General features: G+C 45.6%; 3 protein-coding genes across 5 annotated transcripts; all 3 read right to left on the bottom strand.

The window, feature by feature from the left end:
• Window positions 1-20,423: 20,423 nt before the first annotated feature.
• Window positions 20,424-38,789, bottom strand: WBP2NL (WBP2 N-terminal like; the record flags this gene model as incomplete). The annotated part of the gene is made up of 6 exons (XM_079714910.1): window positions 20,424-20,431; window positions 20,767-20,877; window positions 25,778-25,870; window positions 26,038-26,179; window positions 26,438-26,546; window positions 38,728-38,789. The coding sequence occupies 6 exons, from the start codon at window positions 38,787-38,789 to the stop codon at window positions 20,424-20,426; spliced, it is 525 nt and encodes a 174-aa protein (XP_079571036.1).
• A 3,232-nt stretch (window positions 38,790-42,021) lies between these two features.
• Window positions 42,022-55,345, bottom strand: LOC307060982 (neuronal-specific septin-3; the record flags this gene model as incomplete). Of its 3 annotated transcripts, none has more annotated exons than XM_079715899.1 (10): window positions 42,022-42,087; window positions 44,203-44,296; window positions 44,574-44,625; window positions 45,849-45,945; window positions 47,852-47,947; window positions 48,827-48,944; window positions 50,241-50,378; window positions 51,998-52,079; window positions 52,757-52,885; window positions 55,159-55,345. In XM_079715899.1, the coding sequence occupies 10 exons, from the start codon at window positions 55,319-55,321 to the stop codon at window positions 42,022-42,024; spliced, it is 1,035 nt and encodes a 344-aa protein (XP_079572025.1). The 3 variants fall into 3 exon arrangements, with proteins under 3 accessions (XP_079572025.1, XP_079572023.1, XP_079572024.1); XM_079715897.1 differs by having other exon boundaries at window positions 45,849-45,948; window positions 55,159-55,321; XM_079715898.1 differs by lacking the exons at window positions 42,022-42,087; window positions 52,757-52,885 and having other exon boundaries at window positions 44,161-44,296; window positions 45,849-45,948; window positions 55,159-55,321.
• Window positions 55,346-60,154: 4,809 nt separating this feature from the next.
• LOC307060389 (uncharacterized protein) lies at window positions 60,155-63,991 on the bottom strand (the record flags this gene model as incomplete). The annotated part of the gene is made up of 2 exons (XM_079714908.1): window positions 60,155-60,684; window positions 62,650-63,991. The coding sequence occupies 2 exons, from the start codon at window positions 63,989-63,991 to the stop codon at window positions 60,155-60,157; spliced, it is 1,872 nt and encodes a 623-aa protein (XP_079571034.1).
• Window positions 63,992-72,089: the final 8,098 nt, after the last annotated feature.

Here is a 72,089-nt window from a genome sequence, read left to right as displayed (position 1 = left end):
AACTACTAGAGCTAATCAATGAATTTGGTAAAGTAGCAGGATACAAAATTAATGCACAGAAATCTCTGGCATTCCTGTACACTAATGATGAAAAATCTGAAAATGAAATCAAGAAAACACTCCCATTTACCATTGCAACAAAAAGAATAAAATATCTAGGAATAAACCTACCTAAGGAGACAAAAGACCTGTATGCAGAAAATTATAAGACACTGATGAAAGAAATTAAAGATGATATAAATAGATGGAGAGATATACCATGCTCCTGGATTGGAAGAATCAATATTGTGAAAATGACTCTACTACCCAAAGCAATCTACAGATTCAATGCAATCCCTATCAAACTACCACTGGCATTTTTCACAGAACTAGAACAAAAAATTTCAAAATTTGTTTGGAAAAACAAAAGACCCCGAATAGCCAAAGCAATCTTGAGAACGAAAAACGGAGCTGGAGGAATCAGGCTGCCTGACTTCAGACTATACTACAAAGCTACAGTAATTAAGACAGTGTGGTACTGGCATAAAAACAGAAAGATAGATCAGTGGATCAGGATAGAAAGCCCAGAGATAAACCCACGCACATATGGCCAACTTATCTTTGATAAAGGAGGCAGGAATGTACAGTGGAGAAAGGACAGCCTCTTCAATAAGTGGTGCTGGGAAAACTGGACAGGGACATGTAAAAGTATGAGATTAGATCATTCCCTAACACCATACACAAAAATAAGCTCAAAATGGATTAAAGACCTAAATGTAAGGCCAGAAACTATCAAACTCTTAGAGGAAAACATAGGTAGAACACTCTATGACATAAATCACAGCAAGATCCTTTTGGACCCACGTCCTAGAGAAATGGAACTAAAAACAAAGATAAACAAATGGGACCTAATGAAACTTCAAAGCTTTTGCACAGCAAAGGAAACCATAAACAAGACCAAAAGACAACCCTCAGAATGGGAGAAAATATTTGCAAATGAAGCAACTGACAAAGGATTAATCTCCAAAATTTATAAACAGCTCATGCAGCTCAATAGCAAAAAAACAAACAACCCAATCCAAAAATGGGCAGAAGACTTAAATAGGCATTTCTCCAAAGAAGATATACAGACTGCCAACAAACACATGAAAGAATGCTCAACATCATTAATCATTAGAGAAATGCAAATCAAAACTACAATGAGATATCATCTCACACCAGTCAGAATGGCCATCATCAAGAAATCTAGAAACAATAAATGCTGGAGAGGGTGTGGAGAAAAGGGAACACTCTTGCACTGCTGGTGGGAATGTGAATTGGTACAGCCACTATGGAGAACAGTATGGAGGTTCCTTAAAAAACTACAAATAGAACTACCATATGACCCAGCAATCCCACTACTAGGCATATACCCTGAGAAAACCATAATTCTAAAAGAGACATGTACCAAAATGTTCATTGCAGCTCTATTCACAATAGCCCGGAGCTGGAAACAACCTAAGTGTCCATCATCGGATGAATGGATAAAGAAGATGTGGCACATATATACAATGGAATATTACTCAGCCATAAAAAGAAACGAAACTGAGCTATTTGTAATGAGGTGGATAGACCTAGAGTCTGTCATACAGAGTGAAGTAAGTCAGAAAGAGAAAGACAAATACCGTATGCTAACACATATATATGGAATTTAAAAAAAAAAATGTCATGAAGAACCTAGGGGTAAAACGGGAATAAAGACACAGACCTACTTGAGAATGGACTTGAGGATATGGGGAAGGGGAAGGGTAAGCTGTGACAAAGGGAAAGAGAGGCATGGACATGTATACACTACCAAACGTAAGGTAGATAGATAGTGGGAAGCAGCCGCAGAGCACAGGGAGATCAGCTCGGTGCTTTGTGACCGCCTGGAGGGGTGGGATGGGGAGGGTGGGAGGGAGGGAGATGCATGAGGGAAGGGATGTGGGAACAGATGTATATGTATGACTGATTCACTTTGTTATAAAGCAGAAACTAATAAAAAAAAAAAATAAAAATAAATAAATAAATAAATAAATAAATAAATAAATTAAAAAAAATAAAAAAAGAAAGGTTATCAGGAAAATAGCCTTGATGATGAAGGACTGCTGACTATATATAATCCCAGGAAACTACATGTGACTAGCAAATCTATCAAGATGACTTCTTAATGCTCCAAAATTCTCTCGATAAAGGACTGAATACAAAATTTTATGAATGCTACAATTGTGTAAAAGATACATCTGTATCATGGCCAAGCACAAAAATCTATAAAATTAAAATAACAAGTTTAGTATGTTTTCTCTATTGATGATGTTTTTATTCATTAAATTGTTCTTAATATTGTTATATTGGTTTGGCAACAAAAAATTAAATTCCTTTTCTTTTTCCTTTAAAACAATTGCTCCCAAGTACAAAATAATAACTTCAATTCATTTTGATTACTTCCATGACATGTTCCAAGATAAGTTTATGAAGACCTAAGTGTTCCATTTAGTATTAGGAAAAGGAAAATGTTAAGGGATGTTTAAGCTCTGTAAAGTTGAATAGAATAGCATTTGAATGGCAGGATATAATTACAGATCACTAAGGATACAGTTCAAAATGTACCCAATTCTACCTCTTAATACTTTGCTAAGAACAGAGTGCTTCAGTGATATATGAAATTAATAAAATATCAAAAGAAATAATAGTTCTGGAAGAACCAAATCTTCCTGGTTAGAGTTATCAGAGCTGTAAGAATTACTACTAAAATTTAATAAAATCTATATCAACTATAAAAAAAAAAAAAAAAAAAGAATTAAGACTACAGTAATCAAGACAATATGGTACTGGCACAAAAACAGAAATACAGATCAATGGAACATGATAGAAAGCCCAGATATAAATCCATGCACCTATGGTCAACTAATCTATGACAAAGGAGGCAAGGATATACAATGGAGAAAAGACAGTCTCTTCAATAAGTGGTGCTGGGAAAACTGGACAGCTACATGTAAAAGAATGAAATTAGAACACTACCTAACACTATGCACAAAAATAAACTAAAAATGGATTAAAGACCTAAATGTAAGACTGGACACTGTAAAACTCTTAGAGGAAAACATAGGAAGAACTCTCCATGACATAAATCACAGCAAGATCTTTTTTGACCCACCTCCTAAAGTAATGAAAATTAAAACAAAAATAAACAAATGGGACCTAATGAAACTTAAAAGCTTTTGCAAAGCAAAGGAAACTATAAACAAGATGAAACGATAACCCTCAGAATGGGAGAAAATATTTGCATACGAATCAAAAGACAAAGGATTAATCTCCAAAATATATAAACAGCTCATGCAGCTCAATATTAAAAAAACAAACAACCCAATCCAAAAATGGGCAGAAGACCTAAATAGATATTTCTCCAAAGAAGACCTACAGATGGCCAAGAAGCACATGAAAAGCTGCTCAACAGCACTAATTATTAGAGAAATGCAACTCAAAACTACAATGAGATATCACCTCACACCAGTTAGAATGGGCATCATCAGAAAATCTACAAACAACAAATGCTGGAGAGGGTGTGGAGAAAAGGGAACCCTCTTGCACTGTTGGTGGGAAGGTAAATTGATACAGCCACTATGGGGAACAGTATGGAGGTTCCTTAAAAAACTAAAAATAGAATTACCATATGACCCAGCAATTCCACTACTGGGCATACACCCAGAGAAAAACATAATTCAAAAAGACACTTGCACCCCAATGTTCATTGCAGCACTCTTCACAATAGCCAGGTCATGGAAGCAACCTAAATGCCCATTGACAGATGAATGGATAAAGAAGATGTGGTACATATATACAATGGAATATTACTCAGCCATAAAAAGGAACGAAATTGGGTCATTTGTAGAGACGTGGATGGACCTAGAGACTGTTACAGAGTGAAGTAAGTCAGAAAGAGAAAAACAAATATCGTATATTAACACATATATGTGGAATCTAGAAAAATGGTACAGATGAACCAGTTTGCAAGGCAGAAATAGAGATACAGACATAGAGAACAAATGTATGGACACCAAGGGGGGAAAGCTGGCGGCAGGGGAGGTGGTGGTGGGATGAACTGGGAGATTGGGATTGACATATATACACTAATATATATATAATAGATAACTAATAAGAACCTGCTATATAAAAAAAATAAAATTCAAAAAAAAGAATTAAGAAAGCCTATATGATCTATAGGATACCATCAAAAGAAGCAATCTGCAAATTATTGGAGTCCCAGAAGGAGAATAGAGGGAGAAGGCAGAAATAATAGCTGAGAATTCCCAAATCTGGGGAGAGATATCAGTATCCAAGTTCATGAAGCTTATAACTCACTAAGCAAACCCAACTTCAAGAGATCTTCTCCAAGATACATTATGATAAAAAGTGTCAAAAATCAAAGACAAAGAAAGACTATTAGAGGCAGCAAGAGAAAAGAAGCTTGTAATTTACCAGGGAATCCCCATAAGGATATCAGTGGATTTGTCCACAGAGAGCTTATAGGGCAGGAGAGAATGGGATGATATGTTAAAAGTGCTAAAAGAATAAAACTGCCAACCAAGAATACTTTATCTGGCAAAGCTGTCCTTCAAAAATGAAGAAGAGATAAAGATCACCCCAGACAAAAGCTGAGGGAGTTCATTACCACTAGATGTGCCTTACAAGAAATGCTGAAAGGAGCTCTTCAAGCTGAAATGAAAGTATGCTAATTGGTGACATGAAAACATATGAAAATACATAACACACTGGTAAAGGTAAGTATATAGTCAAATCCAGAATACTCTGATACTGTAATACAGTAAGTCCCCTATATGTGAAACTTCAAGTTGTAAACTTTCAAAGATGCGAACGTGCGTTCCCACGTCCAGTCATGCAAGTTAGTTCATGTGTCTGGCGTACATTGTCACATGCATGCATCCTCTATAAGTGGTTGTGCTTTTGTGTACTTTACTGTACAGTACTGTATAGAGTACAGTGGTACAGTATCATTATTTCAAGCCCAGGATATCTGGAAGCAAGCATAAAAGCAGTGGTGATGTAGCTGGTACTGCTAAGAAGCACCAAGCGATAACGATGGAAACAAAAATGAAAATAATTGAGAGAGTGGAGCGACAAGAGGAAGAAGTAACTGAAGAACTGAAGAGATTCACGATGCAGGAAATATCAAGGGGATTTTCTTTATTTGAGGAGGCACTGTTAGTTTTTGAGGCACAGGACCCGAATGTAGAACAGTACACGAAGGTTGCAGCAACTGTTCAGAATGCAATTCAGTGCTACCGTGTTATCTATGACGAGAAAAAAAAGAGCTACTACCCAGACATAACTGGATTGTCTTTTCAGGAGGGTAGACAGAATTGAATCCAGCAAGGAACCAGAACCTGTCCCATCAACGTCAGGCATGAGTGAAATTGCAGCTTGCCCTCCGTCTCCTGTTGCTGGTGATCCTTCAGCTCTACCATCTCCCACCTCCTCTCCCTCCTCCATTCAGTAACTCTTCTTGCCTGTTCACTCGATGCCAGCCCCTGTATGCCAGCTGTTGTACTGTACTACTGTACTTTTCAAAGTACCGTACTGTAAGATTAAAACTGTTTATTTTTTGTGTTTGTTTGCTTTTTATGTATTACTTGTGTGAAAAGTATTATAAACCTATTACAGTACAGTACTATGTAGCCGATTGTATTAGTTGGGTCCCTAGGCTAACTCTGTTGGACTTATGAACAAATTGGACTTATGAACGTGCTCTGGAACGGAACTTGTTCATATGTAGGGGACTTACTGTATGGTGGTGTGTTAACCACTTAACTCTAGTATAAAAGCTAAAGAACAAAAGTATTAAAAAATTATAGCTACAATAATTTGCTAATGAATCCACAATATAAAAAGAGGTGAATTGTGACATTAAAAACATAAAGGGAGAGAGAGTAAAAAGGTAGAGTTTTTGTATGCAATAGAGTGAAGTTGTTATCAGCATAAAATAAACTGTTGTATCTAGAAGGTCTTTATGTAAACCTCATGGTAACCACAAAGCAAAAACCTACAGTGATACACGAAAGATAAAGAGGAGAGAAACAGCGCCTACCACTAAAGAAAATCATCAATTCGCAAAGGAAGGCAGCAAGAGAGGGAGAAAGGAACAAGGGAACTATAAAACCACCAGAAAACAAAAAGATGGCATTAGTAAGTCCTTACCTATCAATAATTACTATTTTTTTTTTTTTTTTGGCCAAGCCATGCAGCATGCAGGATCTTAGTTCCCCAACCAGGGATCAAACCTATGCCCCCTGCAAAGGAAGCATGGAGTCTTTTTTTAAAAAATAAATTTATTTTACTTTATTTATTTGTTTTTGGTTGCATTGAGTCTTCGTTGCTGCGCGCGGGCTTTTGTCTGGTTGCAGCAAGCAGGGGCTACTCTTCGTTGCGGTGCGCAGGCTACTCATTGCGGTAGCTTCTCTTGTTGCGAAGCATGGGCTCTAGGCACGCAGCCTTCAGTAGTTGTGGCACGTGGGCTTAGTTGTTCTGTAGCATGTGGGATCTTCCCAGACCAGGGCTCGAACCTGTGTCCCCTGCCTTGGCAGGCGGATTCTTAACCACTGCGCTACCAGGGAAGCCTGAAGCATGGAGTCTTAACCACTGGACTGCCAGGGAATTCTCTCAATAAGTACTCTTGATGTAAATGGATTAAATTCTCTAATCAAAAGCTAGTTAGAGGGCTTCCCTGGTGGCGCAGTGGTTGAGAGTCCGCCTGCCGATGCAGGGGACACAGGTTCGTGCCCCGGTCCTGGAAGATCCCACATGCCGCGGAGTGGCTGGGCCCGTGAGCCATGGCCGCTGAGCCTGCGCGTCTGGAGCCTGTGCTCCACAACGGGAGAGGCCACAACAGTGAGAGGCCCACGTACCACAAAAAAAAAAAAAAAAAAAAAATTGGGGAGAGGTTCCGAATAGACATTTTTCCAAAGAAGACATACAAATGGCCAACAGGCACAGGAAAAGGTGCCCAACATCACCAGTCGTCAGGGAAATGCAAATCAAAACCACAATAAAATATCACCTCACACCTGTAAGAATGGCCACTACCAAAAAGACAAGAAATAACAAGTGTTGGCAAGGACGTAGAGAAAAGGGAACCCTTCTGTACTGCTGGAGGGAATGCAAAGTAGTGCAGCCACCACGGAGAACAGCATGGAGGTTCCTCAAAAAATCAAAGCTAGAACTACCATATAACCCAGCAGATCCACTTCCTGGCATTCATCCTGTCAAATACAAATTGGCACTTGTCATCTACCTCTACAAGGATTAAATAATGTGCTGCTGCGTCTGCTGACTTTCAACACCCCCTGAAAGGAACTCAGGGTGGAGAGCAGAAATGAGGTTCTCTGTGCTCTGGGAAAACTGTCAGAACAGGTCTTCAGATAGGTATTTTCAGGAGCTGATTTTATGAGCCCAATTCTTATATCTCCTCATATCTAGTAAAGCACTAAAATCCTTCAGGGTGATGTCTGCTCCTCGTGACTAGCAGTAACCTTCTGCAAAAAGATATGTACTTGATTGCAGGTACTCCCCCTTCACCAAAATCACATATATACTGACCTCCCCCACTACCTCTTTGGAGCAGTTTCTCAGAGCTATCTGAAATGCTGTCTCCCAGGCTATAGTCCTCATTTTGCCCCAAATAAAATTTAACTTGCAACTCTCATGTTGTACTTTCTTCTTAAGTCAACAATCCAAAAGAAACAAAATCATTATCTTGAAAATATATATGGGGCTTCCCTGGTGGCACAGTGGTTGAGAATCCGCCTGCCAATGCAGGGGACACGGGTTCGAGCCCTGCTGGGAAGATCCCACATGCCACGGAGCAACTAAGCCCATGCGCCACAACTACTGAGCCTGTGCTCTAGAGCTCACGAGCCACAACTACTGAGCCCGCATGCCACAACTACTGAAGCTCATGTGCCTAGAGCCCGTGCTCCGCAACAAGAGAAGCCACCACAATGAGAAGCCTGCGCACCACAATGAAGAGTAGCCCCTGCTCGCCGCAATTAGAGAAAGCCCATGTGCAGCAACAAAGACCCAACACAGCCAAAAATAAATAAATAAATTTATTAAAAAGAAAAAGAAAATATATCTGCACCCCAGTGTTCAGTGCAGCCCCATCTGCAATAGCCAAGACAAGGACACAAGAGTTCATCACGAGATGAATGGATTTTTTTTAAATGTGGCACATATACAATCAAACATTACTCAGTCATAAAAAGAAGGAAATCCTGCCATTTGAGACAACATGGATGGATCTCGAGGGCATCACACTAAGTGAAGTCAGACAGAGAAAGACAAATACCAATACTGTATGATCTCATAGGTGAAATTTTTTTTAAAAATCAAAAACAAAAAAATGAAACTGAAGCCATAGATACAGAGAACAGATTGATGGTTGCCAGAGGCAGTGGGTGAAATGGGTGAAGGTGGTCAAAAGCCACAAATTTACAATTATAAAATAAATAAGTCATGGGTATGTAATGTACAGCATGGTGAGTATAGTTAATAATACTGTATTACATACTTGAAAGTTGCTAAGTGAGACTTTTTTTTTTAACCAGTCATCTTTTTTTTTTGCGGTACGCGGGCCTCTCACTGTTGTGGCCTCTCCCGCTGCGGAGCACAGGCTCCAGACGCGCAGGCTCAGCGGCCATGGCTCAGGGGCCCAGCTGCTCCGCGGCATGTGGGATCTTCCCGGACCGGGGCACGAACCCGTGTCCCCTGCGTCGGCAGGTGGACTCTCAACCACTGCGCCACCAGAGAAGCCCTAACCAGTCATCTTTTATTGGGTGTTAATTCTGCATCAGGGTATGAAAGGATTCAGGGGTGCTGGGCAAAAGTCATGGTCAGGAATGCAGAGTGTGCCCTCTTCAGAGGTACTCATTTGGCTGCTCATGTTTAAGTTTCTTGTAAGAACTGCAGTAGCTGAAAAGCACATAAGCTGCCAGCAACATAGAAAGCCCTACAATGCCCCCTTTCTTCATGTTGAAATACTTGTTGTAATACCAGTAATAACCTCTTTGAAACGCTCCAGCAGTTCCTTTAAGGATGAAATCCCGCATTAGTATCCAGCTTGCCAGCTCCCTTAGTTTGACATTCAGGAGTTTCTTCTTCAGTGGTACAACTGATTCCATCTTGGAGTCCTGGCTGTCTGCCCCAATATCAACTTTTCCATGTTGAACAAAGTTTGAGGCATAAGTAAAGGTCTTCCGACATTCTTCATCTTCATAGGGTTTCTCACCACTATGAATTCTCTGATGCAGAAGAAGAGATGAATGTTTTCCAGTTATAAACGTTTTTCTATCACTGATTATTTTATAACTTGAATCCAAATCTGTACTCCAGTTTGTTTCTTCCCTCACAACCATCCAGGGTTCTTTTCCTTGCTCCAATAACACAATTATGTCTGGCTTAGAAATGGAATGCCCCAGTGAGACCAAGTTACTATAGTTCTCCATCATCACATTGCAGTACAACTTCTTCTGAACAAGGTCGAGAAATTCCCATTCATGCTGAAAGAACTCTATGGCCACATACTTGAATGTTATTGGTCCATGGGCCATGATTTTAGACCTGCAAGAGCTGATCAGTCCTCAGGGTTCCTTTACCAGAAAAACACAAGAGTCCAGAAAACCCAGACCATCCCTTGCCAGCTTGGGGCTACCTCTGCACAGTCATTTCACAGCAACCTATGCTAGTTTCTCGCTTGGATGGAGGCCACTTACAGGCAGTTCCCAACAAGGAACATAGAAAAAGGCCCGAGGTGGAAGTCACCTCGTTAATTGTCTCAATCATTTTTTTTTTTTTAGTATTTATCTATTTATTTATTTGGCTGTGCCAGGTCTTAGTTTTGGCATGCAGGATCTTTAGTTGTGGCATATGGGATCTTTAGTTGTGGCATGTGAGATCTTTAGTTGTGGCATGTGGGATTCAGTTCCCTGACCAGGAATCGAACCCAGGCCCCCTGCATTGGGAGCACGGAGTCTTAACTGCTGGACCACCAGAGAAGTCCCTGTCTCAATCTTTTTAATGTTTGTAAATCTTTAGAGATAAAAATTCTCATTTCAAGTTGCATTTATCTAACACTAGTGAGGTTGAACAAACATCTTTTCAAATGATTCTTGGTCATGCTATTGCCTCAGTTAATTGAGAATTCACATCTTTTGTCCATTTTTTCTTTTGGGTTGATTTGCAGAAGTACATATATTCTGACTACAAACTATTTGTTTGTTTAATATATATGTTGGAAATCAGTTTCTCCTAGTCTCTTGCCTATCTTTTAACTTTGGTCATACAGAAGTTTCAAATTTTGTTATAGTCAAATTTATCACTGTTTTCCTTTATTTCTTCATTGTTTTTGGTCTTCTTATAGAAGGCTTCCCCTACCTCTAGATATCATTTTCAATGGCTGCATAATATTTCATTGTATGGATATACCATAATTTGTGAAATTCTCTCTCACTACTGAAAATTTAAGTTGTCCCATCCTTTCACTAATATAAATAATGCTATGCAAAACAACAAAGTGTTCAATTTGATATTTTTAAATATATATCTTAGTTCCTAGCAAAATGAGCATAATAAATGTTTCTTGAATGAGGGAGGGGAAAATGCAGGACATTTTTTCCACACTCACTCAAGGCATGTTAAAAAAAACGCAGCCCAATGTACACCAAATTATTGGAGAATTAGTTCTACAATTCTACTTCTCCTTTAGCCCATCTAATCAAGAGTTGACTCTGCCTCTAAAATCTAGGCATGGAAGTAAAGCTTCATCTTCCCTCTAAGGTTGCCTTTCCAAAGGGTGTGACAACTATCTGAGACAGGCCTTTAACCACATACCTGAGTCATCCTTCTTATTGTGACTTCAGTTTTAGGGTGCCCTTTGCTTGGTGAGTCTTCAATGTTTACTTCTTAGAAGGTGGTAAATGAGCCCGAGAAGATGAGGTACATGGAAGAGGAGCCTCCGGCTGGGCTGCCACAGATTTGTGAGAGGCAGCTCTATTTCCAGCAGGTGGAGCTTCATATGCTGGAGGTGGGACTTCATTTCCAACTGGTAGGGCTCCATATCCTGCAGGCAGGGCTTCATATGTCACTGGTGGGGTTCCATATCCTGCAGGTGGGGCTCCATGTCCCCCACACGGGGCTTCGTATCCCACAGGTGGGGCTACATATGCCCCAGGAGGGGCTCCATATCCCCCAGGTGGGGCTCCATATCCTGCAGGTGATGCTCCGTATCCTGGTGGTGAGGGTCTGTAGACCACAACTGGGTATGCTGAGAAGGAAAAAAATCAGTTAGTCATTTTTTAGAGTAGACAAGGAATAAGTAAGAAGGAGGTAGAAGATAAAAAATAATACTGGGGCTTCCCTGGTGGCACAGTGGTTAAGAATCCGCCTGCGGGCTTCCCTGGTGGTGCAGTGGTTGAGAGGCCGCCTGCCGATGCAGGGGACACGGGTTCGTGCCCTGGTACGGGAAGATCCCACATGCCGCGGAACGGCTAGGCCCGTGAGCCATGGCCGCTGAGCCTACGCGTCTGGAGCCTGTGCTCCGCAACAGGAGAGGCCACAACAGTGAGAGGCCCGTATACTGCAAAAAAAAAAAAAAAAAAAGAATCCGCCTGCCAATGCAGGGGACACGGGTTCGAGCCCTGGTCTGGGAAGATCCCACATGCCGCGGAGCAACTAAGCCCGTGCGCCACAACTACTGAGCCTGTGCTCTAGAGCCTGTGAGCCAAACTACTGAGCCCACGTGCCACAACTACTGAAGCCCATGTGCCTAGGGCCTGTGCCCTGCAACAAGAGAAGCCACCACAATGAGAAGCCCCTGCACTGCAACGAAGAGTAGTCCCCGCTCGCTGCAACTAGAGAAAAGCCCTCGTGCAGCAATGAAGACCCAATGCAGCCAAAAATAAATAAATAATTAAAATTAAAAAAAATAATAATAATAATACTGAAGCAAACTGACACAGGAAGAGAATTCAGGCAGAACAATGCAGAAGCCATATTCTTCAGCCATCACCATCTGAAGGCTTTATCATTTCTTGTTGTGGAAGAATTCAAATCAACATGAAAACAACCCTATAGTTATATCTCTACATTACTTATAGTTGTACCCAGATACATACTTAACTTAATAAAGTTTGTTTTGATGATAAAAAAGTAATAAATGCTCAATGAGGAATATGTGTTTGGGAAATAGAGAAGAGATGAATTTTTAAAAGTCATCTATAATTCCATCATCAAACACAAAAACAATATTTTGGTGCATTTATTGGTAGGATCTCTGTTAATCTTTTTTATACAATCATGATTATAACAACCATACAATTTTTTTAAAATCTGGCTCTTTTTACTTGACATTATGAGAAAGTTCTTTATATTATTAATGTATTTCATAAATTAAAAGCTGGACTATATTTTATCATGCTGATAAGTGCTACTTATGATAAGTGCTCCCTGGTTGCTGGAGAGCATGTTGCTTCCAAATTTCCAATTAATATTATAATAAACATGGGTTTTATTTATTTCCTTGGCTACATTCCCTAAGTGATTTAACTGTATCAGTGTGAATGGACAACTGTCAAGTTATTTTTCTATAATCCATATTTATGTTTAAGCTATGTAGAAAACACATTAAAAGAACTGTCTTAAAGATGCTCAAAGAACTAAAGGAAAATGTGGAGAAAGTCAAGAAAATTATATATGAACAAAATAGAAATATCAATAAAGAGATAGAAAACCTAATAAGAAAAGAAACAAACAAAAAAATTCTGGAGCTGAAAAGTACAATAACTGAAATGAAAAAATTCACTAGAGGGATTCACATTCAGATTTGAATAGGCAAAAGAAAGAATCAGTAAACCTGACTACAGGACAATTAAAATTGTTGATACTGAGGAACAGAAAGAAAAAGACTGAAGAAAAGTGAACTAGAGCCCAAGGGACCAGTGGGACACTACCAAGCAGACCAACATACACATTGTGGAAGTTCCAGAAAAAGAAGAGAGAGAGAAAGATGTAGAGAAAATATTTGAAGAAATAATGGCTGAAGACTTCCCAAATCTGATGAAAGACATGAATATAAACATCCAAGAAGCTCAATAAACTCCAAGTAAGATGAACTCAAAGAGATCCACACTGAGACACACTATAGTCAAACTGTCAAAAGCCAAAGATAAAGAGAGAATCTTGACAGCAGGAAGAGAGAAGTGAATAATCACATACAAGAGATCCTCAATAAGAAAGTCAGCAGATTTCTCACCAGAAACGTTGGAGGCCAGAAATAAACTGTCCAACAAGAATCCTATATCTGGCCAAACTCTGTGAGAGTGAGAAAGAAATTAAGATGTTTCCAGGTAAACAAAAGCTGAGGGAGTTCATTACTACTAGACTTGCCCTGCAAGTAATGCTTAAGGGAGTCCTACAGGGTGAAATTAAAGGACACTAGACGGTAATCTGAAACCATATGAAGAAATAAAGATTTCAATAAAGGTAAATCATTGAGCAATTATAAAAGTTAATATTATTATAACAATGGTTTGTAATTCCATTTCTGTTTTCTACATAACTAAAAAGACTAATGCATTTAAAAGAATCATTAGATTATATTTTAGGGGGAACAATGTATAAAGATGAATTTTGTGACATCAACTGAAAGGGGTGAAGACAGAGGGGCTGTAAAGGTACAGAGTATTTGTATGTTACTGAAGTTAAGATAGTAAAAATTCAAATTAGTGTTATAACTTTAGGAGTTAAATGTAACCCCCATGGTAGCCCCCCCCACACACACACAGAGAACAGCTATGAAATATAAACAAAAGGAAATGAGAGTAGTGGGAGTCAAGATGGCATTGTGGGAAGACATGGAGTTAGTGTCTCCCCACAACTAGGGCACCTGCCAGCCACTGGTGGGGGACTCTGATGCCCAAGGAGACAGGAGGAACCCCAAAGTGAACGAGTAGGTCGTAGGGGGACTGAGGGGGGAGGAGAAGTGGAGGCCAAACAGGATCAGCCTCCCTGAGGCTGGGGAGATCAGGAGAAGCAGGTGCGAGGGACTCTCTGGGAAGAGCAGGAGAGGAGTGGAGGGTGATTGCCTGGCCCACTCGGGCCAGGGAGCCTGCTGAGCTCCCAGACCGGTACCCACCCCTCCAAAGCCCCATCCAGGCTGCGTGGGTCCTGGGGGCATAGAAGGGAGGTCAGGGAGATCAGGATTCAAAATAAACTAAACACAAAAGAAGACAGTAATGCAGGAAATGAGGGTCAAAAAAGCTATAAGGCATACAGAAACCAAATAGTGAAATGACAGAAGTAAGGCCCCCATCATCAGTAATTACTTTAAATGTAAGTGGATTAAATTCCCCAATCAAAAGACAGAGATTGGCAGAATGAATAAAAACTCATGATTCAACTACATGCTGTGTGTATAAGAGACTTATTCTAGATACAAAGACATAAATAAATTGAAAGTAAAAGGATGGAAAAAGATATTCCATGTAAATAGTAACCAAAAGAGAGCAAAAGTGGTTATATTAATATCAGACAAAATAGACTTTACATCAAAAAGATTACGAGAGAGCTTCCCTGGTGGTGCAGTGGTTGAGAGTCCGCCTGCTGATGCAAGGGACACAGGTTCATGCCCCAGTCCGGGAAGATCCCACATGCCGCAGAGCGGCTGGGCCCGTGAGCCATGGCCGTTGAGCCTGCACGTCCGGAGCCTGTGCTCTGCAACGGGAGAGGCCACAACAGTGAGAGGCCCGCGTACTGAAAAAAAAAAAAAAATTATGAGATAAAGAAAATTACATATTAATAAAATGTTCAATACAGCAAAAGGATGTAACAATTATAAACATTTACACACCTAATGACAGACCATCACATATATGAAGCAAAAACTGACAGAATTGAAGGAAGAAATAGACAGTACTACAATAATAGTAAGAGACTTCAATATCCTTCACTCACAATGATGGCTAGAACAACCAGACAGAAGATAAATAAGGAAACAGAGGACGTAAAAAATACAACAAACCAACTGGATCTAACAGACATATATATGACACTCTACCCAACAACAATAGAATACACATTCCTCTCAAGTATACATGGTACATTTTTCAGAATAGAACATATATTAGGCAACAAAGTAAGTCTGGATAGATTTTAAAAGATAGATGTCATACAAAGTAACTTCTCTGACCACAAAGGGATGAATTTACAAATCAACAACAGAAGTAAAACTGGAAAAATTACAAATTTGTGGAAATTAAACACCGCACTCTTAAACCACAAATGGATCAAAGAAGAACTCACAAGGGAGGTTAGAAAATACTTAGAGATGAATGAAAATGAAAACACAACATACCGGGACTTCCCTGATGGTCCAGTGGCTAAGACTCGGTGTTCCCAACGCAGGGGACATGGGTTTGATCCCTGGTCAGGGAATTAGATCCCACATGCCACAACTAAGAGTTTGCATGCCACGACTAAAATATCCCACATGCCACAACCAAGACCCGCTGCAGCCAAATAAATAAATAAATTTTTTGAGCTTTTTTTTAAATTTTTTTATTTTTTTTTTTTTCTGCGGTACGTGGGCCTCTCACTGTTGTGGCCTCTCCTGTTGCGAAGCACAGGCTCCAGACGTGCAGGCCCAGCAGCCATGGCTCACGGGCCCAGCCACTCCACGACATGTGGGATCCTCCCTGACCGGGGCACAAACCTGCATCGACAGGAGGACTCTCAACCACTGCACCACCAGGGAAGCCCCTAATTTATTTTTTTATACAGCAGGTTCTTATTAGTTATCTATTTTATACATATTTGTGTATATATGTCAATCCCAATCTCCCAATTCATCCCACCACCACCCCCCATAATAAATAAATATTAAAAACAAACAAACAAACAAAAACACCATATACCAAAGCTCAAAGGATGCAGCAAAAGCAATGCTAAGGGGGAAATTTATAGCTAAAAACACACTAAAAAACAAAAAAGATCCTAAGTCAACAAACTAACTTAAAAACTTAAAGAACTAAGAAGAACAAACTAAATCCAAAGCTAGCAGAAGGAAGGAAATAATAAAAATTACAACATAGATAAATGAAAAAGAGAATAGAAAAACAATAGAGAAAATCCGTGCAGCCAAAAGCTGGTTCTTTGAAAAGATCAACAAAATTGAGAAACCTTTAGCTAGACTGATGAAGAAAAAAAGAGAAGATTCAAATTATTAAAATTAGAAATGGAAGTGGGTACATTACTACTGATTCTACAGAGATAAGAAGGATTATAATACGCTACTATGAACAACTGTATGTTAACAAATTGGATAGCTTAGAAGAAATGGATAAATTCCTAGAAGCCTAAAACCGATAACACTAAATCATGAAGAAATAGAAAATCTGTATAGACCTAGTAAGGAGACTGAATCAATAATTTTTAAAATCTCCCAACAAAGAAAACACCTGGACCTGATTGTTTCACTGTTGAATTCTACTAAACACATAAAGAACTAATACCAATCCTTCTCAAACTTTTCCAAAAAACTGAAGATGAGGGAACACTTCCTAACTCATTTTATTACCTATTGTGAATAATGCTTCTATGAACATGGTGTACAAATGTCTCTTAGACCCTGCTTTCTATTCTTTCGGTATATACCCAGTAGTGGAATTGCTGGGTCATTAAAAATGTTTTTAGGAACCCCCATACTATTCTTCACAGTGGCTGTACCATTTTATATTCCCACCAACAGTACATAAGCATTCCAATTTCTCCACATACTTGCCAACATTTGTTGTTTACTGTTTTTTTTGATAGCAGCCATCCTAATGGGCAAGAAATGAAAACTTATGTTCACACAAAAACCTGTACCAAAACCTGCAACCAACCCAGATATACTTGAGCTGCTGAATGGTTAAACAAACTGTTGTACATCTATACCATGAACTATTACTCAACAAAAAGAAGGACAAATTATCGAGACGTGCAACAACCTGGGTGAATCTTGAGGAATAATGCTGAGTGAAAAAAGTCTATCCCAAAAGTTTACATACTACATGATTCTATTTATATAACAATCTTGAAATGTCAAAATTATAGAAATGGAGAACAGATTACTGGTTGCCATGCATTAAAGAGGAGGGGGAGGAAGGGAAGTAGGTGTAGCTATAAAAAGACAAACAGGAGTGATCCTTGTGGTAATGTAAATGTTCTGCATTTTTATTGTATCCATGTCAATACCCTGGTTGTGATATTATACTATAGTTCTGCAAAATGTTACCAGTGGGAGAAACTAGGTAAAAGGTATAAAGAATATCTCAGTATTATTCCCAAAAATGTATGGGAATCTACAATTATCTCAAAATAAAAAGTTTAATTAAAAAAACATAATTATAGCAATAAACAATCCAAAAAGGAAATTAAGAAAACAATTACATTTACGATAGCATCCAAAAGAATAAAACACCTAGGAATAAGTGTAACCAAGGATGTAAAAGACTTGTGCTTTGGGACTTCCCTGGTGGTGCATTGATAAGACTCCACGCTCCCAATGCAGGAGGCCTGGCTTCAATCCCTGATCAAGGAACTAAATCCCACATGTGTACTGCAACTAAGAGTTCACATGCCACAACTAAGGATCCTGCATGCTGCAACTAACACCCAGCTCAACCAAATAAATAAATAAATATTTTTTTAAAAAGACTTGTGCATTGAAAACTACAAAACATTACTGAGATAAATTAAAGAAGACCTACATAAATAAAAAGAGTTCCTATGTTCATGGGTTAGAAGACTTAATATTAAATTAAGATAGCAATTCCCCCAAAACTGATCTACAAATTAAATGCAATCCCTATCAAAATTCTAATGGTCTTTTTGCAGAAATGTGAAAGGTGATTCTCAAATTCATATGGAGCTATAAGGGACCATGGATGGCCAAAACAATATTGAAAAAGAAATACAAAATAGGAGGACTCACACTTCCCTATTTTGAAACTTACTAGAAAGTTACAGTAATCAAAACAATGTGGTACTGGCATAGGATAGACTCATATACCAATGGGAATAGAACTGAGAGTCCAGAAATAAACCTAAACATCTATTACCAATTGATTTTCAACAAGGGTGCCAAGACCGCCCAGTGAGGAAAGAATAGTGTCTTCAACAAATGATTCCTGGACAACTGGATAAGCACATGCAAAAGAATACAGCTGGACCCTAACCTTACTCCATATACAAAAATTAACTCATAGAGACTTCCCTGGTGGTCCAGTGGTTAAGACTGTGCTCCCAATGCAGGGGGCCCGGGTTCGATCCCTGGTCAGGGAACTAGATCCTGCATGCCGCAACTAAAAGATCTCGCATGCCACAATGAAGATCTTGCATGCAGTAACAAAGATCCCATGTGCCACAACTAAGACCCGGTGCAGCCAAATAAATAAATATTCTTTAAAATTAAAAAAAAATTAACTCATAATGAATCAATAACTGAAATATAAGAGCCAAAATTATAAAACTCTTAGATGAAAACATAGTGGTAGATCTTCATGACATTGGACTTGGCAATGGAGTCTTAATTTGATACCAAAAGCACAAGTAACAAGAGAAAAAAATAGATAAATTCATCAAAAATTAAAACTTTTGTGCATCAAAGGATATTCTCAAGAATGTGAAAGATGACCTACAGAATGGGCAACATATTTGCAAGTCCCGTATCTGATAAGGATATCCAGAATATATAGAGAACTCTTACAACTCAAACAATGAAAAGACAAACTACCCAAGTTAAAAATGGGCAAGGACTGGAATAGATATATCTCCAAAGAAGATATGCAAATGGCCAACAAGCACATGAAAAGATGTCCAACATCATTTATCATCAAAGAAATGCAAATTAAAATTATAATGAGATATCTCCTCACAATCACTAGGATGGCTTTAATATAAACAACAAGCAAAAAAAGTAAAATAACAAGCATTGGCAAGGATGTGGAGAAATAGGAACTTGTACATTGCTGGTGAGAATACAAAATAGTGCAGTTGCTGTGGAAAATAGTTTGGTGGTTCCTCAAAAAAGTTAAACATTAGGGCCTCCCTGGTGGCGCAGTGGTTGAGAGTCCGCCTGCCGATGCGGGGGATACGGGTTCGTGCCCCGGTCTGGGAGGATCCCATATGCCGCGGAGCGGCTGGGCCCGTGAGCCATGGCTGCTGAGCCTGCGCGTCCGGAGCCTGTGCTCCGCAACGGGAGAGGCCGCGACAGTGAGAGGCCCGCGTACCACAAAAAAAAAAAAAAAAAAAAAAAAAAAAAAAGTTAAACATTAAATTACCATATGACCCAATAATTCCAAATGTAGATATATACCCAAGAGAAATGAAAACTTATGTCCACCTGGAAACCTATATACAAATATTTGTAGGAGCTATTATTCATAATTAACCAAAAGGTGGAAACAAGCCAAATGTTCATCAATGGATGAGTGGATAACAAACTATGATACATGCAATGGAATATTAGTCAGCCACAAAAAATGAATAAAGTACTGATAATGCTACAGCTTGGACGAACCTTGAAAACATTTTGCTAAGTGAGATAAGCCAAACACAAAGGTCACATGTTGCTTGACTCCTTTTATGTGATATACACAGAATAGGCAAAGCAGATTAGAGGAAACCAAGAGATGTGGGGAGGGGACAATGGGGAATGATTACTTAGTGGGTATGGGGTATTCTTATGGAGTGATGAAAAAGTTTTGTTTTGTTTTTTTGGCCTCGCCACGCAGCATGCGGGATCTTAGTTCCCCGACCAGGGATCATACCTGTGTCCCCTGCAGTGGAAGCATGGTCTTAGGGAAGTCCTGAAAAACTTTTGAAACTAGAGAGAACTGACGGTTGCACAACATTGTGAATACGCTAAATACCACTGAATTGTACATTTAAAAATGGTTAATTGTACGTTATGTGAATTTCAACTCAAAAACATTTTTATAAAACTTTAGCAACACTTACTTTTAGATTTTGAATATTAGATTTTAGTAACCCTTAAAAGCTAAGGTAACTATTAAGACTACAGATAACTATCCTTCAGTTGTATACAAAACTAAATAAGCCAATGGACATGTACGTCATGCTCCAAGGAGAACCCAAGAAACAGCCTGCATTTGGGGGTCTGTTGGTAACCTGTTAGGAGACTTTTTGTGGTCCACCAACAGACTGTGGCCCATAGTTGAGAATCACTGATCTATGTCTCCTGGGAACATGACTCAGCAGTTATGGACAGGCACAACTGTTAAAGGAAAGTGTACAGAGCATAAAGCCGAGGACTGGAGTCCTCAGTGAGATTGAAGGGCATGGCACAAGCATGATGGCTATGCTTCTGTGAAAGGGGAAGGGGGAAGTTGGCAAGAGCACATGTTTCTGCTCAGGCTGTAAGCAGGAAGTGGCTGTTCCCACTGATGGGAGTTGCCCAGGTATGCTCCATATTTGTACATTATAGTTAAAAGTAAACCTGAAATGGAAGCCTGGTCATTTACTGACTTGCCACTGAGTTTTAGTCTGGAAATGAAATCATGGACTCAACCATTTTCCAGCCCCCCAAACCTCTGCTGCTGCTTCTGCAGCAGAATTGGAGGCAATGTAGCAGTGAATAGATCTTTGAGCCCCTGGCATACCTTTCCACCTCCCAGGAAGAACCTCCATGCCATATCTTACCTGGACAAGGCGTCTGTTGGGTGCACATCATGCCCCCTGGTGCAGTAATTATATAGAGTCCTGAAGTGCCGAACCAGTAATTTACACTTCCAAGTGGAATTCCTCTGGCAGCTGAGAAGGCAAGTTTGGCAAAATAGGGACTCTTTAATTCTTTTAAGTCAGATGTACAGCAGTTAGCAACCAAATAATTAACAGAGTATTAACCATCACCTTACATGTGTGTCCAACAATGTTCCCAGGATACAAGATTAAAAATATACATTGCCCTTGTCCTCAACTGTATGCTTCTTGAAGGCAGTGATTGTGTATATTTGCCTGTGCTTATTGAAGGCCTAGCATAACACCCACCATGATAGGTATTCAGAAAAAAATTTCCAAGTGAGGATTCTATCAAGTTGGCAAGATAAGTCCATTAAAGGCCAATGTAATGGCAGTACTGAAGAAAGCACTTCTGTTTGTCTCCCTCTGCCTCTCTCTTAAAAGGACACTTTTGATGGTATTTGGGGTCCACTTGAATAATCCAGAGTAATCCCCTCATCTCAAGATCCTTAATTATACCTGAAAAGACTTTTTTTTTTTTTTTACAAACAAGGTAACATTCACAGATTCTGAGGATTAGGACACAGATTATATCTTTGGGAGCCATTATCAGCCTGCCACACTAATTTCTGGCCTATGGCATATGATCAGAAGTAATGTACACCGCTTCCAGGCCTGACCCATGAAAACTTCCCAGGTGAGATCTTTACTCTCTTCCTCTCTCTGCTGGCTACCCAAAGAGGTCTTGGAAGCCATGTGTTAACGATGGCAGAGACTCTATTACCCTGGGTCCCTGAAGGGCTATGTAGAACAGAGTCCCCTTTCACCCCTGCTGATTGGCCTTTATATAAGCAGTAATATCCATTATCTTAAGCCACTGATAATTTGGGGTTTATCTGTTTCAATAGCTAGCATTATCTTAACTAATTCACTCTGAATCTAAAGTTGTCATCCTTCCCTGTTACCCTCCCTTTCAATATTCTATTAGTATCCCCTTTCAGAATAATAAGTCATTATTTTATTCACTTACATGTTTGCTTACTTCTTATATGACTCTCACCAGACTGTAAGTTTAACAAAAGCAGGGACTATGTACTTATGTCTCGTTCACTGTTGTGTTCCCAATTGTCGCTCCTAGTGTTTGGCACACAATAGGTACTCAGTACATGTTTGCTAAAAACTTAAATCAAAGAGCCCTGACAGGGGCTTCCCTGGTGGAGCAGTGGTTGGGGGTCTGCCTGCCGATGCAGGGGACGTGGGTTCATGCCCCGGTCCGGGAGGGTCCCGCATGCGGCGGAGCGGCTGGGCCCCTGAGCCATGGCCACTGGGTCTGCGCGTCCAGAGTCTGTGCTCCGCAACGGGAGAGGCCACAACAGTGAGAGGCCTGCGTGCAGCAAAAAAAAAAAAAAAAAAAAAGAGCCCTGACAAAGCAACTCTGCTGAAGGGAAAGGAATCTTTCCTGGTCAAATAATCAGATCATGATGCATGATGGGTGTTTAATTAATTCCAAAGGCCTCAAGGAAGCCCATTCACAAGACCTGACTCTTGCCAGGGGAGTAGGCATAGGTTTCCACAGCTAAACCATGACATAATCAGACCCAGAGCAGTTCCAGACATTGGGCCAAGTTCATATAAGTTGCCTAAATCCTTTCCAAGTGGCTGTGCAATGGCTGAGACACTGACCTACCTTTGCAGGCCAGGAAGCAGAATTTAATGAGAGCACAAAGAGAATCCCCTGAAGTTGCCTGACCCTTATCTCATAATCCTAAAAATAAGCCCCCTCAGTACTGTGAGGCCAAAAATAAGAGTGAACTCAAGACCCAGAATGTAATTGTCCCGAGTTCCCCAGACATCTGTAGCAAAGGGGAACTGGATTTCCAAGTGTCCCCTGACCCGATTCTTCATAGCTACACTCCCTCTGTCTGTAGGACACCCTGTTATCCAATGTCAGGCTTCCAGATGCTGTCTGCCCTCTGGACCATGAAGAGCTGCCAGTTGGGTACAGCTTGTGAACTCCTTGGCCTTTATATATTTGCACTGTATTTTTAACAGTAACTGCAACAAATTTTCTTACTCCTCAATTTTCTCTAATATGGTTCTTCGTCACCTTTCTTCTCCAGCAGTTCACTGAAATCTCTTGATAATTCTGCCAAAAACCTCAAATTTCCGCATGCAATGCACATTTTTCAGTCTTCATTTTACCAAACATCTCTCCAGCAGCTGACAGATGACTACCCAGTAATGCTTGAAACTTTCTCCTCCCTTGACTTCCAGGATAATGAACTCACTTGATTCTTCTCTCACCTCTCAATCAGCCCCTTCTCAATCTCCATTGAAGGTCACCCCTCCCTACCTATCCTTTAAATGTTGAGGACCCTTGGCATACCATCCTTAAGTCACTGAATGAGCCCATCATTCACATGGCTTCAGAGATGACCTGTGTGCTGAGGATTTCCAAATCAGTGTCTTGATACAGTGCATCTTTGGAGCTCCAAGCTGCATGTCCACTGCCTCTAGCAGCTTGTGTACCTCACACTTAATATGGCACAGGGGTTAAGAGTGTAGGCTCAAAAGGACACAACATCATTTATACAGTATTCCTGCCAAAATACGTGACCTGAATATAATCATGAGGAAACAGACAAACACAAATTAAGGGATATTCTATGAAACAATAAGGCTGTATTCTTTTTAAAATGTCAGGGTCATGAAAGACAAAAAGAAAGGCTGAGCGCAGACTAAAGGAGACCAAATAGGACAACTGAATTCAATATGTGATCTGGGATTAGATCCTGGATTGGAAAAAAAAATGCTATTAGAATTAGGAATAGTAATGGTCAATCATTTGAATTTGAATAATCAGTAGTATTGGTTTCAGTGTTAAATTTTCTGATTTGATAAGCACACTGAGGTTAGATGAGAGAATGCCCTTGTTCTTAGGAGATACACACTCAAATATTTAGAAATGAAGGAAATGATCTTTGTGACTTACTCCCAAATAGTTCAAACAAAAGCAGAAAAAAGGGCTTCCCTGGTGGCGCAGTGGTTGGGAGTCCGCTTGCCGATACAAGGGACACGGGTTCGTGCCGCGGTCTGGGAAGGTCCCACATGCCGCGGAGCGGCTGGGCCCGTGAGCCATGACTGCTGAGCCTGCGCATCTGGAGCCTGTGCTCCGCAACGGGAGAGGCCACAGCAGTGAGAGGCCCGCGCACCGCAAAAAAAAAAAGAAAAAAAAAAAAAAGCAGAAAAAAAAGAAAAGAATAACACAAAGCAAACGTGGGGACTTCTCTGCTGGCGCAGTGGTTAAGAATCCACCTGCCAACACAGGGGACACCAGTTCGAGTCCTGGTCTGGGAAGATCCCACATGCTGCAGAGCAACTAAGCCCACGCGCCACAACTACTGAGCCCGCACGCCTAGAGCCCGCGTTCTGCAACAAGAGAAGCCACCGCAATGCACCACAGTGAAGTGTAGACTCCACTCACCACAACTAGAGAAAGCCTGCGTGCAGCAACGAAGACCCAACACAGCCAAAAATAAATAAATAAATATTTTTATAAAAAGCAAATGTGGGGAAATGTTAATAATGGGTTAATCTAGATGAAGGTCCATGTGAGTTCATTGTAATATTCTTAAAACTTTCTATAGATCTGATTTTTTTTCAAAATGAAAAGTTTAAAGAGAGAGAGAGTAGGTTTAAGGTTCAAATTCCAGCTCCACCACTTGCTAACTGTATAGCCTTGGGAAATTATATAACCATCACTGACTCAGTTTCCCCAGCTATACATTGGGGATAATGATAGAACCTACATCATAAGTTTTTGTGAGGATTAAATAAATTAACACATGTAAAGGCCTTGGAACACTGCCCAGTATATGATAAGCATTCAATAAATGTTAGCTGGTATTAATTACTATGTCTAAAGTTGAACTCAATTCCTCTCCAATTTAGACTATCACTTATAGTCTTTTTTTTTTTGGCCATGTGGCTAGCAGGATCTTAGTTCCCTGACTAGGGATGGAACCCAGGCCGATCCCCAACCACTGAAAGCATTGAGTCCTAACCACTGGACTGCCAGGGAATTCCCTAGACTATCTCTTATACACTTGACTATGGTCTATAGCATCATGATCCAGTCAGTCTTCTAAGGTAGAAAATTCACTACATTCATCTGTGTGTCCCCAGAACTTTGCCCATGCCTCTGTTACAGCACATGCCATAAGATAGGATAATGTATTTGCATATGTCTATCTCTACTGGACTGTGTTTGTCTCAACTAGATTGGAGTTGGGGGTGGAGGAGGCAAGGGAGAAAGGGGAAGAGCATTCCAGACAGAGCAAATAGCATGAAGGCTCAGAGATGGGAGAGCAAGGCACAAAGAAATCCAGTTGGATTGGAGTACAAAAGGTGAGCGAATGAGGGATATAAAGTGAGGCTAGATTGAATTAAAATATAACATAAAAAGATTATTTGTATCCTCTGGTACATCCATTAGATCAGTGCTGCAGGGCTTGATGGTACCTCTTCCCATGCTTTAGTCCCATGGAAGATGGGAATTAAACCTAAGAGAACCAAAGGCAAAGTCAGAAAGGAGAGAAGACAAAAAGCCATGCCAGAGGAAGAAGAGCCAAGGCCACCCTACCAAAAACAAGACTACTCAGTGATACATGAGACTGGCACTTAAATGGACAAAAGACTATCACGTATAATTAGCTGTTCAGGTGTCTGACGGTAAGCTCCCTTTAGATTGCAAACTCCTTCAGGACAGGGAGGGACTAAATCTTGTGTTCCTAGCACGTAGTATGTTACTTGGCACATAGTCAGTAGGCTCAGGAAATGCCCGCTGAATACATGTGCAAATATCAACTGCCTGACCACAGAGGCCAGAAGTCTTCACTAGCTAACAGTCTTACTTCAATTACACAGGCCCCCAAACCCCAAAGCGCTTGATAATTTTATCAGCATCGCTCACCAGCAGAGGCAGTTTTCATCATCAGCTGGGCAAATTCAATGGCACCTCCTTTTCTGAAGGATAATTTAAAAATAGCCTGTCCTTCCCAGCCACCTGGAGGAAGAAATGGCACACACTCACTAAGAGGCTGGCATGCTGTAACAGAAGGACTGCCACAATCACTAAGAGAAGCACTACCCAATGAAGCAGGGGCCAAGTCTGAATCTTAAACCTTCTGGAAGCTTTTGAGAAAAAATACACTTCTGAGGGGGGACACTTACCATCCGGAGCTGCCTGAATGGTTCCTTTAATGTAGTTGGGGGCAAAGATTGGTTGTTGAATGGTGCGATTACTCATCCGACCAAATGGCATCAGAAAAGAAAGCAGGGTGTCACTGACTAAGTGTGAAGTCGCGAAGATCACCTAAGAGAGAAAAGAAACTTTAAAAAAGGAATGCAATTTATCCATGGATTGAGACATATAAGAGCAATTCTGAAGTTAAGGCTGCTTTGGCATTCTGGCCTAATTGAGAAACATCACCAATTTTCTTCCATCACACTTCAACATGGAAAATCTAAGGAGAAATGGTTTAAAATACTTTGAAAGTCAATGTTTAACCTCTCTCCATTTTAAGGAAAACAAATGTAGAGTTAATCAGATCAAAGTAGAAGTAGAAATTACCCGGTATGAAGTGAGAAACAATGTTCCTCTTTTTGTACCATTAAAGAGATCAGATCCCTCTGGTTGCTGTAGGAAGGAGAGGTCCACATCCTGACTCTGCTTCAAGACACTGCAGAAAAGACAGGGCAGACAGCACACAATTTAGAATCTATATAAAATTATACAAAGAGAGCTCATAGCATAGTTTCTAGCCTGGAGGGAAATTTTAATAAATGTTACTTGCTGCTGCTACTGCTACTACTATTTTATTAAAATAGAAAGGAATTTAAATGATCTTATTCTCTGACAATTCACACTTCTTCTTCTTCTTTATCATTGGGTTCTTTTTTTTAAAAAAATTGGTTCCCCCACTCTTTTATTAATTAATTAATTTATTTATTATTTTTGGCTGCATTGGGTCTTAGTTGTGGCACTCGTTATCTTTCATTGTGGCTCACAGGCTCTTCACTACGGCACGAGGGCTCTCTAGTTGAGGCACATGGACTTAGTTGCCCCACAGCATGTGGGATCTTAGTTCCCCGACCAGGGATCGAACCCACCTTCACCTTCATTGGAAGGCGGATTCTTTACCACTGGACCACCAGGGAAGTCCCATTGGGTTCTTCTTTCTTATCAAGCCTAATTCTATTCTTAATGTATATTCATTAATTCTTCTACTTCTTGTGCAGTTGGTATAAAGCACTCTGTTAACGAAAATGTTTCTTGGACTCTGGTAAAGAACGTAAGGCACACGCAGAGTGCTCCCGAAACCTCTGACATGTTCCCTCTGTCTGTCATGTTCTCCCTGCACTCCTAATCTGAAAAACTTGGGCTCATCCTATTCTTACTCATAGAATCCTACTGGGTTTTTTCCCTTTCTTAGTAATTTATATATATAAATTATAAATATATAAGTGGGTGCTACTAAATATTGAAAGAATCAGTGAATGAAAACATGAATATAGATAATAATGGAAGAAATATATGACATACATCACATAAATGGAACACAAATATCATGGCAGTTTGGTGGAAGGAGAGATTAGCTCTTGGTTGAAGTAATTAGGAATGACTTTACAGAAAGGTTGACATTTGAGCTGATTCTTTTTTTTTTTTTTTTTTTAGGCCATGTCGTGCAGCATGCAGGATCTTAGCTTCCCAACCAGGGTTCGACCTGCGCCCTCTGCATTGGGAGTGCAGAGTCTTAACCACTGGACCACCAGGGAAGTCCCACTGAGCCGATTCTCAAGAGATGAAGTGTTTCAGTAGGCAGAAGTGAGGGTAGGGGAAAATCCTGATGGGGAGCAAACAGCATTAATGGAGGTATGCGGTGGAAAGAAAACTGCGTACTTGGGAGCAGCCTACCAGTGTGGATTCATCAAAACAGCATGGAAGTGAGACTGGGAGGAATAGTGAGATAAAGCTGGAATCATGCTGGGACTAGAGCTTGGAGACATCATTCAATAGGCAAGGCAGAACTGTGACTTGCAGCTGTCTCAGCAGGGAAGTCACATGATCAAGGAAGTGGTGGTATGTCAGAGGGATCCATTTAAGAGTTCCTAAAATAGTTCTGATATGAGGTAATAAGAACTGGGACTAGGATGGTGGTGTATGGATAAAAAGGGCTTTTTAACTGACTATGAAAAAATAGGATGTCAGCAAAAATGGTGGAATAAGGAACTCTAAATGTCAGCCTAGAACTCTACAATCTAATCAAAAGTTTATAGCAACTAGGGGAATGTTTAATCAAGAAAAAAATAGTTGAATGTCAATAAGAGAGCTTTATGCACTTTAACTTACCCTAGTACTATCCTCCACTCCCCAGTTTGGCAACAGCCTTGACAACAACAACCCATATTCTCAGTATAGGTGCCCACTACTGGGGGGAGGAGAACAGACCTTATTGTGGTTGTCTGTTTTGACCTGTCCAGTGGCTTCCTGGAGGACTAGCTCTAAGGGCATGTGCCTAACTCAGAACTCTCTTGGGACTTAGGCAGCTACCTAGGGCACATTTGTCAAAAACATTTCAAGGCAAATGTGTTAGAGCTGCTATCTGGGGCAAAGAATGACATTTTGGGCAAGCAATAAAAAAACCAAAAAGTGAGGAAGGAAAGACTGGGAAATGAGATACTTTGAGGAATAAAGGCTTTGAAAACCTCTGACATGTTCATGGGAATCTAGAAAGCACCACACATACATTTTCAGGGCTGAGTTCATGCTCAGAAGAAGCCTGATAAGGCCCTAAAACTGTTACCTCTGGTTGACAGTGAGGCTCTGCTCAAGCAGGCAGTGAAAGCTAAGACAGAGTTTTAAACTGCCTAGCTGAGTGATAAAGACAGGCTCCAACACACACACAGGCCATCTGCAAAGGCTGGGATTTTGTTGTTGTTGTTCCAAACATACAAGTAAACTGTCAAATCACTAGCTAGCCTCTAAATTAACATAAAAGAGGCCACACATGTCATTAGCCACACATAACAAAGAATATAGACTTTACAAAATTAGTTCAGAAAAATCACTAAACAATAACTACAACATGCAGCAACAACACCCTGTGGAAGAGGGAGAGTCTGATTTCCAGAGTTGCCACATTATAATTTTTTAAAATGTCCAGTTTTCAACAACAAAAAAAACATGAGGCATGCAAAGAAACAAGAAAGTATGGGACTTCCTAGTGGTGCAGTGGTTAAGAATCTGCCTGCCAACGCAGGGGATGCGGGTTTGAGCCCTGGTCCAGGAAGATCCCACATGCCACAGAGCAACTAAGCCCGTGTGCCACAACTACTGAGCAGGCACTCTAGAGCCCACGAGCCACAACTACTGAAGCCCGTGAGCCACAAATACTGAAGCCCGTGTGCCTAGAGCCCATGCTCCGCAACAAGAGAAGCCACTGCAGTGAGAAGCCTGCACACCGCAACGAAGAGTAGCCCCTGCTCGCCTCAACTAGAGAAAGCAGGCACGTAGCAATGAAGACCCAAAGCAGCCATAAATAAATAAATAAATAAATAAATAAATTTATTTATTTATTTTAAAAAATTAATTGAAACTGCCCCTTACGAAGCCAAGAAATTAGATTAACTAGACAAAGACTCTAAATAAACTATTTAAAATATATTCAAAAAGTAAAAAGAAACAATGACTTAATAACTTAAGGAAAAGGATGAAAACAACGCCTCATCATGTAGAGAATACAAAAATAAAAAGATAGAAATTATAAAAAGGAACCAAATAGAAATTCTGGAGTAGAAGACTATAATAACTGATATAAAAAGTTCAGTAGTGGGGGACTTAATGGCATATTTCAGCAGGCAGAAGAAGCAGTGAACTTGAAGATAGGTCAATTGAGATTAATAGTTACTACCTGAGTAACAGAAAGAAAAAAGAATGAAGAAAAAGGAACAGAGTCTAACAGACCTGTGGAACACAATCAAACATATCAACATATGTATTATGCGACTGGCAAAAGGAGAGGAGAGGAAAAAAGGGGGAATAAAGAATTCTTGAACAAATAATGTCCACAATTTTCCCAAATTTAATGAAATACATGAATCTACACATCCAAGCAGAAGAAACTCCAAGTAGGATAAACTCAAAGGGATCCAAACTGAGACACATTGCAATCAAACTGTTGAAAGCCAAATACAGAGAATCTTGAAAGCAGCAAGAGAAGAAAATTATCATGCACAAGGAATCCTCAATAAGACACACAGCTGACTTCTCACCAGAAAATATGGAGGTAATGGGATGAAATATTCAAAGTGTTAAAAGGACAAAAAAATGTCAACCAAGAATTCTATATCTGGCCAAACTAGCCTTCAAAAATTAAGGAAAAATTAAAACATTACCAAGTGAACAAAAACTGACAGAGTTTATTACTATTAGATCTGAACTATAAGAAATGTTAAAGGAAGTCCTTCTGCCTGAAATAAAAAGACACTGGACAGTAAATGAAATCAACACAAAGAAATAAAGAACACTGGGAAAGATAATTACATAGGCAAATTAAAAATCAATATTAATGAATTTTGGGTTTGTTCATTTCATCCTATATGATTTAAAACACAATTGTAGGGCCTCCCTGGTGGCGCAGTGGTTGAGAGTCCGCCTGCCGATGCAGGGGATACGGGTTCGTGCCCCGGTCTGGGAGGATCCCATATGCCGCGGAGCGGCTGGGCCCGTGAGCCATGGCTGCTGAGCCTGCGCGTCCGGAGCCTGTGCTCCGCAACGGGAGAGGCCACAACAGTGAGAGGCCCGCATACCACAAAAAAAAAAAAAAAAAAAAAAAAAAAAAAAAAAAAAAAAAACACAATTGTATAAAACAATAATTGTAAATCTATAATGATGAGCACACAATGTATAAAGATGTAATTTGTGACAATCACAATATAAGAGGGCAGAGCTATGTAGGAGTAAAGTTTCTGCATATAATTAAAACTAAGTTGGGGGCCTCCCTGGTGGCGCAGTGGTTGAGAGTCCGCCTGCCGATGCAGGGGATACGGGTTCGTGCCCCGGTCTGGGAGGATCCCATATGCCGCGGAGCGGCTGGGCCCGTGAGCCATGGCTGCTGAGCCTGCGCATCCGGAGCCTGTGCTCCGCAACGGGAGAGGCCACAACAGTGAGAGGCCCGCGTACCACAAAAAAAAAAAAAAAAAAAAAAAAAAAAAAAAAAAAAAAAAAAACTAAGTTGGTATTAATTTGAACTAGATTGTTAAAAATTAAGATGTTAAACATAATCTGTGGGGCAACCACAAAGAAGATAACTAAAATACATGCAGCAAAGGAAATGAAGAGAGATAAAGATGGTACACTAAGAAATATCTGTTAAACACAAAAAAGCACTCATGGAGGAACTGAGGAACAAAAATGATATAAGAAATATAGAAAACAAATAGCAAAAGAGCAGAAGTTAAGTTCTTCCTTATCAATAATTACATTAAATTTAAATGGATTAAAGTCTGCAATTAAAAGGCAGAGAATGGTAGAATATATTTTTTTAAAAAACATATTACCGCTATAGACTGTCTACAAAAACTCACTTGAGATCTAAAGGCACAAATAGGTTGAAAATAAAAGGATGGAAAAAGATACTCCATGAAACAGTAACCAAAAGAGAGCTGAAGTAGCTATACTAATATCAGAAAAACATAGACTTATTTATCTCTTGTAAATATAAAATACAGTGTGTGTGAAAAAAAATTATTACAAGACAAAGAGGAATCTTCTATAATGAGAAAAGGGTCAATCATCAAAAAGATACAACAATGATAAGCATGGATACATCTAACAAAATTCAACTAGACCTAACATATAAGGACACTCCCCCCACAAAGGTAGCATACACATTCTTCTCAAGTGCACATGGAACAGTCTCTAGGATAGACCATATGTTGGGCCACAAAACAAGTCTCACGAAATTTATGAAGACTGCAATCATACAAAATATCTTTTATGACTACAATGGAATGAAATTAGAAAACATTAACTGAAGGATATCTGACAAAGTAACAAATATATGGAAATTAAACATCACATTCTTAAACAACCAATGGATCAAAGAAGAAATCATAAGTGAAATTAGAAAATACTTCAATCTAAATGAAAGCAAAAGCATACATACCAAAACTATTTAGATGCAGCAAAAGCAGTGCTTAAGAGTGAAATTTATAGCTTTTAATGCCTACATTTTTTAAAAGAGAGATTTCAAATTAATAATCTAACTTTCTACCTTAGGGAACTAGAAAAACAAAAGCAAATGAAACCCAAAGCTAGCAGTAGGAAGGAAATAATAAAGATTACAATCGAGACAAATGAAATAAAGAATAGAAAAATAGAATCAATGAAACCAAAATTATTTCATTGTGAAGATCAACAAAATGTACCAATCTTTAGCTAAACTGACCAAGGAAAAAAGAAAATTCAAATTACTAAAACTATGGATGAAAGTGGGGATGTTGGGTTTCCCTGGTAGCACAGTGGTTAAGAATCTGCCTGCCAATGCAGGGGACATGGGTTCAAGCCCTGGTCCAGGAAGATCCCACATGCCACGGAGCAACTAAGCCTGTGCACCACAACTACTGAGCCTGCAAGCCACACTACTGAAGCCCACTTGCCTAGAGCCCATGCTCTTCCACAAGAGAAGTCACCGCAATGAGAAGCCTGTGCACCACAACAAAGAGCAGCCCCCACTCAATGCAACTAGAGAAAGCCTGCATGCAGCAACGAAGACCCAATGCAGCCAAAAATAAATAAATAAACAACATTTTTAAAAAAGCAAGACAGTGGGGATGTTATCACAGACCTTACAGAGATTTAAAATAAGATTATAAGAGAATATATGAACAATTGTATGGCAACAAATTAGATAACATAGATAAAATGGGTAAATTCCTAGAAAAAAAACCACTGAAATTGACTAAAGAAAGAAAATCGGAATAGACCTATAACAGGTAGAGACTGAATCAGTAGTCAAAAAACTTCCAATAAGAAAAAACAGAAAAATATTCATGTAAAAAATCCTCAAAAAAAATACTAGTAAACTGAATATAACAACGCATTAAGAGGATTATACAACATGACCAACTGGGATTTATCCCTGGAATGCAAAGATAGTTTAAGATATGAAAGTCAATCAATAAAATAAGAATAGAACTACCTTATGATCCAGCAATCCCACTTCTGGGTATATATCCAAAGGAAATGAAAATAGGATAGCAAACAAGTATCTGTACTCCCATGTTCATTGAAGCATTATTCATAATAGCCAAGATATGGAAACCATGTAAGTGTCCATCAATGAATGAACAGATAAAGAAGATGTGAGATAGATAGATATATATGGACAGAGCGAGAGAGAGAGAGCCACACAGAGAAAGACAATACTGCATGGAATCACTTATATGTGGAATCTTTAAAAAGTCAAACTCAAAGAAACAGAGAAGTAGGGTGTTGCCAGAGGCAAGGGGCCAGGGTGGGAGGCTGTGGAGAGAATAGGGACAGGTTAGGAAAGGGATCAAACTTAATATAAATTTTTTTAAAAATAGAGATTTTTTAATGAAAATCAATCAATGTAATATAGCACATTGACAAAATGAAGGACAAAAAACCACATGATCATCTCAATTGATGCAGAAAAAGCATTTGACAAAATTTTACACTCTTTCATGATGAACACACTCAACAAACTAGGAATCATAGGAAACTACCCCAAAATAATAAAAGCCATTTATGAAAAGCCCACAGCTAACATCATACTCAATGGTGAGAGATGAAAGCATTTCTTCTAAGATCTGGAAAAAGGTAAGGATGCCCACTCTCACCACTTCTATGGTCAAATGATCTTCAACAAGGGTGCCATGACCACTCAATGGGGAAAGAACAGTCTCTTCAACAAATGATGTTGGAGAAACTAGATATCCACAGGCAAAAGAAGGAAGTTGGACCTTTAACTTATACCATCTTAAAAATTTGACTCAAAATGGATTAAAGAACCAAACATAAGCTCTAACACTACAAAACTTCTGGAAGAAAACATAGGTGGAAATTTTCATGACACTGGACTTGACAACAATTTCTTGCATATGACACCAAAAGCACAGGCAACAAAAGCAAAAATAGACAAATGGGACTATATCAAACTTGAAAACTTTTGTGCATCAAAGGACACAATCAACAGAGTGAAAAGTCAACCTATAGAATGGGGGAAAATATTTGCAAACCATAAGAGGTTAATATCCAGAATATATAAAGAACTCCTACAACTCAACAACACCAAAATAAAAACAAACTGATTTAAAAATGGACAAAGGACTTAAATAAACATTTCTCCAAAGATGATATATAAATGGCTAACAAATATGAAAAGATGCTCAACATTACTAATCATCAGAGGAATGCAAATCAAAACCATGAATGAGATATCACCTCACACCTATTAGGATGGCTACTATTGAAAAAAGAAAAGTGTTGCCTAGGATGTCAATAAATTGGAACTCTTGTGCACTCTTGGTGGGATTGTAAAATGGTGCGACAACTACGGAACAGTATGGAGTCTCCTCAAAAATTAAAAATAGGACTACTCCATAGTCCAGCGATCCCACTTCTGGGTATATATTGAAAAGAATTGAAAGCAGGGTCTCAAAGAGATATTTGCACACTCACGTTCATAGCAGCACTATTCATAATAGCCAAGAGGTGGAAGCAACATAAAAGTCTATCAATGAATGAATGGAGAATGAATGGAGAAACAAAATGTGTTATATGAGTAAAATGGAATATTATTCAGCCCTAAAATGGAAGGAAATCTTGTCACATGTTACAACATGGGTGAATCTTGAGGACATTATGCTAAGTGAAATAACCCAGACAAAGACAAATACTATATGATCTCACTTACATGTGGAGTCTAAAAAAAAAAAATTCAAATTCACAGAAGCAGAGAGTAGAACAGTAGTTATTGAGGGCTGATGGGATGGGGGAAATGGGGAGATGTTAAGCAAGGTTACAAATTTACAGTTAAGTAGGATGAATAAGTCTAGAGATCGAATATATAGGCATGAAGACTATATTGTACTTAATAATACTATATTGAACACTGGAAATATACTAAGAGAGTAAAAAAATGATAATTATGTGAGATGATGCGTTAATTAACTTGACTAGGAATCATTTCACTATGTATATTACATCAAATTACCATGTTGTATACTTAAATATATACAATTTTTATGTTTTTAGTGGCTAAGATGGTAAATTTTGTTATGTGCTTTTTACCACACAAAAAATGAACAACTTTGGGACTTCCCTGGTGGCGCAGTGGTTAAGAATCTGCCTGTCAATGCAGGGGACATGAGTTTGATCCCAGGTCCAAGAACATCCCACACGCCGTGGAGCAACTAAGCTCGTGGGCCACAACTACTGAGCCCACATGCCACAACTACTGAAGCCTGCACACCTAGAGCCCGTGCTCTGCAAGAGAAGCCACCGTAATGAGAAGCCCGAACACCGCAACAAAGAGTAGCCCCCGCTTGCCACAACCAGAGAAAGCCCGCGAGCAGCAACAAAGACCCAACATAGCCAAAAATAAATAAATAAATAAATAAATTAATAATAAAATACAATAAAAATAAATAAATACATATATTTATTAAAAAATGAACAACTTAGCAAAAAAATGGAGAACAATTTATGAACCAAGAAGATTTACCAAATACATATAAATAGTCAATAACCATAAGACAAAAATAATTTCACTAGCAATTAAGCTTTGAAAAAAGATTTCATTATTCAGATTCCATGATCAGACTGGCAGAGCTATCAAAGATTAACACAGGGTGTTGGCATTGGGCACTCAAAGTATTAAAAGGAATGTAATTTGATATAATTCTGTAGGGTAATTTTGCAATAAATATATTTCTATGTATAAATATATTAAATATAAAATATATTTAATATTTTAAAATATTTTGACAAGGATTTTCATATTAAAAATATTTTTTTAAATATTTTTTTAAAAGTCTGTGTCCTCTGATCTCACAATTCCAATTTCAGGAATATATCTGAAAGAAACATTCTGACAGGTGGGCAAAGATAAATCTTTAAAAAGTTCACTGCAGCAATGTTTATAGCAATGACAAATTAAAATCAGACTATCTGGGACTACCCTGGTGGCGCACTGGTTAAGAATCCACCTGCCAATGCAGGGAACACGGGTTCCAGCCCTGGTCTGGAAGATCCCACATGCCGTGGAACAACCAAGCCCATGCACCACAACTACTGAACCTGCACTCTACAGCCTGCGAGCCACAACTACTGAGCCTGCGTGCCACAGCTACTGAAGCCCGCGTGCCTAGAGCCCATGCTCCGCAACAAGAGAAACCACCGCAGTGAGAAGCCTGCGCACTGCAACGAAGAGTAGCCCCCACTCGCCCCAACTAGAGAAAGCCTGTGTGCAGCAACGAAGACCCAACGCAGCCAAAAAAAAAAAAAAGAAAGAATATATCCTCCTTTAAAAAAAAAAAAAATCAGACTATCCCAGATACGGGCTGGAGCAAATATGTATGCATACTGGAGTATGAGATACTGAAAATAATGATGTAGATACCGACGCTGGAAAGCATCCCCAATACATTGGTAAATGAGAAAAACAAGTTACAAAGCAGTCTGACAGGGGAAGGTGTGTATATTTCCACAGGGGAAAGTACAGAAGGATACATACCAAAATGTAAAAAGCACTGGATGTAGGAATTTGGGGTAATTTAAAATGTTTCCCAATTTTTCTACATGGTTTTACCTGCACACATTTTTGAATATGGATTAAAAAAAAAAAAACTCAATGTCTTCCCTTTTTACCAGTAGAGTCTAGCCCACACATTTATGATTTTTCAGCTGGGATCAGAAAAAAATCTCCACACAACACAGCCAAGCTGTGATGAATTTCTCAACTGTGTATTGTGAATAGTCCAGAGAAGTCAAAATATAACCAATCTTCTCCCTCTCAAGCTATTTCTTTAAAGTGGTTTTTATCCAGGAAGCCAGGGCACCTACAGAGACTTCTTTGCTGAGAAGAAAGAAGAGAAGCAGTCCTTTTCCTTTTAGAGGGGCAGCCAGAGTAGATAAGTGGATGCACAGTACCTAAGTTCAGAGCTCTCCCACATGCACTGGCCATGTGATTTTAAGCAAATTACTTCTCTTTCAGTTTTCCCACCTGTGAAACGAGGAAACTAGTACTGATCCTTATTGCAGATAGAGCAGTTATAACTATAAAGCCCTTGCACAGTGCTCAGCTATGGTTATCCATTCAAGAGCACACAAAGGACGCCACAAAGGTAATCAAAGGACCATAAAATCAGTATATGTTACAATTTTTTAAAACCATGCTTCATTCCCTGCCTCCAGCACACAAACAGAAAAGCAGACAGACAAACTTGTAGCCTGAATGAGAAGACACCCAAACACCAGATTAGAAGTGGCTTCAAGGCACAGAGCCACAGGCACAAAGGTCAGCGTTCTCTAGGTCAGTGTGCACGCGGTCAGAATGGTGGGCAATCATCTCCTACTACAAAACTGAACAAACAGCAGCGGTCCTTCAGGAGCAAGGGAGAACCTACCGCCTTGACGGCGCGTATAAATCTGTCAAGAAAATATTCTGGGGAAGGAAGCATAGAAAAAAGATCTGGACATCAGCGTTTGGTACTGACTTAAAGGGTCTTCCCGACAGATGCATTCAAAGCGACCTAGGTGTGCTCTGCCTCACCTGAGCACAGCCCTGGGTTTCTGAGTCTCACTGCTAGGCGAGCTCAAAGGAAAACGAGGCGGCTTCCCCGGTGGCGCAGTGGTTGAGAGTCCGCCTGCCGATGCAGGAGACACGGGTTCGTGCCCCGGTCCGGGAAGATCCCACATGCCGCAGAGCGGCTGGGCCCGTGAGCCATGGCCGCTGAGCCTGCGCGTCCAGAGCCGCAACGGGAGAGGCCACAACAGTGAGAGGCCCGCATACCGCAGGAAAAAAAAAAAAGGAAAACAAAGGCAAAGCGGAGCAGAGAGGAGCACTTTTACGAAGTGCCGGGGAGCTGGAGCAGGCCTCTGGGAAAATGGGGGCGGGGGATGACGGAGGGAGTGGGGCAGAGTCGAGGTGTTAGGTGGGGAGGTGAAAATGGGCGGCTCCGGGCTGAGCCTGACAGAGGCGAGAGGAGAGGGGCGAGCGGTGGTCACCGTTAGCACCACACAGAGCGATCGGTGCAAACCCCAAGGCTGCCATGGGAGGCAAGAGAGCGTCATTCTTCCTAGACGCGTCTTCTTCCGGTCCTGATCTTTTCAAAAAAGTAAGACCAGTCATCTCCTTGGTTGGGGCGAAGATGAGAGAGGGCTTTTCGAAGTTCTGAGAGTGAGGAGAGGCCCTTGACAGTTCGGGATCCTTCCAGAAAGATTCCAAAGACACTCATGCCTCTTCTACCTCCCAGAAGCCTGGGACCTTGTTCCCGCCACTCTACAAAGGTAGCGCACTAACAGCAGCCGCAAGCGACCCGGAGGGTCGGTGCCACTCCCCACTCCCACCACTTCACTTCCACCTTTCTTCTGAGGCAGCACGCGCCTCGGTCGCTGAGCACGCACCCTTCACACACGCTACAGCCCCCGCTCCGGCCTTCACATTCTGAACACCCGCGAGACAGCAACGCCCTAGCGTCGGGGCGGAGCCACGCCCGCTGCGTACGCGGAAAAGGCGGGAAAGTCTCTGATGCGCTGAGAGTTTGCGAGCCGCCAGTTCCCCGTGCATCTGCTGCCTCCTCTGACAGCTCCGCAGGCTTCCTTTCACGCACCTTTCGCCGAAGGGGATGAGGGCCACGCCACGGTTCTCGGTGTGGCTCTGGTTCACTGCCATCCTGCCCCAGGGCCGCTCCTGCCGCCCCTCAGATGGGAAGGGGTGGGGCCTGCGCCAAGCAGTTGGGTGGGACTCTGAAGGGGAGGGCGGAGATTATGGCGTAAGAGACTGAGGCGGCTGGTCACGTGAGGGGCCTTGGTCAGAGGACCAGGCGGAGTCAAGGTCGAGACAGCCCTGATGGGGAAGGGGGAGGGTCCGGGGAGTTGACTCCACCCCCGGAGCGCAGAGGAGTGAGTGATGAGTGGCCTCCTCGACAGCGATTCACCGTCTTGGCCCCTATGTGGCTGCCCCGCTGCCCACGGGTATGAACTTGAATTGGTCCTGTTGGGAATAAAAATTAAAAGTGGAATTTTCCTACGCCCTGCCTGGCCTGAGTCAGGAAGCTGTTGCCCTTTGGAGAAAGGGTCCAGAACGATTCCTCACCTCTCCTAAGGCGAGCAGATCTTTCTTCCACCAAAGCAAGCCTGGGATCAGAGCCGATTTCTTGTGAGGCAGCATCCAGGAAAGGGTGCGTGAGCTGGGTCAGGAAATCAAAGGGGGAATTTCGACCCTGTGTGAGTCTGTTCCAGCTCCAAGATGGAGAGAGCCTTTTGTCTCTGTGGCACGCATCATACCTGCCCTGCCTCCTCCAAAGGGTGACTGTGAAGATCAGGTGGGATACGTTATACCAGAATTGCTTTTAAGACTAAAATGTTGTATGTATTCTTATTTCCTTTAAACTTCACCAATAGCACCAGAGGGCTTCAAACAGAAGGATGTTAACATCTTCTGGACTACCTACCATATTTCATCAAATTTAAGATGTTGTCAGTTGTAAAATGCACCATTTTAAAGTGTAACTCGAAGGAAAAAAAGTTGCCAAATAAACGGACATCAGTGGTAAGATGTATGCTGATTTCAGAAATACATTTTTTTTAATTTTTTTTTTTAGGGTGCACCAAGCATAATGCAAGATCTTCCCGTGACCAGGGATCGAACCCGTGTCCCCTGCATTGGGAATGTGGAGTCTTAACCACTGGACCACCAGATATATATATACTTTTAAAGCATGACAATAGGAATGGCGTGAAGCAGTGGAACAAGCACCGAGGTCTAGGCCCTGTTCTGCCTTGGTAACTAAGTGTACAACCTTGGGCAAGACGATTATGCTTTCTAGACTTGTTTCCATATCTGTTTGAAGGAAGAACTAGAACTCTTAGGTTTCTTTCAGCTGTGGTATTTTATGATTCCCACACTGCTCTGTCACTCAAATCTTCTCACTTCCCTCCATCTTGGTGTGGCCTTGCCGTTCTAGTTCGAGTCCTCATCATTTTACTTGAATGACTCCAAGGGCCTGCTGACCTCTCTTCCTCTAGTCTTGACTCCCCACCATTCACCTACACCTTGTGCTCACCCTACAGAATGTTGAGGACCCAAACACAGTTGCACGTGATTGTCACATTCAAATTCAGAGAGATAATATACAGGTAGAGTTGTGTTATTTGCTGGCTATAGAAGACAGTGTGAACCTCACAGAGAGGAAGGATTGGTTTAAGTTTGAAAAAAACAATACAAGCTAGTGCTTTAAGTTTAGCTCTTAAGTCTTCACTGCAAAAAAGGCAGGTCTCTAGGCAAGATAGGTCCACTCCTTTCCTAGATTTGGTTTTATGCCTTCTGGAAAAAGGAGGGTGAAAGCTAGGAAATCAATTGAATGAAAATAGACATTGTTTCCATTAGAGACAGGCTATGCAGAGCACAGCATCCCTCAAGGTAAAGTGTGATAGCTCCATCACTCATTTTGGATACAAAACTCCAGGGAATAATGACGGGGGTCCTACTTCATGCCAACTGAAGATGAACTGACCTCACAAAAACTTTTCCATCTCTAATTTCTGTGTCTACTTCTTACCAAGATGGCCCCTGCCTCACCCTCCACACATGGGTGAGATGATGTAATAGCTAATTTGGCCAAGGATTGAGGAGCAAAAATAAAACACAGTTCAGTTATTGTTCAAACAGCAATGTTTAGTTGTACAACACATAAAGTCTAGCAACATTTACACAACCAGTTTGAGTGTCTGTTTGCTTACTTTCAATTGGGAAAATTAACCATAATGTCACCAAAAGGTTGGCTGGGACTGGTAACATTTAAGAAATGGGTCGTTCTTGCATCCCCTAGGCTTGGGCCTCTTGCTCCATCAGGACTTGGTTGTAGATGAATGGCCCGCAAGTCACCAGCCTTTGAGCAAGTTGTGTCCAGGTGGAAATGGTGGGGCATTGGGCAAGGGGTATTCCATAAAGACATAGCGTGTGGGGCGGTGGCAGCCGACATTCGCAAACATTCATGCATCTGATGCGGGGCTGTGCCCTCCACTGGGGATTTTCCACTAGCCTACAGTGACCAACTGTGGCCAGGCTGATTCATTACTCACGTTAACGGAGTGGGGGAGGGGTGGGGTGGAGTAGTCAGGGTGGGTGGGAAGAGATTCCCTCTTATTGCTAAGTGGACAGAAGGGTGCTTTCTTCCTCCTAGAGTTCACATCCTGTGACTTTCTGGAGTTTTGTGTGTGCATTTAGTTCTTATTTAAAGTTTGAGGATAAGGAAGTCAACTCCAGGAATGTCTCAGGAAAACCACGCTCCCTAAGTGGCTGCATTACGGGGCAGGAAGGGTGTGTGACTGCCCTCTGCGCCAGCCACAAGCAGTGATTTTTTAAAAAGTGATCCTAGCCCTTGCTCCCCCAGATCTGTAGTGACCCATCCTTGTAAATAAGCTTTGAGCAATGAAGGAGACACCCTCGTCCCAACTTGGGGCTCACACAGCTGACGTCAACAAATCTGACAAGCAGAAAAGTTGCTTTCTTGACCCTTTAAGGAAGCCAAGAGTAGCTCATGCAGATGAATGGACAGGGAGCCATGCCATTTCCCTTGGAGATGGTTACAAGTAGCCGGTATGGGTTTGCAAGGGCAGAAGGAGCTCTTGGTGAGCTTTCACCCTACAGATGGGCTAGGACCAGCTGACACAGACGATGGAGGGCAGTGCTGGCGAGAACTCCATTCCACTGGGAGGAGAGGGGGTGGTTTGGATGAATGGAAGAAGCAACTGCCCTAAAGGGGCAGCCGGCCCCTCCCACCGGCTGAGGGCTGAGAGGGGCCGTGGTGTTGGCTGGACACGCACAGCACTAAAAAAGGGCGTGGCCCTGCAGCAATAACAGCTGAGAGGAATGGAGGGAGGAGCGGCGCTTGAAATGGCCTTCATTCTGCAGTGGGGCAGGGGGTGGCTGGCACAGGTGGAAGGACAGTGCCCAGGAGGCCTTCTCCCTGCAGGGGGGTTGAGAACGGTTGAGGGTGTGGAGACCAGCAGCTGGCAGCAGACATATAAGACAGCTTCTCCAGGGAGGCTGAGCTCATGATTTAGGGGCACCCAGCATCAGTCTCCTACTCAGCCTCTCCAATGCCCCTCCATCACCCCGAGACCTCCCCCGCTAGGCCGAGGTGTCTAGTCCCACGTCTCCATATAAGCCAGGAATCCCTCTTCTGTTGAAATGTGGCAACCTCTGGGCTCTGACCCTGCCGCTATTCTATCCTGCCTCGAATAACTTTGTGGGTGAGGGAAGATGTGAGTTGGATTGGTAAGGAGCTTCCAGGAAAGACTGTGACCACGGTTTTGGGCCACTGGCAACATAATCACCTGCCTCTTTCTCCTGGGCCACTGAATCTTGGTCTTAAGTCTATGTGTTTTCCTAGCACCTGAGTGATAAGGGACTATAAACGCTGGGATCTGCAGGGGGCCAGTAAAACACCTAGGGTTAGACCAGCAGATGGAACAGGAGGTCGTAAGAGGTTACTGTAAAGTGTACCACTTGTTTTCCCTTGCCTAAGGCTAAACTGTTTCCCCAGTCGCAACTTTCAGCCACCTTACAGACTAAGGAGAAAGAGTAACTTGTTTGTAAAACAACAGGGGAAACATGCATTAATAAATACAGGGCTGAAGGGAAAGGCAAGAAAAGGCTACATGTATGATTGTGGGTATCGCTGGGAATGTCTACAGGGGTCAGGAAGAGGAATTGGGGAAAAGCAGAGAAAGACAGACAGAAATGTAATTAGCTTCAACATGAGAGAGAGAGTGAGAGAGAGAGAATAGAAGAGAAGTAAAGGGCGGGGGGTCAAGTATACACAAGAAGAGAGAAACAGAAGCCAGCTTTAAGTAGGAAGAATCCTGATGGAGAGAAGGGACGTGTGGTTTAAAATGGCCAAACTACCAAGAAAGACAAATACTGTATATTGTTCTTGATACTTCTTTAGACTCAGTTCTTCTAGAACTTAATGCCTAAAACAGGTTGTCTCACTTGCCCAGCACATGTGCTTCTTTAACCAGTGGGCACCGCATAACTCGCTGTGTCTCCTCCTTTGCTGGGCTGTCCACAAGCTCAGGGCCATTTTCAGCGCTCAACTGCAGAAACTTTCTTTCCCATGCCTCTCTATAAATCCGATTTCTCTTGAAATCTCAGTTTGTACTGTCCCGTGATTTAAGCGATGATTTTATTTTAAGTGGCCTAAAGTCATTTTTGGAAGTAGACTGGGCATAAATCCTAAATATAGAAATGAAGCTAAAGTGGATTAGGGTAAAAAGAAGTGAAAAGTCAGAGGGGGCAGAATGAAGGAAGGAGGGAAAGGGGGGAAAGGAGAGAAAGTGGAAGCCGAGGGGAGCAAGGCAAGGGGAGTGCGGAAAGCAGCAGTCTTTGGCGGTGACAGGTGGTAGCTTTTGGACAGTGAACGCGACACGGACCGAAGGGTGGAGCTCTCTCCTCTACTTCTAGGTACTGCCTCTTTCTGCAGGAGCCCAGCTCTGGGCTACTTCTCTGCTCTCCCCTGGCCTTTCTTTTCCCAGATAGTCCTAGCCTTACCCCAGACCACCCCGGACTTACAGGGAGGGTTAAGTCATCCACTCCCCGTCCCCTCCCAGGTCTAGCTCCACAGACTGTCCTTGGAGAATCTCTGCAGTCCCTGTTTGCAGGTGGGTTTCAGAGGTAAGAAAGCGTTACCTGTGGCTCACCTGCTCCCATCATTTTTAAATGAAACCTCCCCCAGACCACTTGAGTGAGGCACACGGCTTTGTTCTGGGACACAAGGAAAGGAGACAGATAATGGACAGCCATGGAGGAACCAAACTTACAAGGGACTTTCCAGGGAGGGCAGTAAAAATACCTCACCCCTGCACACGCACACGCACACACACACACACACACACACACACACACTGTAGACAAGATGCTCCACAATTACCAGATAGGCCTGTGGGACAGGAGAGGAAGGAAGAAGGTGGTTGGTGGTGGTTTGGGGATGTGTGTGCGTGGAGAAGTGGGTATGTATGATGATACAGAGAAAGGGTCATCATGGGTTACTGTCGTGGCTTTCCTCTGTGTCCACGCTCACCGGAGGGAGGCCTCCATTGTCATTGAGCCGCTTGGCCCTGTAGGTCTCATAGTGGATGTTGTGTGTCACTTCCTTGAGGTCCTGGAGGTGGGTCCTGAAGGACACAGGGTGAGAAGAGACAAGGATGTGATTAGGGGCAGGAGGAGGAAGAGGGGACCCATGTCTGAGGTCCACACATCACGTCCATGGCCTGGACCCACTCCAAAGAGCCAATGATACCTCTTGAGCCCCTTTTCCTTCGAGTCGGGAGCTGGGACTGGAGCAGAAAGCTCTGTCAGAGAGACCTGGGGACTGAGGAAGTGGATCTGAACAGACGGCCTCCATACCCCAAATAATTAAACCTGCCATCTGACGGGAGGGGTGCATCTTACCTGATGACAAAGTCTCGAAGCAGGGCAAACTCACAGTGGTTGAGGTTTTCCACTGTGAACAGAAAAAAAAAAAAACAGGTGGTCATTTCACTAATGCAGCAACACCAGCAGGTGAATTTCTGTTCAGGTCATGGAGGCATTTAGGAAGGAACCACGGGTCAGGCTATGGTCACCCTTTCAGAGGTGTGCTCATCTTGGCACTTCAGTGCACTGGATTTTACTCATTGAACAAGTATTCATTAAGTAGCTACAGGGGCACAATACTACTCTAGACTCTGTGGAATAAGCACTATTATATTTCCCATTTTATAGAAAAGGAAACTAATACACAGGGAGTCTAAGAAACCTGCCAAAGGCCTAAGACACAATTCCTATCTCTAAGGAGCTTATAATCTGATTGGAAGACAGTAACACACATAGAAAATAACTGCGCCATCTTAAAAAGGTCATGATGGCTTGATAAATTTAATTCAACATAGACTGAGTGCCTACTATTTGCAAATCACCTGCCAAAGACTGTGGAAGCAGAAGAGGATTAAGTCACAAACCCTCTTGTCTCACAATCTAATGGGTAGGACAGATATTCTCATAATTCAAGGCAGATGATGAGAAAATGCTATTTTTTAAAAAACCCCAACAAAGGGTCATAGAAAAATGAGAGACAACACGATATAATGGGATGAACTTGGTTTTGGAATCAAAATATCTGGGTCTAAAATCCAAGTTTCACCACTAACAAGTCACGTGATCTTGGACAGGACACTTAACCTGTCTGAGACTCAAGTACCTCAGCACTTGATGTTCTGAGAACAGCCACGCCTACCCTGCTCCCTTCTGAGGGGTATCACAATGCATGTGATCAACTGAAGCGATTCTCTGAGAACTTTCAGAATCATTGTGACCTTCTCAAGGTCACAACGTTCCTAATAAAATGAAAATGGCAACATCTGAACAACCCTTCAGGAGTTTTTCAGATCATGCCCCCTTTCATGTGAAAACCTTTCTCTGGTTTTTCCGATCCTTATTAATCTCTCCATGTTCTGAACTCCTTTGACCCTCGAGCTAGTGCCTCCCGGTCAGGTGCTAAATCCATCTTTTATTGCTTCCTGCCTGTGAGCCTCATCTTCCCAATTCGACTGTAAGCCCCTTACGGCAGGGTCTGGCTGACATTCATTTTATATCTTACATCCTAGGGCTGTGCCTTGACCTATAGATGCTTAATAAATAAGCAAAATTGGCCAGCGGCCAGTTCTTCAAGAAAATGCACTGAATTACCTTCAATGATCCCCCAGGGAGTTTTTCTGCCGAGGACCCGCTTGCCATTCACTTGGTACTCCTTGTCACTTCCCACTACGGCGAAAGGCATGCTCTCCTGCTGACAAACCAGACACACGTGCATGTCATCCTCCTACCATCTGGGCCTCCAAGGGCAGGATGGAGTACGGTCCTGTGCCTCTAGCCTTGAACTGCACATTTCTGAAGCTCATTCAGTGATCCCACTGATGGCAAGGGCAAGGCTCTCGTCTCTTAAAAAGAGAACTGGACTGGGAGTCCGAGGGCCTGGGTCCAACCCCGATGGCTCCCCTACCTAGCTGGTTAACCTCAGTAAGTCAGCTTTCCTACAACTGGAGAATGCTTCACGCTCTTCAGCACTTTATCAGGTTTGGTTTGATTTGGAACAACTCTGGGAGACAGCCAGGAAAGACAGACCTCTTAAACGACACCTACACAACTGACTGCCAAAGTAACTGAAGCTTTACACTGTCTCCCCCACTGGCAGAGGCCCACACCCGCTGACCTTCCAGAGCTCAAAGGCTGCTTTCTGATGTGCGTTGGCCCCTCTGCTCCACCAGGTGTCTGTTCCCAAATCTTTTTGCCTGGTGTGTACTTGTTGCTGCAATTGGATAAATTAACTATTATATAAGCTGAGGACATATCAGTGGGGAGAGTTGTTTCTCTGAAAATTAAGTTGAATGTTTCAGAAAGACTCCATAATGGTGAGTTGCTTTTGCATTCAGAGCGGACTTACCTTCAAAGAAGAGGGCTTGTCTCTCTATGAAAAGAATGTTTAATGAATGTATTAAAACACTTAAGATTTATATTAAAACATTTATTTTAAAACATTTAAGATTAATATGTTTCATTTTTAAAATAATTTCTTCACTTCAATTGATTTTTTCAATTAACTGACCAACTACCTGTCTCAACTACATCAGGTAAGGGGCTTCTACCAGGCTACCACACTTGATGAAGAAGGAGACCAAAGCAAATGAGTGATTTGTCCCAGGTTACAGTGGTTAATGGAAAAGCTCAGACTAGAACTAAGGATTCTGATGTAGAATCACGGAATAGTAGAAGTTTAGAATTGAGAGGGATCTTAGAAATCACATAGGTCCGTGGTTTCCAAGCCAGGTTTCATGAAGCCTTAAGATTCCCAGGAGAAGGACTTCCCTGGTGGCGCAGTGGTTAAGAATCCGACTGCCAATGCAGGGGACACGAGTTTGATCACTGGTCCGGGAGGATCCCACATGCCGCAGAGCAACTAAGCCCATGTGCTACTAGAGCCCGCGCACCACAACTACTGAAGCCCACGCACCTAGAGCCCATGCTCCACAACAAGAGAAGCCACCGCAATGAGAAGCCTGCGCACCGCAACAAAGAGTAGCCTCCGCTCGCCACAACTAGATAAAGCCCGCGCACAGCAACGAAGACCCAACACAGCCAGAAAAAAAAAAAATTCCCAGGAAATACCCTAGGGGCTGCTCAGAAGGTAGGGCTGTGCCTGTGTCACTTAGCCAAAGCAGCTCTGTTTTTGTGTTTTACATATTGGAGTCTGTCTGACATTTAATTTTTTTAAGGGTTCTTCTAGGGGAAGAAAAAAAAAAGAGCCTATAAGCCTCTGAATTTTATAGAAGGGGAAACTGAGGCAGAGCTCTGATAGAGTATAGATACTTTGGACCCCAGCCTGAAGCTTTTCCTGCCTGTGCCCTTCCATCACCCCATACCTTGGTTTTACTTGGCCCTGTGGGGGAACGAGAGGCTTCTGTGTGGTCTGGGGATGGACGGGAGCACTGGCTGTCTGGGTGCAGGGTTCACAGTCCTGGCCAGCACCCCAAGTCCTCATCCTCTCCCATGACACTTCTGGTCTGGGTCAGGCAAGGTGGGGCAGGGAGTATGGAAAGGGAAAAGCCGGTTGAAAAACAGAAGTGGTACATGATACACATCCCAGGGGGACTAAGGCGGGCATCCGTGTGATGAACAGAGTCCCAGGCACCTACCCGGATTTTGTCATTCTCTGTCTTGTCCTCCAAATCCTCATCAAATTCCTTCTGGGGGTAGAATTCAATGCCATTTACTTCAAGCTCCTTTCGAACCTAGAGGTGGGGAGGAGAAGCATGGTAATGGGAGAGAGGGCTATGTGTGCGTGTGCATGCATGTGCAAGTGTGTGCATGCTGAAGTCAGAGGGATTAATGCAGTCTTTGATAATCCAGTTGTCTCTGAACTCTGAGGCCCTGGGCAGCAGGAGGATCCTGAACATATGGGAGACCCAATCCTACAATTACCATAGCCCACCCCAGCCTGTGATGAGGAAGAGTCTGGGGGTATAGCTTGTTTATCTTAGGGTAAGATTAGGATTCAGACAAGCAGTACAGCTGGGAACAGATTCCACATGGGCAGCGCTCATGCCATACTTGTTATATTCCTGTTTGCAGGGAAGAGAGGTGCATCGTCCCCACCCCCAGCCTCTCTGTTTATCCTCTTTCAAAGCTCGGCTTAAGTCTCCTCCTCCAGGAAGCCACCCAGTATCTTTTCAGTAATCTACTTGACTGTAAGTTTCTTAAAGGCAGCAACTGTCTTTATACTTCTTCTGCATCTCCCCAACCCCGTCACCTTTGTGTCCGACACAGGATAGAGCTTATGGAAAATAACAATAAGGACGAGCAGGCAGTTGATTAATTAGTCCTTCAAGCAGCCTAACAGTGAGGAGGGGTTTCTCATGTTCATGGTGATTTATGTGTTCAGAGGTCTTTGCAGGTAAGTTTGGAGGGCAGGAAGAAGGCTAGAGCTGCACTAACTTCTCTTCACTGTCGGTCCCCAGATACCACCAGCCCAGCCTCGTTAATGGTTGAGTAGGGGCTGGGTGGGAAGCGGGGTAGAGGGTGGATATAATAATGAAGGATAGGAGAGGGCTTGGACCAGAAGAGGGGAAGGCAAGGACGGGGACAGGAAAAGGAGGAGGGGGCCTTCTCACCCTTTGCTTGAATTCAGACTTCTCCTCCAGGGTCATGGTGTCAGCCTTCGCGATGACAGGGATGATGTTTACAACTTTACTGAGGTGTTTCATGAACTCCAGATCGAGAGGTCGCAAGCTGGGGCCCAGAGAAGGCAGGGTGTCAGAGCCACCGTGCCCTCCCCCACTCAGCCACTGCCACCATTCCAGGGGCACCCTTGCAACAGGAGGACTGGGCTGGGAACTGGCTGAGGCCAAGAGGCTGCTCCCTTTCCTATCCGACACACATCCACCCTCTCAATGTGCAGGAGAGACCCCGACTCTCTACCCACACATGGTCCACCACCTCTCTTTCTCTTCCTTGGCTCCCATGCACATCCTGCCTTCTTTAAGCCCCACTCGAACCACGCCTTCATGACATCTTTTCTGACCTGAGATTTCTTTCTCCTGGGAACAGCTGTGGACTGCTGCCCCTACCCAAACGTCCTTGTGTCACGGTTACACGTGTGTGTCTATTCTGCCTACAAGACAGCACTTTTTGACAGGCCTCCTCCCAGCCCCCAGTTAGTCCTGCAGGGGTCCATCTGGGGGCCTGACCCCTCCCCCATCTGCGGGACCAGCTTCCTCTGGACTCTGGGGCCCCAATCTGGCTCTAGGTTGCAGTCTAGGGGACTCATTCAGTCACGCTATCTGCCGGCTTGCTCTGACCTTGGGTCCAGGTTCTAGGCAGGGATAACGCAAACTTTTTGTCGAGTTCCTGAGCGCCTCCTTTGAAAACCTGCTGAATATCTGATTCCTCCAAAATTGGGGGCCTGCCTTGCTTGTGCCATCTTCTCAAGAACTGAACTAAGCTGGGCTTAGTGATAAATTACGAGACACCCGCCCTCTGCTCGCCTACGTGGATTGCTCCATTTTTTCCTGGTACTCCCTATCATGTAGCCCCGCCTGATACTCAACAACCAGAGCCCCCAGCATGCTCTGCTCATTGCCAGTCTTCATCTCTAGACACCTGGCTCCCCATGCTGAGCTGGCCGCCCACCAAATGCCTACAGCTGGGTCCCCACCCCGCAAACACCAGCCCCAATCCAGTAGCCCAGCCCCTCCCCATGTCACCCTTTATACTGCCCCCGACCCCAGGCTTGTGCAAAGCAGGTATCTCTTGAACAAATGAGGAGCATTTTGCGCACATAAACCAACTTCTGTCTGCCGGCACAGTCGTGCTGTGGTGCTAGAACAGCAATGGGCAGCGTAGGGGCTGATGTTGGTCAGCTTCACTCTCCTGGCAAGAAACTCTGGGGAATCACCGGACTGTAACCATACTGGGGCCCATCTGGCCCTCCCCAGCTGAGTCCATGTAACGGTTACCCACTACAGGTTGGGCAAGATGATGCAAACTAAAGCCAGACCCAGCAATGGGGGTGGGACTGGTACATACGAGTGTCCCGTCGGGGAGATGAAGTAGAGACAGCAGTGGACACGTGTGTCAGGGATGCGTTTCTTCCGGGCTATGTTCACCTCCTCCTTCAGGAATTTCTCATATTGTTCATTGATGTATTTCTCAATGGGCTCCCAGCTGGGGGGTGGGAAGAAAGCAGATGGATGTCCCAGAAGGACAGGACCTGGGAGCTCACCTTAGACATGGTCAGGTAGCAGTCCCCTCACGTCCATCTCATGTCCTACCTCCCCTGGTGGGTCTAGGTTACCTGCTGACTATTCTCCCTCTGCCTCCCATGGATGGCTTTCCTTGTGAGCAAGGGGAGAGCTCCCCTGGGGACCTAGCTCTCTGCCTGGGCTAAGGGAACCTGCAGAACCCCATTCCACTCCCGACAGCAGCACACACTTTCCCCACATCCATTACTTATTAGCTGGGCAGCTCTGGGGAAATCTCTGCCCCTCTCTGAAGCTGTTTTCTCATAAGTAAAAAGAGAGTAACAATAGGTGCCTGGTGAGATTCATATAAGAAGCAGAAAGAACAGGTATAGTATTTAACAGAGCAATGGCACATAGAAAGTACTCAGTCATGGCAACAATTCATTGATAACAATGAATAATAACCCTTCTCTGTCCAGGAGTGTGTGTATAGCCAGAAAAGAAGGTAACCAGCCACTTCTCTAAGATCAATACAGCCAGTTCCTAGGTGTGCTGCTGAAGGTCCTGTCTGTCTGGGGCAGACCCCAGTTCTCTCACAGAGGCACAACTGTCACCATCCCTGTCTGGGAGCAAACTTCTGCCTGGAACCTTCTGTAAAGTGGGGAATGTCACTTGCCATCTGGTTCTACAAGGATTAAGTCATTAGTCACTGCAGTCGCTGACCTACAATATACCCTGAAAGGAATTCAGAACAAAGAAGAGGATAAGGCTCTCTGCACTATGGGAAAACAGGACCTTAGATAGTTCTATTTCAGAAAAAAAAAATTTTATGGACCCAAATCCTTGCACCTTCCCCTACTTAGAAAAGCACTAAGATCTTAACTGAGATATCTGATCCTCGTGACGAGCCTTTTGCTGAGAGGTTTGCTTGACTCTCCGTATCCCCCAGCCAGAAGTCACACATATATTGCCTCTCGCCCACCTCTTCAGAGCAGGTCCTCAGAACCATCTGAGAGTCTGTCTCCCGGGCTACAGTCCTCAGTGAGACAGTGAATGAAACCCAACTCACAGCTCTTACGTTGTGCTTTTTTTTCACAGTCGACCCTTCCGTCTATGTCTGGGCAGTGTATTTCACCCCTTCTTGGCTGGACGCTGACTGCAGCTTTACTCTGTGGATTCCCAGAGGCAAAGATTCTCCATGGAAACTCCCCTTCCTCTTGTTTTCCACCCATCCTCTCTTTGTCCAGGGCTACAACATCTGGCTCTCAGGCCAAGCTCCCTGCCACAGCCTTCAGGTCAGCCTGGATTTGCACCCCAGTTCCTCTTGCCCTGCCTCTCCTGCCTATTACGACAGATCCACTCCCATCTCCAGGCAATCCCTCGGCTGACATTCCCTCTATACTGTCCCCCTCCACCCCCATACCTGGGCCCCACGTGGACCTCTTGCCTCCTGACAAAGCCCCTCCCCTCTTTCAGCAAGTCTTCCCGCTTAACCCCTCAGCAGGGAGGGCGCAGACGGTTCTCAGTGTGAATGAATCTGCGCCACATTCAGTATCTGCCTTGCAGAGTCTTTAGGGTGGAAAATCTCACAGGCAGACATACCAGTTTTCATTGTTGATCTGGTCTCCAAAGCCTGGCGTGTCGATGACAGTCAGCTTCATTTTGACACCGCCTTCCTCTATCACTGAGGAGTGAACAGAAAAGGCACCAGGATGCCGCAGAGCAACTAAGCCCGTGCGCCACAACTACTGAGCCCACGTGCCACAACTATTGAAGTCCGCGTGCTTAGAGCCCGTGCTCTGCAACAAGAGAGGCCCCCACAAGAAGCCTGCGCACCGCAACAAAGAGTAGCCCCCGCTCGCCGCAACTAGAGGAAGCCCGTGTGCAGCAACAAAGACCCAACGCAGCCAAATATAAATAAATAAATAAATAAATAAATTTCTTTTAAAAAGGTACCAGGGAGGTCACTCCTCCAGCTGACACCAGGTGCCCCTACCAGCCGGGGGGGACCTGGGCTCCTTCCTTCTGCAGGACTGATTATTGGAAAAGTCGAGTTCAGGGTCTTCAACACCTTTGTCCATGCTGTTCCCTGTGCCCGAAATGCCCTCCTTACCCCTTCTGCCTGTCTAAATCCACCCAGCCTTTGTCATCCAGCTCAGATCCTACTTCATTCCTTTCTAATTCCCTCACCCCCTTTCCTGGACTTACAGTCTAAGGAGTTGGCTCCCTCGTGTTTAGGGCTTAATTCTATTCTGTCTTGAGGTTGCCTTTCATCTCATTCCCCAAGAAGCCCCATTCTTTCCCTTTTCTGGCAGAGGCTCCTCTGAACAATGCCCATCGGAGTCCCTGCCTGGTCCCCACCGTGCCCGATAGCTTTGATCTCCACTGTCTTGGGAATCTTCTCTTCCCGGTTCCAGCTGGAGGCCTTGCGGCTCACTTGGGATTTGAAGAGGGTGTTGACTAGCGTCGACTTGCCCAGTCCACTCTGACCTGCAGCAAGACAGGAGGAGGATGAGAAAGCAGGGAGACCCCATGCCCACCCGCCGAGTCTAGTATCTCTCCCCTGAGCTTACAGAATTCTAGAGCTGTGATCCAGGCCCTTGACTGACAGCTCACTGGGGAGGCAAGGGGCTGAGTAGGGAAAGCGGGTGGGTGGGAACGGTTTCCTACTTACTGGTGAAGGACCTGGGGGAATGTTAGTTGGATTCCACATTCTCTCCTTCTGGAGCCCCAGGACCACTGGGAAAGGAACAACCTCTGCATTTGTCTCGTGTAGTGGTTTTCGGTTTGGTTTTGTTTTTGCTTGACCTAAGTTTTTAATATTTAATCATACTAAAAGTAAAGACAGAATTACTTGGCATACTGACACTGCAGTTCTGCAGAAGATTTCATTCCAAGGGAGAGTTCCGCACTAAAAAATATTTGAAAACCACTGGTCTGAGCAGTGCTTCTCAAGCATGCACAAGAATCACACCGGCAAGCCTGGCAACTAATGAGTGGCACTGGCATCCCCTGGATGCTTGTAGGAAGTGAGGTATCCCAGGCCCCACCCCAGCCCTATGAATCAGAATCTGCATTTTAACAGGACTTCAGATGAATCAAATGGGCAATAAAGTCTGAGGTGTGCTGGTCTAGAGCATTCCTGTCATATATTAGGAAATGGGCCCGGCAGGGGGCTGGAGCCTAAGGTTCTAGACTCAACTGTGCTTCTTCCCTGAAGCCTTGGACTAGCCATGTTTGCTCCTCTGGGCCTTAGTTTCTCTTTACTGATAGGACGGTGGGGAGGGAGGGAACTGGATGAGACCAGGGATGGCAAATAAGGTACATTTCTCAATCCAACTGATGAACTGGCAGTAGCCACCTGCCTAATATGTTTAAAAGGCTACCTCTGGGCTCGGTACTGACCGCGCGCAGTGACTGACCCGTGACGAATGCCACAGGCACTACCGGGGAGAGAAGTGGCCCAGCTTGCTAGAACTGGCGGTAGAGTGGTGAACAAGACATCATCCTCACCCTCAAGGAGCCATTTGGTGTGAGGGAGGCAAAACATAAGCGGACAATGCCAAAGGGAATCTAATCCAGTCTCTCTGGGATCAAGGAGGACTTCTACGAAGAAGCAATAACTAAGCTAAAACCTAAGAATGACTTCAAATGACCCATGAGAAGCTGGGAGGGCGGGTTCTAGAGAGAGCGAACAGCATACACAAAGGCTAAGAGGTAGGAAAGAGCATGGCAAGTCCAGGAGAACTGTTCCTTGTAAGTGAGCAGTCGAATGCTACATGGGAAGTGGTAAGAGATGAGTGGAGAGGTAGTACCAGGCCAGGCTAGGAATTTAAACCCTTAAACTTATGAAAGATTTTAAGTAGGATGTGTGACTTGAGTTTTGCAGGGTGGAAAAATTATTTGGTCACTGGTGGACAATGGATTGAAGGAGACAGGAGACAGAGAACCAGGAGAAAAAGAGGTTCGCACCAGAAAGTAAATCAATTCATGTCACCAAGCACAATGTTTAGTTTAGCCGATGTTTTTTACAGCAAGACTTTCCAGATGATTTACACTCTGGCCTAGCTCCTTATGTTTGAGCAGCACTGAGTCAGGTGGCCCTGGTAATTCAGGGGAGAGATCCACTCAGCCTAGGGTGGTAGCAGTGGAGATGGAGAGAGGTGGACAGACTTGAGAGATATTTACCAGGTAAAATTGACCGTATTTGATGATTGACTGGATTGGGGGATAAAGGAGGAGGAAAGAAGGATGATGCCCAGATCCCAGTTTCAGCAACAGAGAGAATATCTCACTGAGATCAGGCAAAGGCCCCTCTCTGCTCTTACATTCTGTGACCCAGTGACCCTACTTAGTGACCAGTGTCCTGGAAATTCTCTCTAAGCTTGAAAGCACACAAAAGATCAGAAAGAAGACCACCTTTCATCCGATCCTCCCCCAGCTCTTGAAGGCAGGGGAGGACACTCGTGATGCCCCCCGTGTGCCACACACACGAAGGCAACTTGAGCACAGCTGCAAGGCTGCCTGTGTACAGCCAGGTGGTGATGGGGCCACAATGACCACCCACCCACAGCTCCCACCCTTGGATCGGCCAGCCTGAGGGGAGAAAGGGGTCAGGCCTTTGTGATCCGCACAGTGAGATCTTTCCTCCGAGAAAGAGCTCATTCTAGAGAAGCCAGGGCTTGAGGCCGTCCTCGAGAAAGAATCGGGATCCTGGGTGCTGCCCGCCACCAGGGCCTCCAGGGAACCCACGGCCTCCATACCAACGACCATGATGTTGAAGTCAAAACCAGTCTTCATGGTCTTCTTGCGCATCTGCTCGATGATGGTGTCGATGCCAATGTAGCCCAGCAGGTTGGGGTTGATGCTGACGGGCTTCATGGGCACTGCCGGCTTAGGCCTGGGCTCAGGCACCAGCTCTGACATGGCTGTGTCCGTCCTGGTCTCCGGGAGCCCTGAAAAGCCAAGGTGGGAGGGGTGGGCTAGAGGAAAGCAGAGGTCACGTGGAAGGCACAGTATTATTCTCTGGATACAGAACCATACAGAGTTGGGCCTGGAAGGGACCTTACATGTCATCCAGTACAGGTCTCTCATCTCACAGATGAGGAGACTGAGGCCTGGGAGGGAAGGGCTTGCCTAAGAACACAGAGCAAGTCAGATGCAAAATCTAGACCAGTACCCAGACCCTCCAGTTGCTGGGGCACTTTCATATGCATCTTGCTGCTCCAAAGAACCACATCTGTGTCTCTAACCCAGGGGTTTCTCCACCTTGGCACTATTGACATTTTAGGCCAGATAATTATTGCAGGGAGCTGTCCTGTGCATTGTACAATGTTTAGTGACATCCCTGGCCTCTACTAGATGCAGGTAGTAGCCCCCTCAGTTTAATGCCCAAAAATATTTCCAGACAGTGACAAATGTCTCCTGGGGACAACAGTGCCCCAGCTGAGAACCACTGATCTAAGAGATGTCTGGGGTTATTCCGACCTGAGTCCTGCCTCCCCCAGAAAAAGGGCAAAGACCTTTTAGGATACTGGACCTAACATCTGTTGACTGCCTGTCACTGATCCAGTTGCTTGTCTTTTAGAAGCACATGGGGAGACTTCCCTGGTGGTCCAGTGGCTAAGACTCTGTGCTCCCATTGCAGGGGGCCCAGGTTAGATCCCTGGTCAGGAAACTAGATCCCACATGCCACAACTAAGTGTTCACATGCCGCAACTAAAGATCCCACACACCGCAACCAAGACCCGGCAGCCAAGTAAATAAATAAATTTTTTTTTTTTTTTTTTTTTTTTTTGCGGTACGCGGGCCTCTCACTGTTGTGGCCTCTCCCGTTGCGGAGCACAGGCTCCGACGTGCAGGCTCAGCGGCCACGGCTCACGGACCTAGCCGCTCCGCGGCATGTGGGATCTTCCCGGACCGGGGTACGAACCCGCGTCCCCTGCATCGGCAGGCGGACTCTCAACCACTGCGCCACCAGGGAAGCCCAATAAATATTTTTTTTAAAAAAAAGAGGAAGCACATAGGGCTACCCCATCTCTGCAGAGTGAGCATCACTCCTGTCTCCCAGCCTCCGTGTCCCCTCTGTTCCACAAGCACTGCTGCAAAGTAAGGAGGTCTGTGCCCTGAGGGTGCCCCAGACACCCTCAGAGCCTTAGTTTTGAGTCTGAGGGGGAATAAGTCTCCCCTTTTGACTGTTGGGGAGAGGATGAGACGCAAGTAGGGGCCATCACTGACCTAAGATGACATGACACAATGTGTTCTTGGGATGGTGGGTGGCAAAAGAAAGGGGAGGCTGAAATCACAGCCCTTCCCCAGTGGAGAAAGGAAAACATCCCTCTGGGTCTGGCAGATCATGGGTATATTCACATACAAGAGAAATCTGTGTGTTTCCTCATCAGGCCACTGTCCACCAGGGTGGGTTTCAGGATACAACTCCACTTCCCTCCCCATAAAACGGGGGTGTGTGGTGACGTGGAAAGAGCCTGGCTCTGCTGCTTGCCAGCTTTGTGGACTTGGGCAAACCACCCCCCCTTCCCATGCGCCTGCTTCCTCCTCTGTACTCTGTAAACTGGTTAGGATCGCTATTAAGGCTGTAGTGACCACTGCACACGAGATATATGCCTAGAAGCGCCTGCACAGCGCCTCACTGTTCCAGACCCTCTTGCTCCTGTCCCTTTCAAGTTCACAGCCTGTCAGGAGGGGAAATGAAGTGGTGCATGTGAAAGCACTTGTTAAAGGGAGGTGCCCCAGATACTAATTACACAGCACAGTTACTGGACTCCACGCTCTCCAAAGGCCCTCCTCCAGCTCTGCCATTCTAGAATCCTATGGTTCATGGTTACCACCCTGCAGAGTCTCAGGCTCACAGAGAGAACTGATGGAGCAGCAGATGGGAAAGAGGGTGAGGGGACAGGAGTACCTCCCTCCCCCACCCCCAAACCCAGCCAGGAGTCTGTTCTTGTACCCCTACCACCTGGTCCTTCCACTGGTCCTGGCAAGACTCTCTCTCAATTGGAAACCATTCTTTCCTTGTCACTCCCAAACACAGCCAAATCTGACAAAGTCTCAGGACCTCCCCAGGGCCTGGCGTGGCTCCCTCCTGCTTCCCAGGAAGCTGCTGCCAGCCAGGCGGCCCCAGAAGGCAGCAAGATTGGCTCAGCCCTGCAGCAGCTCTCAGCAGCCTGGCCTCCACTTCCACTCTGCACATGGCTCCCGGACCCAACTCAGCACACCTGCACTGGGGGCCAATGTCCCATTTTCCCTGCCCAGCTGCTCACACGGCTGGCCCCATTCATCTCCCTCATGCCTCTACAGCCAGCCCATTTGGTCTCCACAATCTGTGTTGTGAGATAGATCCATCGGTGTGTATGTGTGTGTCGGGCAGGCAGGGACTTACCTCATTTTACAGACCTGGAAAGTGAGTCTAGTATTTATTTATGGGAGTTTTTGTAAGTATTTTTATAAAGTGTGTGTCCTCACCATGGCCTGCTCAGCCCTGGTCTGTCAACTGCAGCATCTTCAACGATCATTCCCAAAAAGACAGACCCTGGTTGCAAGAAGGGGCCGGCCTACCAGATTCCCAGGCAACTTCTAGGGGCTACAGCAGGGCCGCTGCAGGTCCAGAACGGGAGCAGATCTCACCTTCATTCTTCTATCAAGCACCTACGAGCACCCATAGAGCTCCTGCTGGCAAGCTGCCCCTCCCAACCACATGGCAATTACAACCACCCATCAGCCACAATTACTGCAAATCTGTGGTGGGTCACTGTGTCACAGCCTTTGCTGGAAGACCCTTTGCCCACTCCAGCCCCTAGCTAACTCGGACTCTTTTTTCACCATTCAGCCCAAGGGCTACCCCTCAGGAAAGCCTCTGCTTTCCCATCTCGTGTGGATGCCCCTCTTCTGTGCTGCCTTGGCCCCCTGACTAACTTTCTAGTCATCACATTCATGCATTCACTCACTCCATCCCATCCATCCCATCCAGGCCTTTCCACATGCTGTCAAATGGGAGACTACTCCAGCCAAACTTTAGATTAAATGCCAAGGACACTTTTGGACCCCAGACAAGGTCCTTGCCCCCAAGGGCCCACTGTTTGGTGAGGGTGCCTGACAAGGACATAAAGCCCTCCAGGGCACAGGACAAATGCAGCTCTGGAGCTGAATTCTGTAGCTCCATCCTCTGCCCTTACAGCTCCCCTGGTCCTGCCATGCCAACTCCAGATGGCCCATACTTGACTCCCAGCTGGATGACCCCTGTGAGCCTCAGTGTTCTCCTCAGGAAAATAGGTACAGAACCTACCTTGCTGGGTTGCTATGAAGCTTATACAAAAGCATGGACATAAATTACCTGGCACTGAACATATGCCAGTTCCCACCCTTCTTCAGGGCAGGAGCCACGTCTTATTGATTTCTGTGCCCCAATGAACCTAGTATAACAAGACACTCAGCAATGAATGAATGAATGAATGAATGCATGCAAGCCTCACTGCAAGGCACATGTTACTTCAGAGCCATCACTTTTCTCCTCCCTCAGATGCTGCTCCCTTGGCAGAGCAGCTGACCTCCACCCAGCAAATGGCTCTTGTGTGGGCCACAGTCACGGAGGTAGACTCTGTTATGAGACTTTCTCCTTCCCCTGCAACAGGGATTGGAGGGGGGCTCCCCAAGGGTGGGCAATAGCTCAGGATAGGGTCACAGCAGGATGTAACTCAAATATGCCATCCTGCCTAAGTGGTTCTTGGGGCTCCTCTTAAGCTCCCAGCTCTCTCAGGGCCCCTGGAGAGGAGGGGATCTGTCTGCAGCACCCCCTGCCAGGAGCCACCTGCCCATCAGTGCTCCAGGAAGAGACACTGTCCACCCCACTCAGCTCTAGCTTAGTCCCCACAGAAACAGCACCTCCCACCATCCCCGTGCCAAGCAAGGACCCTGGTGCTTTCTTTTACAGGCAAATGAATGGCTTTGTCTTTGTCTGGCCCAGGGACCCCACCCCTCTGTTGGGAAGGTGGCAGCAGGGGGAGGGGACCTTTCCAGAATAGCACCTTCCTCCCTGGCTTAGTGGGGATCCAGGGGATGGGGAGGTCCTTCCATGGGGAGCTGCAGATCTTCCCCAGCCCCCAGCCCCTAGCAGCCTTCAAAACACCACCCCCACCCGCAGAGGCAATTCCAGTCCACCCCAGCTCCAGCCCCCGGCTCTCAGAAAAGGAATCACAAAAGATATCTTAGTACTTTCCCATTCACAGAAGCAAAGGGCCCTGGGATACCCCTGCCTCCATCCCAGTCCTCTGGAGGCCAACGAGTTCCCTTGGAGACCACCAGCTGGTGCCTGTCTCAATGTGCGCCTGTGGGGGGGGCGGAGGGGTCTACGTGTCAGCGCACAGGTCTCTTGTCTGGCTGTAGGTGGTCCTGATACCTGTGCGTGGTGTGCATGTGTGTGCACTTCTTGGTGTGCTCCAGTGTGGAGCTTTCTGTGCGCATCTGGGTGCCTCCTCGCTTCCTCAGGGCTCTCTGTATCTCTCCGCGTTTCCATATGTGCATTTCTCCGGGCTTGTACATCTTGGGGTGTGTGCCACCGTGTGTGCGTGTGTCCGTGCGTATGTCACCGCGCATGGGTTCCTCAGCGCATCAACCCTCCCCGGGTAGCATCTCCAGCCGGGCTTTGGGGGCCGCAGCCTCCTCCCGGCGCGCGCCAGTGGCCGCGCCGGCCTTCCTACCTTTGGACATGAATCCTCCTTTGTCTCCGTTCCTCCGGGAAGATGCTCAGGGCGCGGGGCTGCAAGGCTGAGCTGGACGCGGGCTCCTCCTGGGCCGAGCAGACCCTGCAGCCGGGCCTCGCCCCTCTGCGTTCTCCGCCCACCCGCCCGGCCCGCGGCCCGGCAGCGCCGTCCCCGCGCCCCGCGCCCCGCGCTGCCGCGCCGGCCCGGGACTTCGACTCGGCTGGCTCGGCGCAGCGCTGCCCCTGCCCGCTTGCACCGATGCCGCCGCCGCCGCCGCCGCCGCCACTGCCACCCGCACCACGTGACCCGCCCGCCCCGCCGAGGGCCCCTCCCCCTCCCCCTCCCCCTCCCTCGGCGTCCTCGCCCGCACCGGCTCCCCTCCCGCCCGCACACGGGAGCGGGCACCCAGGGCCGGTTGCGGGCCGCCGGGGAGGCGCGCGGGGGCGCTGTGCCTGCAGGCTCGAGGTGCCGGGCGGGGCATGGTTCCCGCATCCCAGTCCCGGTCCCTCCCCCTCGATCCTGCTGCCGGCCTGTTACCCTCTAGGCCGGGGCGGGGCGGGAAGGGCAGGGGACCTGTGGGAGCGGCGGGAGGCGGTGAGCGCGCGAGAGTCACGCGGTGGCTGGGATGCTGGGCTGGTTCAACGCGGTTCTGCCCGGACGCGGGTGACTGTAGAACCCTGCGTGATTCAGGAGCTCGGGTTCCAGGCCTGGCTCTGGGTTGATGAGCCCTGTGACCTTGAGCTAGTCAGGAACTTTCCTGAGCCTCAATTTACCCGTCAGAAAAATCATCCTTGCATTCAATCAACGTGAATGGACAGCATATTGCCAGGCCTTGAGGGGACAGGAATGAGGATCATCATTTCTGCCCTCAAAGAGCTCTGGGTCTGGTGGGTCAAGACAGAAAGCTGGACTGTCCTAATGCAGGGGGTGGGGTATGCACAGGGTACTGTGGGTGCAGGGAGGTGGGCACCCCCCGGGTACTGTGGGTGCAGGGGTGAGGGCCCTTGGTGGGGGCCAAGATGGAAAGGCAAATATAGGTGCGAGGGAAGAAGGGAAAGCAGTCTATGGAGAGACCCAGAGGCGAGAGCTGCATGGTGCTGGGGACAACAGAGCTCCTGGGTGCACCAAAGCAGGGAAAAGTCCAGACAGGGATATAGAGTTAAGAGGCTGGAGAAGTCCAAAGCCTTGGAAGCCAGGCTAAGGAGCTGGACTTATCAAAGAAGATAACAGTGGGTCACCAACAGCTGTTCAGCAGAAAGTGCTGCCATGAAATATATGAGTCCCTGTGGCAGCTGTGTGGAGGGTCAGGGGGTGGCCTCACAGGGACAGGGGGATGGAGAGGAGGGGAGAGACAGCCAAAGACTGAGGAGGTTGATCAACAGAGTTGGAATTAGACTGGATGGGATGAAGGAGAGAGAAAGATGAGGAAGAGGAGGATACCCAGGTCTCTGGTATGGTGCCTGCAGCTGAGGGAGTGAGATCAGGGAGGGCAGAAGTCAGGAAGAAAGGGGCTACTTCTAGATATGCCCGGGAGTTGTCTGGGTAGAGAGGTCCGGCAGGCCACTGGCTGTCTACACCTGCATTTTGAGAGAGAGGGCTGGGCTGAAGATGGAGGGAGAGCTGAGGTCCCATAGGGAGGAGGGAAGACCAGAGCCTGGGTGGGCTTCCCCAGGCTGAGTGTGCAGAGGGCAATGAGAAGGGGGCTGACAACCCCCAACGCCAATTAAGCCACTGGACTGGATGCTTTCCAAGCATCTGCCAGACCCAGAATCTCTGAGCCTTTGAAATGTTGGGAATGAAACTGCCCAGAGTAGAATTCCAAGATCTGGGTTCCCATTAGCTTACTGCCATCAACCAGCTGTGTGACTTTAGGCATGTCACCGCCTCTCTAAGACCAAATGAACTTCTAGCCCTTGTGTTGACCTGTTTTTACTTCTATGTAGGACTTCCAACCTACAAGTCCCCAACTCACCTTTCAGGACTAAAGGGCTGGGGGTAGGGGACTGAGAAAAAATTCCAGGTGAGGCACCTTTTAAGCAACAGCCATCTTCCTGAAAGGCCGACTGGGGATGATTTAGAAAGTCTTGGGTGAGATCACTATTCACATCTAGAGGAGCCTGGCAGTGTCAACTGTTAGACAAATCACCACTTACTGAAGTGCTGGTCTATGTTTTCGTGTAGGTGGTTTGCTTTTCAAGCTGGACTCACCTATAGATCACCTGATTATTTCAGCTCTTCAGGGAACAAAGAAACAATCATGGAAGATGCTAAAGGACAGACTCAGCATAATTGCTCTCCCACAAATTACCCCTGTAAACCCTCCTTCTGATGGCTTCCCTCAACCTGATCTCTGACTGGCGGGGTGGGACCCCGTTCAGGGTGCACCCCCTGTGTTCTGCCACTCAACCCCATTCCCTTTTCTCCCAGCTCATTCAACTCTGACTTTAAAGTCCCCCAGATTTATCCAAGCATAATCCAGTTCCAGGCTCATACACCCCAGCAGTCCAGCGCATCCCCAGCCCAGCTCTTCGCATTTACCTTTGGTTTCTCTGGCCAGGCCCAGCATGGTGATCTCTGTGACCCGGTCTGTGGCAGCATCTGTTGTAGCATGGTCCAGGGCTGCATCTGTGCTTCTGCTTGGCATTGATGGGTCGGTGATACTGTCTGATCTAGTCAGCTTAATGACACTGTCCAGTGCGGTCTCACCAGTGACTGGGTCTGGGGTGACTGACACAACTGAATGCATGGCTGTGCCCAGCCTGCTTGTATCCAAAACAAGAGAATCTGTAGTCATGTCCAGCTTGGCTATATTCGCCCTAACCAACACCATGGCTGTGTCCAGCTTGACTGGATCTGGTGCTGCCACTTCCCTGGCTGTACCCTTTGTGGTTGTATCTGGCTTGGCTGTGCCTGCTGTAGCTATGACTTTGCCCAACTTTTCTGGGTCTGGGGTCACCACATCCATGACTGTGCATGGCTTGGTTGTGCCTGCTTTAGCCAAGTCCATGGCAGAGCCCAGTTTGCTATCCAGATGAGGGAACTCAGTGCTTGTGTCCAGTCTAGATGTGTTTGGTGTAGCCAAGTTGACAACCAAGCCAGGCCTATTGGTGGCCATTGTGGATAAATGTCTGGATGTGCCTGGCCTCGCTGTATCCAGAGCAGCCAAATCCATGGCCGTCGCAGGCCCCGTGGCAGGGATGGCCCTTTGGAGATGCAGCCGGGGTCTCTGAATACCCCTGGACCGGGGCTTGCCTCTTCCTGGAGAAGCTCTGGTAGGCACATGGGCGGTCATTGGGACAGGGTGCCTCTGACCCACCAAGCCTGGCCCTGCAGGACCTGGTGGACCCTGAGCTAACCGGGATTGGAAAGGCAGGGTCAGGCATGAGCTCACCAGGGGCTTCTCCACCGCAGACATCCTGCTGGGCTTGGCCAGACCTGGGCGACCTGGGCCCTCGTAGTGGACCCTGTCCCCTGGCACTAGGGTCACAGATGGTGAGTCAGGAGAAGGCAGCCTCCCTCCTCTGTGGGTGGCAGCCTCCCTGCCCGGGGTAGACACCTGTTCCCAGTGAGAAGGTAGGGGGCCCAAGGGCCATGCCTGGCTGTGCTGGCGGACTGTTAGGGAGATGGAGCTGAGCTTCCTGGGTGCCAGGCTCCTGCCAGTCTCCTGTGGGGGCACACTCCATGCCCTAGCTCCAAGGCCTGGTCGGCCGGAAGCCTGTGGGCTGTGGCTCTGGGGGAAAGCATCAAGATGGATGGTCTTCTTGAGAACAGGGATGAGAGGCGACACCCCTCCAGGGAGCTTTGAGGGGCGGGCAGGGCGCCCCAGTAGGTGGCTGCGGGAGAAGGAGGTTCCAGCGCCTGGGGCTCCGTGAGGCTGCATCGCAAAATCGCGGTCCACCCAGGTCTTTTGTCTTCCCCTGATCAATAGAGAAAAGGGGCCAAGCAGGGGTGAGGTGCTCGAGCCTGCAGGTGCTGGCCTTCCCCCTCCTGACTAGCAGCTAGCACTCCTCTGAAGAGGCCTTGTTTGGGGGACTGTCAAGTCCTCAGTGGAGAACACATGTCCCTTCCTACAGCCCTCCTACAGCCCCCACCTGCTACATGCCTACACACCTCACACACATGGTCCCTCACACACACACACCTACCGAGATACCAGGTGAATGTGGAAGAATGTTCCAGCAATGGGTGGAATCCAATGAGCAGGCTGCCCCGGCATGAGGAAACCTCTCCCTTTGCAGGCCTGAGCGTGGCCCCTCTCTGGCCAGCTCCATGGAGGTCACATATACATGTTCAGGAGCCCCAGTGGAGGGCAGTGGTTATTGGAAGCTTATCTGCTTCTTCCAGAAGGGGCCAGAGGACTCTGAGTTCCCACACACAGCAGCCAAAATAGGAGTTCAGGCGCCCAGGTAGGAGACCAAGAGATGACCAGTTTGGCTTGGGAACAGGGTCTGCACCTGGGGCTCCTGCCCGGAACCAGGAAAGAGCCCTGGGCTGGCCTGCTGCTGGAGCTGAAATCGGAGCCAGAATTGGAGCTGAAGAGGGCCCTGGATGAGGTGAGGCTTGGGAAGTAGAGAAGTAATGAGCATTCACAGGGTACTTGTCCAGTGAACAAGCCACAGTATCTGCCCTGGGGGGACCGGCCATCCCCAGGGACACCAGACAGTGAAGCAGGCAGAGCTATGCTGGAGGTGAGCCTTGTGGGGGAAGCATTAGCTCAGCCTTTGGGGTTAAAGGAGGGAGGCTGGGCCTGGGACTGGGGGAATTCACACAGAAGGCCCAAAGGTGAGGAAATGTGGCATCTTTCTGAAAATCCTCCATGGGGCTCCCAGGCTGTATTGTGGGGGAGGGGCGAGACAAGGCTGCAGGTGCGCTGGGGCCCAGGCCAGGCCACAGTGATGCTCAGGCCCTGGAAGATGACCTGGTCAGATCTGCAGGTGGCCACTCCAGGACTGTGTGATGGCCAGATCAGGGGGAAGAGAAGTGGAGGCAAGGAGGGAGTTCCCTGGTGGCCTAGTGGTTAGAATACCAGGCTTTCACTGCCGTGGCCCAGGTTCAATCCCTGGTCCGGGAACTGAGATCCTGTAAGCCTCACAGCAAGGAGAGTAGCGAGTTGAAACACTCTGTGAGCTGGGGGTGGGGCTGGAGAAGGCTGAATAGCACAGAGGAAGCAGCAGCAGGACTGCCAGGACAGGGCGAGTCAGGGAGGGGGCATCAAGGACTCTGGCTGGTGGTCTGCATGGATGAGCCATCCCCCGAGGGGGTCCACAGCTCCCAGACGGCCAGCTGGTGCACACTCTGGGCTCCATATAACCCACCCTCTGGAACAAAGTTGTTTCTGTTGCTTTCAGCACAGCAGGTGGGGACATGATACTGCTGAGGGGGGCTGGCAGCAGGGGCTTATGGGGGGGAGTGTGATTTTATGGCTAGGGCCCTAAAGTTTGGAGCAGGGACGGGGAAGGCAGGACATTGGAGGGATCTTCATCATCTTTCACGGTGGCACCCCAGCCCCTCATCCCCATCCAGTCACATATTTGTACCCAAGGCTGTCCCTGCCTTATCACCTCCCCACTTGGCTTATTCCTGCAGCCCTGCTTTGGGGCCCTTACTCACAACCACACATACCTGGGTACATGCATGTTTACCCTGCACTTAACCACAAACATCTACCCTCAGTGGGTACACACACGCACACACACACACACACACAGAGCTGGCCAGAGGACAGAATTTCTGAGATCTATTTGTTCTAACATCCCCAGATCCCTTCCCATCACTGAGGATCCACCCGCCATCAATCACTTGGTACTATCCTCCCTCCACCCACAAATACTCACCTACCTTGATCAGAGAACAAGAAAGGTCTAGTGTTCTTCAGTCTGGGAAGCTAACTCTAGTGCAGGGCCCTCACCTCCTCCGCGCCCAGATTCTGGCTGTAATGACCAGCTCAGGGATCTCATCCCTCTGGTTCCCTCAGTCTCCAGGCTGTAGTCCCCAGGCCTAGGGCCCAGCCTTCTCCTGACCTGTACCACCAGCTACATCCACAGCTGGGCTGGGCTGTGGGGCAGGGAGGGGCCGGCTTCTCAGCAGTGGGCGTCAGTGAATGGCTGCTCTGAGCCTCTGGAATCCCAAAGGGCCATGGGAGGCTCGTAACAGCCAGGCTGGGCTGCCCTGGACTCAAGGACATGTGGGGTGTGGTGCCCTGCTGCCTGCCCTCGTCAAATCTGCTCTGTCTCCCACAGACTCTGACCCTGGAGAGATGTCTGCGATATAGGAAGACTCCAAATATGGCCACGTTCCAGTGGTCCCAGAGCCGACCTCACTTCTGCTTTCCCTCTGCATTGCCCCACACCCTGTTTAGTTCTGTGACCCTCAGACCACCTTGGCCACCCATCTGAGATCTTTCCTGAAGCAAGCTGGAGCTCCTGGAGACTAAAGCAGGGGCTTTCTGCTTCAACAACTATCCCCTGAGCCCATGCTCCCTCCAGCTGGACGCTGTACTAAGGCCCTGAGCCTGCGAAGATGACCCTCCCCTGGGCCTGAGGAGACCCAGGAGGCCTCCCAGCCTGGCTCTGGCATTGCGGGCTGTCAGCAGACCCTGGCCCTTGGGCTGGGCTGGGTCCCCTCTTCTGCCTTTATCATAAGAATAGTAATAATAATGAAGGTGATAATAATAGCTACCATTTACTGAACACTTACTATGTGCCAGGCACTATGTCAGGGCTGGGAAGGAGCCCGCTTCTGCTCAGGAAGATGGGAAAGTAAATAGATCCTTACAGTAACTATAATACAGCAGTGACGGTGGACATCCTCCGAGCACTCACCCTGAGCCGGGAACTAGGCTAAGTGTTCTCCTGGCATCTTCTTTAATCTTTGCCTCATCACAGGGACCAAGCAACTGAATTTTTAATTTTATTTAAATTTAATTTATGGCTATGATATTGGACAGCACAGTTCTGAAGGGCCTGGATTTTATTCATCTCTGGGTCCCAGGGCCTGGTAAGAATTACCCTCATAAGTTTCTGTAGAATGAATGAATAAAAGGAAAAAATGATTGAATGAATGGTGAATATGTGGACCTAGGAACTTCCACTCTTCTTATTCATTCCCTCCCCTTCAAGCTTTAGGTTCTCAAACTTGGCTGTGCTCTGGTTACCAGGACAACCTGCTGCAAGTCCTAGTGGGTGGGGAGGGGATCTGTCTGGAGTTCTTCCCCTTCTCTCCTTGCTTTGAGGCCTGAGGACCAGCCTGATTCTAGGAAGAAAAGAGGTGTCTGGGGGAGGGGATAGCACAGCTCTCCCTGGACAGATTGAGTTGGGGGAGCATTTACCGCCCACCCCCACTGGATTGCATTATCTTTGAGATGCAGAAACCCTGAGCTGAAGTCAGGGGTCCTTACTCGCTGGCTTCTCTCCTCTCTTTGGCCAGTGACTGACTCACTGTGCAACTTCTATCAGATCTCTTGCCCCACTGGGACTCAGTTGCCTTTTTAAATAGGAACCAGATGCCTTCATGTGACCTCTTGGAGGTCTGGAATTCCTCCATCTTGCTCTCTGCCAGGCTGTTAGGGCCTTGAGAGCAAGGAATGGGTCTTGTTCATCTCAGTATTCCTGCTGCCCACCTGCCCGTCTCTCTCCTCCAGTGTTGGGGGCCTGGACGAAACTGCCTGCCTGTTAATTACGTGCTTGGGTTCAGCTGCCCTCTAGTGGCCCAAAGTGGCAATGACCTCCTTGTGTCTGTACACAAGTTTTTTTCCCACCAAAGGAAAGATTGACAGGCCTGAAAGTGGCCTCAAAGGACAGACCTCCACCCAAGCAAAAAACCATTGTGGTGGCCTCCCAGACAAGTGGCACAAGCTCTAGAGTCTCAAACCTGGTTTTGTTACAGCTGTGCGATTTTGAATAAGTCACTTAATCTCTGTGAGCTCCAGTTTCTTCATCTGTGAAGTGGGAATTATATCAGTCAAGATGGGTTAAATTATGTTTCAGTAACAAACAATTCCCAAATCCCAGTGACTTATAGTAACAACTATTTATTTCTGATTCATGCCTCATGTCCACTGTGGTCTGGGTCCACTGAGGCTCTGTTCCATGTCTCCTTCACTCTGGAACCCCGGCTGATGGAGCAACCGCCTTCTGGAGCCGTGTTGGTCTTTGTGGCAGAGGAAGGAGAGAGTGGTGAATCATATGGTAGCTATTAAATGCTTTGGCCTGGACTTTTCTGATCACAACTCATTGGCAAGAACTAGTTGGAGGAAGGTTAACCCTACCATGTACAAGAGTGGAAGAGCCAGGCATACTTGGTGAGCAGCACTGCTGGCCCCCTCACACAGCTGTAAGGATGCAGTGAGAAGTGCCATTGCACTATCCCGCATGCAATGAATTCAGTCAACCTTAGCCATTGAAATTACTGCCTTGTAATTCTGATTTCCCCTTTTATTTATCCTCGTGATTTTCTGTGACTTCCACATCAATTCCAACTGTTTACAGCTGCGGATACAGAGAGGGAAATGGACTTGCCAAGTTTCACACAATGAACCCGTAGCTGGACACCCACATCTCCAGGCTCCAAATTCTGAGCTTCCCGCCCCCCACTTGATGGGGTGGAGGAGAAGGGGCTTTGCCCTCCCAGGGTTCTCTGTAAGGGTGTTGACTGACAGTGTGATGGTCTTTTGAGGGGGCCTGGAGCTGCTGCCTTCCTCCCAGAGCCGGTCTCTCAAGCCTTCCCAAGCCCTGCCCGCTCAGCCAGAGTGGAGAGCCGAGGGGGTAGAACAATGAGAAGCCTGTGCCGCCCTCGGGGGCCAGAGTCCGAACATCGCAGCCATTCCTACGCAGGGACCCTACACATTCCCGCCTCCTGTTTCCCTGTCCTGGGCCCAGCCCAGATATACCCACCGTATCTTGACAGCAACCAGATGGTGGGAAAGGAAAGCTCCCAGGACTCTTCGAAACCTCCCAAAGCATTTTAAAAACCTGCACAAAACCTGACCCCCAGAAAGCCTCCTAGCATCTCTAAAATCTTTGTCTCTAAGCAGATAGGTGGCCCCTGGCAAGACATAGAGACAGGCCCCACTCCTCCGACAAGCGTGCTTTCAGGGAGGCCCTGCCCAGTGCCATGGAGGCTGCAGGCTGAGATAAGAAGATGCCATCTCTGCTCTCCACAGACATGTGAAAAAAAATCACAACACAAGACTAGGGCTGTAATGGGGAAAGCTGCTGGTGGGGTCAGGGAAGCCTTCCTGGAGGACGTGGCAATTAGCAGGTCATCAGGTTCTCTCCCTGGACCTACGCCTTACTTGAAACACAACTTTCTGGTTGTTCATGCTCCTCTCCCACCACTTGCTTGCCAGTATTCTGTGCTGCAACCACACGACACCACTCACAATTCTCAGAAAGGTCTGGGTCCTCCCTAGCCTCCACGGCTTTGCACTTGCTGGCTCCTCTTCCCTTTACAGGGAAAACTCTTATTCAGCCTTCAAAACCCAGATCAGTAGTCATATCCTCCTTGATAACCCCCTTCCCTGGGATTCAGTTCTATTTTCAGTTTCTCACACATACTTCTCTTGCTAGGACAGTTGTAATTTGTTTACATATCCATCTGCCCCTCCAGTTTGTGAGTTCCTTTGATTCAGGGACTATATTGTCGTTGTCTTTGCATTCTTGGTGCCAGACCTAGTGCCTGGGGTAGAGCAGGTATGTGACATTCCTCTGCAGGGTTCTGGAGAATAGCTGTATTATGCGTGGGATTTATACAGTGCTTTCCTGCCAACTACCCCCTTCGACATTTACCCTAACCCAGTGAAGCAGGCAGGGCAGGAGTGATATAAAAACAACCAGCTCGGGCTTCCCTGATGGCGCAGTGGTTGAGAGTCCACCTGCTGATGCAGGGGACACGGGTTCGTGCCCCAGTCCGGGAGGATCCCACGTGCCGCAGAGCGGCTGGGCCCGTGAGCCATGGCCGCTGAGCCTGCGCGTCTGGAGCCTGTGCTCCGCAACGGGAGAGGCTGCGACAGTGAGAAGCCTGCGTACCGCAAAAAAAAAAAAAAAAAAAAAACAACAACCAGCTCTCTACAAGAATCTGACATGAGCTGAGCGCAATGCCAGGCACTGGCAGAGGACACTTCTCTGGGCTTTAATCATCTGTGATTCTCAATGCCTGGCACACAGAAATGCTTGGTGAACTCAGTTGTCTGTCAGAGCAAGAAGCTTGCCCCCCAAAATGCAACGTATTGTTATTTTTTTAAATATTTATTTATGTATTTATTTATTTGGCTGCGCCGGGTCTTAGCTGGCACGCAGGATCTTCGTGGCCATGTGTGGGATCTTCCTTATGGCGTGACGGATCCTTTTTTTTTTTTTTTTTAGTTGTGGCATGTGGGATCTTTAGTTGCAGCATGTGAACTCTTCGTTGCAGCACGTGGGATCTTTTAGTTGTGGCCTGTGGGATCTAGTTCCCTGACCAGTGATCGAACCCAGGCCCCCTGCATTGGGAGCGTGGAGTCTTAGCCACTGAACCACCAGGGAAGTCCCAAAAAATGCAATTAAAAAAATTTTTATTTTATTTATTTTTGGCTGAGTTGTGTCTTCATTGCTGTGCGTGTGCTTTCTCTAGTTGCGGACAGCAGGGGCTACTCTTTGTTGTGCACAGGCTTCTCATTGCAGTGGCTTCTCTTGTTGTGGAGCACAGGCTCTAGGTGCACGGGCTTCAGTAGTTGTGGCGTGCGGGCTTAGTTGCTCCGTGACATGTGGGATCTTCCCAGACCAGGGCTCGAATCCGTGTCCCCTGCATTAGCAGGAGGATTCTTAACCACTGTGCCACCAGGGAAATCCCCCCAAAATGCAATTTAAATGGACAGTTTTATAGGATTTACTATTGCCAGGCCCTGACCTTAAGTTGCTCCCAGTACAGTCCTCTGGCATGCCCTGGCAGATGGAAAAATCTGGTTCCATGGGCACTGGCCTGTTTCTGTAGGCTCTGCTATCTGGGTCAACCCTGCCCCTTGTATAAAATGCTGAGGGCACAGTCTACTGTGTTGCTCTTATCACTGAGACATTTCTTTTTAGTATTTGGAACCAGAAAACTTGTCTTTCATTAACAGTCAATTTCTCCTGCTATCACCTAACAGGAATAAAATGACCTCTTTGTGTTTCCCCTTTCCCTGTGGCTGCCAGGAAGCTCAGAGACAAGTAATAGTTTTACAGTAGGAGTCAGAGTCAGAATATTTCCTTTCCACCCCCATGTATGTGGCTCCTTCAGCTAAAGCCTTCTTGGGTCCTTTATGGGAGGAGCATGTATAAGTAAACATTTATGTAATAAGCGCTGGGGAGAGCACAGGGAAATGATCCAGGTTTAAGAGCAGAAGGCTTGGGTGAATCCCTTACCATCTCTGAGCCTCAAGCTCCTCCTTGGCAGCCTGGAGTAGGAGACCCTGCTGCAGCTTTTGGACATTGCCAGCTTTCCTGCGATGAAGACTGGCCACTGCCCAGGCCTCAGGTAGTGTCACAGTCAACATCCTCCCTGCTGAGGCTGTGAAGCTGGTAACCTTGAACACCTTCACACTTTAGACCCAGTATGGCCAGAATTTTTATTTTTAAAGAGGAGTCAGAAAAAGATTTTTATGTGAAATCTCCTGACTTATAAATGTTGCCAATTAATCTGCATTTTTCAGGAATTCCCTGGCGGTCCAGTGGTTTGGGCTTGGTGCTTTCACTCCCAGGACCTGGGTTCGATCCCTGGTCAGGGAACTAAGATCCTGCCAGCTGCATGGTGCAGAAAAAAAAAAAAAAAATTGCATCTTTTCAAAGCACTGTGTTGGACAAACCAAACTCGGCTGCTGGCCAGATCTAGTCTGAAGCCTTCCCTGGCTCATCCAGTTAAGCTGAATACATCTCCAATAGGGACTGTCTGGTGTGTTCAAGCTAGGGGCGGGGGAGCAGTTTTCATCATTTCTTCTGAACCCTGCCTTCCTTCCATAATATCAC

Source organism: Hyperoodon ampullatus, assembly GCF_949752795.1.
Source record: "Hyperoodon ampullatus genome assembly, chromosome: 11".
In the NCBI taxonomy this organism is placed as follows: domain Eukaryota; kingdom Metazoa; phylum Chordata; class Mammalia; order Artiodactyla; family Ziphiidae; genus Hyperoodon; species Hyperoodon ampullatus.
The sequence above is the reverse complement of the archived record's forward strand: the minus strand, read 5'-3'. Positions and strand labels throughout refer to the sequence as shown.